Here is a 72,089-nt window from a genome sequence, read left to right on the forward strand (position 1 = left end):
GTGTCTATAGAATATAAGTCAATGTGTTTTGATTAATCCTTGTCTAGGCACGATGGTGGCGTGAACAGCGTACAGAATCTATTAAGTGATTCACAAACTGTTACAAGCTCACTAAATTAACCAAAATGTTTAAGGCTTAAGCTATGAAATTGTGTTGCAATTTAGTGGGAAAACGTTAAAAAAATACCATAATCACTTTCCAATGATAAGATCATTATTTCATAAGCTCTATTTAATTAATTACATGACTAATAAACGTAGTTCTTTGGCATACTTATTTTCATTAAAAATAGGTAGATATCCAATCGAAACAGAAAAAGTGACTCATTTTCTAATTTGATGGGTGACCTAACTCAGATAATGGCGAAAAAGATATAATAATATTACGCGAATACGGCAACTTTATGAAACACCAACATATAATATTAATTAATGGCTTACCTTGATTACATTTACTTTAGAAGAAGTAATTATGATCGGCAACTTTCTGTATTCAGTGTACACCAAAGCAGTACACAGTACACACTACACTACAATTTACTTGGAGTACCGACTACGGAGTAAATAATATACGTACTGTATACAACTGTCGAATTGACATAAGAATTTAAAATGGCATAAATGACATTGAGGTTTGCGATCTGATCAGTGTTGCCAAACTACAATTCTAAAAATACGGTGATTCGGAGAAAAATACAATAAAAGAATAAAAACGTTGTGTACTTTACAGGATAATGTATCGCATAACTATAAAAAAAATTGATTTCCCCCGACAACAAAAGTATCCGGCTGTAAACCGAAAAATTATATCCAATCCGTCAAAATTATACTAGGAAATACCATACAATTCATACATAAACTATAATATACATCGATATATATGCATACATTTTCTTCTAGCAGATAATACTAACCTTAATTTAGCTTCTGTGTATGTTTTACCTTTGTCTACAGACTATATGGAAAAATTTAATGTTTGCTAGGAAATAACAGCTGTCGTCTGGGGAAATTTGCTTCCGTGTTAATTATTTTTATTGTATTTTAGTTCCAACATATCTGCCATAAACGCTAACTCACAAATAGTTTTATAGTGGTAGTAGAAAATAAATAGCCTATATACAAGGCGCCGGTATATACGGCCCTCTTTACCGTTTTTATTTCTTAGTAAATTACAATTGTGCCGTCTTTTTGAATCTATCTATACTATTATATAAAGCTGAAGAGTTTGTTTGTTTGTTTGTTTGAACGCGCTAATCTCAGGAACTACCGGTCCAAACTGAAAAATTCTTTTTGCGTTGGATAGCCCTTTGTTCGTGGAGTGCTATAGGCTATATATCATCACGCTATACCCAATAGGAGCGGAGCAGTAATGGCTAATCTCAGGAACTACCGGTCCAAACTGAAAAATTCTTTTTGCGTTGGATAGCCCTTTGTTCGTGGTGTACTATAGGTTATATATCATCACGCTATACCCAATAAGAGCGGAGCAGTAATGGCTAATCTCAGGAACTACCGGTCCAAACTGAAAAATTCTTTTTGCGTTGGATAGCCCTTTATTCGTGGAGTACTATAGGCTACATATCATCACGCTATACCCAATAGGAGCGGTGCAGTAATGGCTAATCTCAGGAACTACCGGTCCAAACTGAAAAATTCTTTTTGCGTTGGATAGCCCTTTATTCGTGGATTGCTATAGGCTATATATCATCAGGCTATACCCAATAGGAGCGGAGCAGTAATGGCTAATCTCAGGAACTACCGGTCCAAACTGAAAAATTCTTTTTGCGTTGGATAGCCCTTTGTTCGTGGAGTACTATAGGTTATATATCATCACGCTATACCCAATAAGAGCGGAGCAGTAATGGCTAATCTCAGGAACTACCGGTCCAAACTGAAAAATTCTTTTTCGTTTGATAGCCCTTTATTCGTGGAGTACTATAGGCTACATATCATCACGCTATACCCAATAGGAGCGGTGCAGTAATGGCTAATCTCAGGAACTACCGGTCCAAACTGAAAAATTCTTTTTGCGTTGGATAGCCCTTTATTCGTGGATTGCTATAGGCTATATATCATCAGGCTATACCCAATAGGAGCGGAGCAGTAATGGCTAATCTCAGGAACTACCGGTCCAAACTAAAAAAATCTTTTTGTGTTGGATAGCCCTTTATTTGTGGATTGCTATAGGCTATATATCATCACGCTATACCCAATAGGAGCGGAGCAGTAATGGCTAATCTCAGGAACTACCGGTCCAAACTGAAAAAATCTTTTTGTGTTGGATAGCCCTTTATTTGTGGAGCGCTATAGACTATATATCATCACGCTATGGCCAATAGGAGCGGAGCAGTAATGGCTAATCTCAGGAACTACCGGTTTGAACTGAAAAAATATTTTTGTGTTGGATAGCCCTTTGATCCCGGAGTGCTATAGGCTATATATCATCACGCTATGACCAATAGGAGCGGAGCAGTAATGAAACATGTTGCAAAAACGGGGAAAAATTATTAGTTTTGAGAGCTTCCGTTGCGTGCGCTGCGTAAACGGTTAAAGTTATGCAACAATGATGTATGACGGGATTGTTCCTCTTAAAAAGTTCTAAAAATATATATTATAAAACAAAGTCCCTCGCTGCATCTGTCTACCTGAACGTGTTAAACTCAAAAACTACCCAACGTATTAAGATGAAATTTGGTATGAAACAACTACTTTTATAACGGAAAACTTTAGCCTGAAAAACTTTATAACGCGGGCGGAGCCGCGGGCAAAAGCTAGTACTATTATATAAAGCTGAAGAGTTTGTTTGTTTGTTTGTTTGAACGCGCTAATCTCAGGAACTACCAGTCCAAACTGAAAAATTCTTTTTGCGTTGGATAGCCCTTTGTTCGTGGAATGCTATAGGCTATATATCATCACGCTATACCTAATAAGAGCGGAGCAGTAATGGCTAATCTCAGGAAAACCGATTAGAACTGTAAAAATATTTTTGTGTTGGATAGCCCTTTGTTTGTGGAGTGCTATAGGCTATATATCATCACGCTACACCCAATAGGAGCGGAGCAGAAATGGCTAATCTCAGGAACTACCGGTTCGAACTGAAAAAATATTTTTGTGTTGGATAGCCCTTTGTTCGTGGCGTGCTATAGGTTATATATCATCACGCTATACCCAATAGGAGCGGAGCAGTAATGGCTAATCTCAGGAACTGCCGGTTCGAACTGAAAAAATCTTTTTGTGTTGGATAGCCCTTTGTTCGTGGAGTGCTATAGGTTATATATCATCATGCTATACCCAATAGGAGCGGAGCAGTAATGGCTAATCTCAGGAACTACCGGTTCGAACTGAAAAAATATTTTTGTGTTGGATAGCCCTTTATTCGTGAAGTGCTATAGGTTATATATCATCACGCTATACCCAATAGGAGCGGAGCAGTAATGGCTAATCTCAGGAACTGCCGGTTCGAACTGAAAAAATCTTTTTGTGTTGGATAGCCCTTTGTTCGTGGAGTGCTATAGGTTATATATCATCATGCTATACCCAATAGGAGCGGAGCAGTAATGGCTAATCTCAGGAACTACCGGTTCGAACTGAAAAATTGTTTTTGTGTAGGATAGTCCTTTGTTTGTGGAGTGCTGTATATCATCACGCTATATCCAATAGGAGCGGTTCAGTAATGGCTAATCTCAGGAACTATCGGTTCGAACTGAAAAAATATTTTTATGTTGGATAGCCCTTTGTTCCTGGAGTGCTATAGGCTATATATCATCACGCTATGACCAATAGGAGCAGAGCAGTAACAGTTTCAACATGTTGCAAAAACGGGGAAAATATATTATTTTTGAGAGCTTCTGTTGCGTGCGCTGCGTAAACGGTTAAAGTTATGTAACAATGATGTATGACGGGATTGTTCCTCTTAAAAAGTTATACAAAAATTTATTATAAAACAAAGTCCCCCGCTGAATTTGTCAGCCTGAACGTGTTAAACTCAAAAACTACCCAACGTATTAGGATAAAATTTGGTATGGAGACAGTTTGAGACCCTGGGAAGAACACAGGCTTCCGGGAAAATATATAGCGTGACTTTTATAACGGAAAACTTTAGCCTGAAAAACTTTATAACGCGGGCGGAGCCGCAGGCAAAAGCTAGACCAGTATATAACACACATAAATTATTTCCCGCAGAGCGTGAAATGATGATGATGATGACAAAAGTAAAAATATAGGTGGTTAGGGGCGGCATTATCGAGATTTTGCCCCGCCTTCAAAAAATTCAAGATCCGGGGCTGCTCTCAGTCATCCCTAATTAAAAAAGTTAACATTATTAAATATTCCATAAAAAAGAATCATAGAAATCGGTATAGAAACACCAAAGTTATACATGAAGTACGCTAATAATAAGCCATCGCGCGTGAATACTGAATCATGCTATATGTTTCCTTCGATTTCACCAGGATCCCATCATCAGACCCTGACCGGACAATCGGACCATCTGCATACCACCATACATTAAAAAAACATCCCGACAAATTGAGCACCTCCTCCATTTTTGAAGTTCAAAATCCACGCGGGCGAAGCTGGGGGCGGAAGCTAGTTATAAAATAAATTACATGTTTATTTTGTTGTTAACTGATAGGTAACTATTGGCTATAATGTCCTAATTCTTATAATTATAAGTGGAATAGGTTTATAGAAACCATTCCTATGTCCATGTTTGTTCCAAATCAATGCTAGAAAATAAATATAAATTGTTTTTGTTTTGTTTTTAGTTTAATATGAAAATATTAATAAAAATATCATCTTATTGTTATTTTATTTGTTTGTTGTTCTTATTTTCATAAATGACAATTGGATAAGGTACTAACATCAATAGCAAAGAACCATTTAAATCTAATATTTAAATAATGTAATTGAAATTTTCTCGTATTAGCTGCTTCCTTTTGCGACGGGCCATATTTTCGTCCCCGTGGGCTTCTAAGGTGAATAAAACCTCGGAATTTGCATTAGAACCGACTATAAATACGCAATTACAAGTTATAATTCCACAATCTTAAATACAATACGCAACGATAATGCCCACGACAGCGTAAGAGGTCGCGTTGTGAAATGCAAATCTTCGTCGCTGAAAGTTACCATTAAGAGTAGGTTTAAATCAATGACTAAATATAAAGAGGACAGGCCTCAAAAGTTAGCTATATGAATAAGTTATATTTATGTTAGGGAAATCGACGCAGAATTGTCAATATATATGTCTATCTCTTTTACTCAAAGCTTATTTGGAACGCAACAAAAAGAGACAAAAATAATTGCTTTCTTCGCATATGGCACTATTTCGTTTACTTCAACACACTGGGACCGCCTTGCGGCAGAAACGCCATTTTATGCTGGCCAGTCGGCAAGTACATGTAGTGTCAGACGATGTAAACAAATCTTCATAAATATTGAATTTAAAGTAATATAATCATATTCTCAATTGTTCAGTGTGTTTATTAGTGTATTTGTTAAGTTTCGAAAATGACTCAGTGTTGTGTGAAAGGATGCAAATCGAATTCACGCAAGAAAGACCCCGAAATATATTTTCATAGGTTAGTAACTGTTTTTACCTAAAATTAGCAAATATCTTTGTATAATTACTTTTTGGATGTGTTTTTATCAATTAAAATGATATGTGGATCTGGTTTGTTAAGCTTTGGACCCTTTTAGGCGTGATTTATACACATTAAAATCATTATGTTTGTTTACACACGAGCTTAGGGATGGGTGGGTGGATTTGTTTAGAAATTATTGATATCGATATTTTAACAGACGCCCGTTTATCAGTTACGGTTTTTGTCTTTGAAAGAATGTTAGAGCACACATCAATATTGTATTATTCAGAACGACAAACTAAGTGAAATTAGAATATTTTTTAAGATAACCAAAAAATTTAAAAACCAAGGCAAAATGAATTGAGAATATTGAGCGACGTGATTGGAATCCTACACCAAATACATATTTCTTTACATTTTGAGAAGATATGCATAAACCACACGTTTAATTAACGCGAGTAAAGATAACTGTTTTCCAACAATATTCCCGATAAGTAAAATAGTAATGATTATTATACTTCACCTAATAGTAATATTACTTTAATATATTGCTATGAATAAAATTAGAATTGTTACATAAAAGAATAGATAAACATAAAAGAAACAACATAAAGATGAAATGTAAGATATATTTTTACAATTGGCGGTCTTATGTTTCGAGCAACCTTTGCATGCACGGAAATAGATATATAATCATATTGTTGTTATTGCAAATAATTATTATAATTGATTATCTTAACCACCATTTTTACGGTCATTGATTTTAGTTTGCTGAACCATAGTTATGTTTCTCGATCAAAGAGCATAATAATAAAATAAAATAAAACCAACCAAATAATTGCTGGCTACGCTATCTTATTCCATTTATCATGTATTAAATAAATATCTTAATCTGTAACTTAAATTTTTAGCAAGGAATAGTGCAACATACAAATATATATCAAACACAACTGGATGTTTGTCACAACAGGTACTGCTTTGTTTAACAATTGTTACTTATAAATCAGTTTCAGTGTGTTTGTTTACATTATGGTTTGTTATATTTATATTATGGTAGTTCCTAACCCCTTTCGTATTTGATCTTTTGGGGCTTGTTTGTCTCTCTTAATTCTTCGATGTCGATACAAAATTTTCGGTACTAGCATATCACTATTGTAAGGGGCGGAGTCGGCACCATTTTGTTCATGAAATGTGCCGCATGTCACGTGACCATATTACCCATCCTCTATACTTCTTTTATCATTGGTTTAAATTCGACAATGTCGAATATCTATCGTTCGTTTGATGATCGTTACGATACTAAAAACGATGTTACTGAGAGTAGGCTTTGACACAACAAATGTCACGATATATCGAATATCGATTTCGCGAGTAGACGCCCTTATTCATCTCGCATAATACAGTTTCTATAAGAGACTGAGTGAAATAAAGAAAGCTTCATGGTATTTAATTATCTTGACAGTCATAAGATGAAATTTGAATTTGGTTACATTGGTTAAAATTATCCGCAATCCAAAATTGGGAAAATTAATAATCCGGAAATAAAGAAACTACACGGAGTCTCAAGAGGATAAAATGAGGAAACAATCCAGCACAAAATATATTATTAATTTTAAATGAAGTATGTATCAAAACTAATTCTTAAATTAACTTATAAAGTTCGTTATCACAAATAAACATTATTATTTTTGTGGAAGGCACATTGGTTCTTCTACTGATTTTCTTCAAACTTACTCATCATAGTATATAATAACTTTCGCACATCATTTTTTATTATGTTATTCATTTTTAATGATCTTATTTTATATTATGGCTGCCACCGCTTATTTACCGGTGATTTTGCCTATGTTGAGTAATAATAGCAGATAGGTACCAAACAAAAATAAACTAAAAATCAGATCGCCATTTTCATGTCCATAATAAAATCTCAGTATAAAATAGAAGACAATTTTAATGAATGATATTATCAATTAAAACAGTATACAAAATTAATCAATTTTTAAATAAGAAATAAAATAAACATTCATATAGCATCATAATATATCATGTCAATAAGGTCGAATTTCTCGTGTTTCGCGCAAACGCCATGTTAGCCGGCTAACAACGGCGAACTTGGAGGTCTGTGGTATAACCAATATGTTTATAGTAACTACAGTATAAATTTCATTTTCATTTGGCTGTTGAACCCCTATTTCGCAATTTCATCAATATACTATTGTAACATAATCAATTATAAACTTCTTGTAGCAATAGTATCTGATGTTTTTGTTGTCGAAGGATTTTATTTTATCTATTACCTCGTAGTGTTTACGCGGATCTCTTGCTCCTATCGGCATTAGTTCTACAGCGAATCTATAAGTTTCATATTTTTCTATTTCAACCAGTCTGGAGCATATTGCAGTAAATACTTGGTCGTCATTGGATAAAACTTGCACGGGCCAATTATATCTTAAACTACTGGAAAATTTTTCTAAAAAGTCGGCGATTGTCCTAAATGATAATGTGTAACACTTATTTTCCTCTACAAATTCATTAAATAATTTTGCAAATTCTTTAGCAAAGTTATCAATGTACTCCTCGAATTTCACATATTTATTAAAATGGCGTAGTCCATCCAAGGAACGTCGTCCATCAACTATAGTATTTGCGACAATAATACTCAACCGTAAATACCAAATTGTGTCATATATCTCTACTAGCGGCACAGCTTCTAGTAAATCTTTTATTATTTGTTTTAGTAACGCGATTCCATGTGAGCAGTAGGTTGAGTCGTGGTAACATATTTTACTCCCAAGAAACTGAACAAAACCAAGCAAAAATCGTCGAAAGATAGACTTATTTACCTTTTCAGACTCCCACGACTTTATCGTTTCTTTAACTAAAGTTTCTACAATCTCCAATTTACGTTTCAAAACTTCCTGGCTCGGTAGATACATGAGATATCTTGCAGTCAGATTCCATTTAGCGTTGAAGAATTCTTTCATGTGTATTTCCTCTTCCACTTTCATTTGTCCCTCTTTTAACATGATTGTAATATGCTCGCATACAATTGATTCAACCGCATCTTCCTGTATTAATTCAAGATGATCTACCATGTTCCTCAGTACGGCAGTCTTGCGCGTGATCATGATCTTTTTATCAGGTAATTTATTCAACACTTTCCATGTACATAAAATATAATCGCCTAAGAGATGACCTGGAAGCTGCGTTTTGATCATTTCTGTGAACAGTTCGTCATCGTCGTCTTCACGCGCAGCCAGGGTGAAAGCTTTGAGAGTTTCATATAGTTCTTGCGAGCCATTTACAATTTTTTGGTAGATTTCCTTGTATATGACCAACCTCAACGATACATTTTTTGTTTTCTTCCAAATACTTGGCAATTTTATTTTTAAATCATGAATACTGAAACACTCGAACGCCAAGCGTATACTGTGTTTTTGTATGGACGCTGGCGAGTTTAGTGAGAACTTGATAAATTCCTTTAACACAGCTGGTTGCAAATTAGCTGCATATGATTGAAACATTGGTAAACATGAACTTTAAATAATCACCAACTATATACTTCTGTGTTTCTGATAAAGGAACGATAGGCCGTGACAAACATACAAATTTACATATAGCTTTCCTGATGTATAATGTTTTCCGTTCAATCTCAACATGGTCTATTTTTGATTCAGTTGGTACATACTTGGTAACCAAACCAATTCTATCTGCATACTCTGCTAGATTGAATAATCCGTAAACAGCAGCTTCATAAGTTTCTTCAGATAATTCATCTGAAGATAGTATTTTATTAAACAATTCTACAAAATTTAGTGCTATATCAGTAGAAAAGTAAATCTTTAACTTTCTGAGCAGATAGGTAAGACTGAATCTTGTTCTATTTTCGAGTTTTTTGTTGAGTAATGTAATTTTGGATACTACTACAGAAGCATCATTTTTTAAATCTTTCATCAGGACAACTTGTGTGAGGGGAATTTCTTCTTCCTTTAATAAACCGTTATACTTGTATTCCTCGCGGTCTAGTGCGACAAATTTCATAACTATATCTGGAATCTCTGTTTTAGGCTTATCGTACTGAAACATTAGTTCCAATAGACTGTGTACATATTTTCTAACACCGCATTTAGCGTTTTCATCATAGTTCTCAATATTGAACTCATCTATTTTCTGTAAATAGTAATTACCCATGTAATTATAGACAATCTCAACATTTTCTGTAGGCAACTTGTCAGTGTGCTGCTTTAATAAGTTTAAATTTAATCCTCCATCAATATGCTGCCTAAGAGCGTTATGTAGTTCTTTTTTGTGGATGATAGCATAAACTATCGCGACTAATTTATATTCCGCTCTGCAGCTATAGGTATTCTTATTGTCGTAAACATCCATGCTGTGTAAAATTTTATTGAATGCTTGCCAACAATTCTCATCGAATTTATGGTAGCTATGAGTACTCAAAACTTTGTCAATAAACTTTTCTTTATTACGTATCATTTCGTTGACGAATCTCTGATAGTAATAATTAAACAACGTTTCTAATTCGCGGTCTGACTGTGCGCTGCAGACTAGCACATTGACAATATCGATCCTGACGTCAGCATCAGCTGCAACTAATATGTATTTTTTGAGAGGCTCAAATGCTTCGTGAAACGATATAAACTCGTACCATTTAAAATCTTGACCATGACCGAAATGCTCAAGACCAGACTTAATATGTTCCAGAGCCCAAGCTTCTCTCTCTGCATTTGTCATTAATTTGTACAAATCAGCGTAATAAAAATCCATACTCATTTCAAATTCTTTTTCCGGATAGCCTTTAAGGAGAAACTTTTTTATGTATTGTAGCCTCGTTTGTAACGGAATTGCCTCTAGTATAAAGCCATATGTCCTATAAAAGTGCCAGAATGTATAATCATAAGCATATTTTGTTACATCATCTGCTGTGCTGTATTTTACTAACATGTTTCTATTAAGCATGCTTAGGTATAATGCTATATGTTTAAACAGCCTGTTTTTGTGGTTTTTCATTATATTTTTAGAAAGTCGCAATCCAAACCTTTCACTACATGACCAAGATAAATTATATTTAAACATAGATTTCTCAACAAGAGTTAGATATTTTCCATTTGAGATAGAGTACAGGTAGCTCAACCTTCTTAGTAAATTACAAACTTCGTTTCTGTTTACTTCATCTAACATAGTTCTAGCTACAATGAATGAATCACCAACAATATTTACCATATCCTTGACAGGGATAAATATATGATGGCCTTTAATCACCTCTACTTTCTTTGATTCTGGAGCATGCCGAAGAAACTTGAGAGCTATTTCCGGTAATTTCATTGCTATACAGTAAGAGCAAAACCGAGATGCTCGCTTACTATTGGTCACATGCTGAGATATGAACTTTAAAAATTTCCTTCTCATCTTCAATGACATTTCTGGGAAAACATGTTGTTCCAGGTAATCTGGATTGACAATGTGGGCAAACTCTTTGTGATAAAGCCATTGACATTTTAATGTTCTGGTGATATACACGCTGTCTCCGCACTTGAGGGTCTCGATAATGTAGTCTATCTTTTTTTTCTTGTTTGCCAAGTCTATTTTAAACAGTCTGTCAATGTCAGTCTTCTCATTTTGTAATTTGACTTTATCAAACGACACACCATTTGTTACTGCTTGATTCACTTTAGTGTTCAGTTCCCGATGTCTCTCGTTTAGACTGTTTCCAGTCAATATAATCATGTTGATGGATCTGAAAATAAAGGTAATTTCATCAATGTTCAATTCATCTATTAGCTGCATACTTCGATTGTAGAAGTAGATTGTAACAATTTTAGGTTCAAGTCTCAACCAGGCAATTAAAATTTGTATGTAAATTGCCCAGGATTAAATTTAGCATCTGATATGGTAATCTGCCCGCCTACAATCAGGTCATCTGATCAACATAACAGGATTATTTGCACTAAGTGCAGTTCTGCTTATTTTAAAGATAAAATCTGTGAACTTATATTGTAAACAACCTATCATCAATTTTTAACTACTACATATTAACACTTGAAAGGCAATCACACACATCTAAACGTCCACCAATAACTTTTTGAGTAGAGCGCTTTAAAGTTTTGATTTTAATATGAAAATTCATAACAATTCAACTTTTTAGTTTATTAAAATTTTGTCTTATGTCATTAAAATTATCCTAGACCTACGAAATCTAGTTCAAGGTGTTTATATAATTTATTTTCGCTTAGATATGATTGCCTTTCAAGTGTCGATATAATCACAGGTAATATCAGTTCCTTTACACAGAAAAATATTTGATAACATCTATACTATTATATAAAGCTGAAGAGTTTGTTTGTTTGTTTGAACACGCTAATCTCAGGAACTACCGGTCCAAACTGAAAAATTCTTTTTGCGTTGGATAGCCCTTTGTTCGTGGAGTGCTATAGGCTATATATCATCACGCTATACCTAATAGGAGCGGAGCAGTAATGGCTAATCTCAGGAACTACCGGTCCAAACTGAAAAAATCTTTTTGTGTTGGATAGCCCTTTGTTCGTGGAGTGCTATAGGCTATATATCATCACGCTATATTCAATAGGAGCGGAGCAGTAATGGCTAATTTCAGGAACTACCGATTCGAAGTGAAAAATTCTTTTTGTGTTGAATACTCCTTTGTTTGTGGAGTGCTCAAAGTCATATATCATCGCGCTATGACCAATAGGAGCGGAGCAGTAATGGCTAATCTCAGGAACTACCAGTTTGAACTAGGGGTCGCAATACCGGACCATTTTTCAAAACCGGTATTTTCGGTATTGACCTAAAATAAATTCCGGTATTCCGGTATTTTCGGTATTTCCGGTATTCGAAAAAATATTAGAAAAATAGGAAATATACATTTAAGTTAGTAATTAAATGTCAAATTTGAAGACAACTTAGTGGTTAGTTAAAGGCTGAATGAAAAGAGATTATTTTCGTAAGCCAACGTTCATGCCGTTCTGATTTCTGAAAGCTGGCTCAACCCCACCTTCCTTCTACCCTTTAGAGGGGGGCTCTCTGGTTTCATTTTGATTAGAAATGATCGAGTTGACAGGAGAGGGGGCGGAGTCGCTATATATTTACGTAACGACCTGAAATATAAACCTGTAATATCTTCCTCTGCTTCTTATTCTGCTTATGCGAAATTGCTGTTTCTTGAGGTTTGGGTCAAGAGAGTGAAAACCTTACTAGGTGTTATTTAATGTCTCCCATCTCTTGATTATTTCTCCAGTCTGGAAACAGTTCTGGAATCTATAAGATCAGACTATGCTCATCACATCATCATGGGTGATTTAAATACTGATCTCCTTGCCAGCCACTCTTCCCGATCTCGTAAACTCTTTACTGTCCTTGATTCGGCTAAATTGCATGTCCTACCACTGCAAGCCACCCACCATAATATGGATGGTCAGGTCACTTGGCTTGGCATTATTGTCACCTCTGCTCTTTCCCCTGTTTTCTCCTACGGTCAAGTTCCCGCACCTGGCTTCTCTCACCATGATGTCATCTACATGTCTTACGCCCTAAAACCTACCAAGTTCCCCTTTAAAATATTGCACTTGCGTAGTTTTGGTCGCATTGATGCGGATAAGCTGAAAGAAGACGCTGCTCACTTTAACTGGGATCACCTATTAGCAGCCACCTCTGTTGATGATAAAGTCGCAATTTTTAACCGCGCTGTCTCTTCACTCTTTGATACCCATGCCCCTTTAAAGAAAATTAAATTAAAACGTCCTCCCTGCACAATGGACTACACATGGGGTTAGGATGGCGATGAGACGAAGGGATCGTTCGGAGGAGAACTGATGCCTTTAAGGCTGCAAGGAATCGGTGTAACCAGATGGTACGTAATGCTAAACGTCGACATATTCTCAGTAATATTTCTTCTTCCTCGCCAGCCAGTATCTGGAGATTCCTCGGAACTCTAGGTATTGGCAAAGTTAAAAACATAAATCTCCACGGTGCGACTATAGGTTTGGATGACATTAATAAACATTTCATATCTGTTACCATGATTGATCACCAAACTAGGCGTCGTACCATGGATTTCTTAGCGGGTCTATCCAGGCCTAACATTAATACTTTTCATTTTTCTTCTGTGCCGTTGGTGAAATTAGAAAAGTCATCCTGTCCATTAAATCCAATGCCACTGGTTGTGACAACATTAGTCGTCGGGTTGTGTTTTCACTAGTGATGGAAGGAATGATAGTGATATAGATAGACGTGTGAGTGCAGGGAATCGGGTGAATGGGGCGCTGCACACTTTTATGGGTAGCTGCAAAGTGTCCAAAAAGGCACGACTGGCTGTCTATAGAGGAGTGTTATTGCCCACTCTGATGTATGGTAGTGAAAGTTGGGTATGGCAGAAAAAGCATGAAAGTAAAATTAAAGCAGTGGAAATGAGAGCGTTAAGAAGTATGTGTGGGGTGACTTTGATTGATAGAGTGCGGAATACTACGGTAGTGGATATGTGTGGAGTGACAGAGGATGTAGTTACAAAAATGGAGAAGGGTATGCTAAGGTGGTTTGGGCATTTGGAGAGGATGGATGATAAGAGACTGAAAAAGAGGGTTTATAAGGCGAATGTGGATGGAAGAGCCGGTAGGGGTCGACCGCACCGAACCTTCGAATGTCAAATATCTGACGTTCTCAGTAAAGGCCAGGTCAAAAGTACCCGGAACCGGAGGGAATTCATGAAAGGATTAATGAAGGTTGGGGAAGCGCGAGAAGTATGCCAGGACCGTGCAAAGTGGCAATCTATAGTCTCTGCCTACCCCTATGGGATAAAGGCGTGATACTATGTATGTATGTATGTAGTCGTCGCATGATAATCCCTATCCTGGACCAACTTATATCAATCATGTCCCAAATCATTAACGCCTCCCTCAGCACTGGTATCTTTGCGTCTTTGTAGCGGGGAGCTATTGCTATCCCTCTTCCTAAAATCCCTAACCCATCACTTGCTAAGCATATCCGTCCCATATCCATTCTTCCTTTTTTCTCGAATGTGCTCGAGGCATGTGCTCACAAGCAACTGTCTGAGCATGTGCCTACTGCCCACCTACTACTGTGCCCTCTCCAGACTGGCTTCAGGCCTGGCCCATAGCACTAATACTGCACTCCTCAAAGTGACTGGCGATATTAGGGCGGGCATGGAAGATTCTCCAACGCCTTCAATACAGTTAGTCACAACATTCTTCTTGCAAATCTCTCCCACTTTATGATCTCGCCCACGGCACTGAATTGGTTCTCGTCATATCTTCAGGGACGCCAACAGTTGGTGCGCCTAGACGATTCCTCGTCTAGCTGGCGCGATATAGACTGTGGCGTCCCTCAAGGCGGCATAATCTCCCCATTATTGTTCTCTATCTTCATAAAGCTCTTAACACAAAATCTTCAATGTGCGTACCATCCGTGTGCTGATGATTTGCAAATTTATTCTCAGGAGCAAGTCGATTGTGTGTCCGCAGCTGTAGATAGGGTAAATAAGGACAATTTCGGCCTTTCGGTAAACCCCACGAAATTGCCATGAAATACCAGGCCGTTATTGTAGGCAGCTCAAGGCTTTTAAACATGTTGCATTTTACATCTATTCCCCCTGTTATGTTTCTCAGCATTTTTTATCTTACAGCTTGCTGTTTATTCAGCTCTGTTAATTTGACAGCCAACTAGATTCAAGTTGTATCACAATATTAGCCAATCACAACGGCCCTACGTCTACGCACTGCGAAGGCTGCCATGTCGTCAGCACTGAGAAACACACTTGTTATCACAGCAATGCTCCGTCCTTAGATAAATAACTTCTATGAATAATGAGGATAGACTTTAAAGAACAAAACATATTTCTAATAAGTTCTAATGAAAATAACAATTAAAAGTTAACACCGCTATGCTTAGAACAAAACAAAAGTAGCAATATAGGCATAAGCCATGTATTTTGCTCGCTTTTTATAGAATATACGCCTATATAAATGAATGAAATTGCAAGCAGCTTAAATTTTTGCGATTTAAAACTCGAGAAATTAAGAATTATACACACATTTTGTACTGAATTTTATTTTTATAAAATACCGAAAATCCCGGTATTTGTAAAATCAATACCGGTATTTTGAAGTTCTTAATTTGGTCCGGTATTCCGGTATTTTCGAAATCCGGGATACCGGTTTGCGACCCCTAGTTTGAACTGAAAAATTCGTTTTGTGTTGGATAGCCCTTTATTTGTGGAGTACTATAGGCTGTATATCATCACGCTATGACCAATAGGAGCGGAGCAGTAATGAAACATGTTGCAAAAACGGGGACAATTTATTAGTTTTGAGAGCTTCCGTTGCGTGCGCTGCGTAAACGGTTAGAGTTATGCAACAATGATGTATGACGGGATTGTTCCTCTTAAAAGTTCTAAAAATATATTATAAAACAAAGTCCTCCACTGCATCTGTCTGCCTGAACGTGTTAAACTCAAAAACTACCCAACGTATTAAGATGAAATTTGGTATGGAGACAGTTTGAGACCCTGGGAAGAACATAGGCTCCCGGGAAACTACTACTTTTATAACGGAACACTTTAGCCTGAAAAACTTTATAACGCGGGCGGAGCCGCGGGCAAAAGCTTGTATTTAATAAAATTATTTTAAGTACATAATTTTGGCAACATGATTTATCATTTTTATAGTATATAGTTACCAATGGCGAAGGGTGAAAATTTTCAAAAGGGAACCCGGCGAAATATTTCTACTCTACAGTTAACATAATATAATACGCTGTTCACAATAAATTAAAATCAGTAAAATATCTTTGAATCCTTAATAATTTCCTTCTAGCATAAAAATTAGGTCTAGTCTGTAAATTTACAAAATAATCATATATTTTGAACATAGGTACCTAAAAGAGTCCAACAAGAATTAATAACGCACAAACACTAATTATACATTCGAAATAATTAAAAATATTTCGTGCCAATAGCTCAACATGAAGCCGCAAATTCTCGGGTTGCCCTGAAGTACACAGACACCCATGCACACATATATTTTTTACGTCACTTCTAAAAGATTAGACAAAGACACCGCGCTGCGTGTGAAAGAGGCAACAATATCGCGAAGGAAGCTATATCATATCTTAATGAAATGTAATTTTTGAAAGACGACCACCCGATCATGTTGTGTTTGCCTGTTCAATATCACTATTTTTTTTTTTTTTTCTTTTCTCATGATTGAAAACTATGATTGTAAATGTAGGCGAATGCACGCTGTACGCCGTTATTTAAGTATGAATCTATGTTCTCTTTTATTTGCTATCGCTAATTTTATTTTATGCCGCTCCAGGTTTAGTCGATTGGATTTCATCTTATCCCATGTTAACGGTGATGTGCGTGCATTAGCTTATATAACTATTGTGACTATGTACAAGAAAGACTTGGAAAAAAATACAAAGAAGTACTGAACAATTGATGACAAAAAGAAAGCCCGGAGTTTCTTTCTGCCTTTCTTCTTCGGGTAGTCATCACTTAGGTAGCTAGTGAAAGGCTGGGAGGTTAGCTAGGTTAGGGCGCATGCCCTCGCCCGTGAGGATCGCGACGCGTTACCCTTCTATTTCCCCTACTTGCCAGCCCGAGCTGGTTACTTCGGTTTGTACCTAGTCTTTTGTATAAACTTTATCCCTAATTTAAAATCTCCATAGTTATATAAGTGATTTTAATAGTTGTTTAGAAATAATAATTATTCTTATTCTTTGTTTTGACGTATCATAAGTGCAACTTTGTTCGCCTACGTGATAAATAAAGTATTTTATTTATTTATTTATTTTATTTTATGCGTTCACTTCGAACACTATAAGGCGCAAGCACTGCGTGCGAGTTACGATTTAACGAATTGATATAAAAAACAAATATCATTGAAGTATTGATTTAATTTAATAATTATAAGATGGCTTGTTTGAATTTACTATTGTTATTCTAGTTATATTGTTATGTTTTTGTTTTATTATTTTTAATTAATTTACAAAAGGTAACCCGGTAGGAATCGGCTTGTATTGACGCTTCGCCACTGATAGTTACTGGATATAGAATTACACATGCCTAACCCAACTTTGTCCCGCTGCCCACATCTATGCCTACACTTTAATCTAAAGTAATAAACTTTAATACTATAATAAAAATGTAAAAAATGTAACTACCAATTGTTTTACTAATAAGATTGAACTTTTTATATTATAGATAGCAATTTGAGTATCCAATATAGATAATACACTGTAATTTGTGATAACAAATGAGATAGATAACATTGGTAAAGTTTTGTGACATTATTTTATTTTTCATTGTCATTTGTAGGGACAATAAATGGCTACATTTTAAGCTATATTATAAACTAATCTTAATCTAAATGTATATAAGAACACATAACCCATACCATAATACACATATTGACATAATATAGAATTAAGAATGCAATTATGAACAGACAACAAGCTATTATGAAGTTATCTCGGACAATTTGAGAATAATATATTTTTTAAAACATGGAAGCAATTTTGAATAAGTACTTATATTATTGATTTAACAAAATAATTTGGTGTGAAACATTTTCAGTTATCTTCATACAGATAGAATTTCGAATAAATTAAAAAAGTATTTGGAGAATTGATAGATATATAAATGTTTATCACAGATAGCGGCTGATATGGATATGTGTGGACATACTTAATAAGTCACAAATGAATATTGTCTCTTCAACATATGATTTAATTATTGTTGTGTTACGTAATTAAAAGTTCAAAGTATACATTACCACATCAAAATTCATTAGAAACTGCACTTATTAAAAACACAAGTCACAATCATATTTGGGAAAATTCCTTAACCAGTGCCAAATATAATCGACTTATTAAATAACTATGTGAATTTAATCTCAAGATTAAACCTGAAATTACATAGTGACTACTAAAATAAGCACTGAACAATATGAAAACCACCATATACATTTTGGTGTTGGGAAGGGGCGCAAGTAGGTGCACAGGCACCACTGTGTCCAGGAATAAATAGCTGAATAAATCTGCAACTTTGGGAACTAACAACCACAGAGGCATTTTAAAAGCCGGCACAATTTGAATTTGAAAAAAATACTTTATTAATAATAATAATAATAACCCCCCCATGGGGACCACCTTGCCGTGGTGGGGGGGCTTACCGGAAGTAGGGCTAAATTAAATCGTCCGACCATCTGGACTAACCTTTTAATGTAGGTTCTGGATTTTGAATCAGAAACACCTTGATTTTTAATTGACCTTCCCAAACTAAGTGTTCCCAAAACCTTTTCACTATGGAGAATCGTAATAATAGATACAGTTTACGGCCGCTACCCGGGGTCGCCGGGGCACATTGGAGCCAACGCTGGATGTGACAGCATACGGACCGTTGGCGGTGGGTACTGAGCAGGCGGGTTCCCCGAAAAATTGACTACAGCCGAAATACCACAGGAAGTAATTCCTGACAATCATTCATCATATTCTGTACCACCGTCATCACCATCAACTTTATTTCCATCCATCCCATCGTCACCAGCTGCTTATCCAGATACTATTCATCAATCTTCATATTCAACGAGTGACTCATCATCAATTATAAATATTTATCCTACTGGGGATGTTGTGCAGGAGGCAACTTTCGCTAACAGCACTGCACCCGCCTCAGTTGGAACAGGTCAGCGCAAAAAATGGTCTGAAGAAATGAATATCTTTATCATGCGCACCTATTTCATAATTACAGCATTAGGAACAAACATAAAACATTATTTAACGCCGTTATTTGAACAATTTACAGAGAAATTCCCAGAAATGCAGGCAACAAAACAAAGACTAGGAGATCAACGTAGGGCAATAGTTTCAAAAAAATTGCTGACACAAGACAAAATTAATCAAATTAAGCTCGAAGTACAACAATACCTTAAAGACCACCCACAGACTGACTCTACCATTACTCACAATACAGATAGGATAAAATGGACTAATGACATTAATGAAACTATAATGCGCACATATTATAAAATAACACACCTGGAAAGTAATACAACGGCCTATCGCCAGAAATTGCATCAAGAAATAATTACAGTATGTCCATCTATTGCACACACTACAGAACAGAGAATTGCTGATCAAAGAAGATTGATAGTTAAAAATAAATATATACCAGATCAGAGACTTAACCAGATCAGAGAAGAAGTCAGTAGAGAAATCATAGCCAATAGAGTAAATACTATATTCCCTAATACAACACAAAGTGATACTGATACCATAAACCAGAACTGTACTTTAGATACAGATTTTGAAACGCATCCCTTAACTACACAAGAACAAGAAAACCCAACATCTCTTTCAATAGATATCCAAAACAATTAGAACAAACTTTTATTGAAACCTTAGAAACATATACAAATACACATCCCACGGCAAGACCTTCTATCCCAAAACAGAAACCATCGAAGAAATTGTCATGCTTAGTCCATTTTTAAACACAAATATTATACCCAAATTCATTAATTCTGAAACTGATTTTGGCACGACAATAGGAATTGTATATACTGCTGCTTACGCAGCAGCAAAACTCAACGGAACTAAGTTAATAAAACCAAATACCGAAATCCGACCTATTGATAAAATACCAAAATGGCAGCAACATATGCAAAAACGAATAGAAGAACTACGCACCCATATAGCTAGATTAATAGAATTCATTAAAGGTAACCAGAGTCCAGCATTAAAAAAGAAAGTTGACTTGATAAAAAAGAAGTATCGAATACATTCTCAACATGAAAGTCCTAATACTGATTTAACACATTTTCTTGACACCCTTAAACAAAAACTTAACGTACTAACAAGCCGGTTGCGACGTTATAAACAGACTACACTACGTAAAACCCAAAATAGGTTGTTCACAAATAATGAAAAAGTTTTTTATAGGAAACTAACACACACCACAGTTAATAATCTACCTTTAGGAGACAACCTAGCAGAAATGCCTACAAAGGAATCGTTACGGGACTTTTGGTCTGGAATCTGGTCTAACCCAGTAGTTCATACAGATAGTGCATGGATTAAGGAAGATGAGGATAGGATTAAAAATTTAACACACATGGAATTTGAAAATATTGGGTTAGATACGTTAAAAATGTTATAAATAGAACACACAATTGGAAGGCGACAGGTTCAGATAAATTACATAACTTTTGGTATAAAAATTTACGAGCATACACGAACTTTTACTTACACACATCAATAATTTCATTAAATCTCCACACACACTCCCACATTACATAACCGAAGGCATCACCTATATGATCCCTAAAGATACCTCTGATGTAGTAAACCCTGCCAAATATCGGCCGATAACATGTTTGCAAAGTATTTACAAAATTATTACATCCTGCATTACCGAAGTTTTGTACAAGCACATCAGAGAAAATAACTTATTGGCAGAAGAACAGAAAGGATGCTGTAGAAACAGCCAAGGATGTAAAGAACAGCTGACTATCGATACAGTTGCCAGTAAACAAGCTTACGCAAAAAGAAACATCTACACCATGTATATTGACTATAGAAAGGCCTATGATTCAATCCCACATAGTTGGTTAATATATATTCTAAAACATTATCGAATTCACCCCACAATAATAAAATTTTTAGAAACTGCCATGTTATCATGGAAAACTACTTTGAAACTTCACAGCCACAATGAAACCATAGAGACTGAGCCCATTAACATTAGGCGAGGCATATACCAAGGTGATGCGTTGAGCCCTCTCTGGTTTTGCCTCGCATTGAATCCATTATCTTGTTTACTCAACAACACCAAAAAAGGATTTAAAATAAAATATGATAATACCCATTATAACCTAACCCATTTACTGTACATGGATGACATTAAATTGTTTGGTACCACACTTTCAGAAATTCATGCACTAGCAGACATTACAAAAACATTCAGTAATGATATCCACATGGAATTTGGAATCGATAAATGTGGAATTCAATCTGTACGTAAAGGACAAATAGAAGAGAACACATACACCATCGACAACAATACACAAATAGACCCAATAGACGATACACAGGGTTACAAATATTTAGGATACCAACAATCGCGCCAGATACACCAGAAACAGACAAAGAAAACATTAAAAGAGAAATTTAGGACAAGATTACACAAGATCCTCAACACTCACCTTAACTCCCGTAACACTATAAAAGCCATAAATACATATGCTATACCAATACTCACCTACTCTTTTGGAATAATCAAATGGTCACAAACAGAGCTTAAAAACTTACAAAGAATGATTAATGTTATTATGACAATATACCGGAAACACCACCCCGAGCATGTGTACAGCGTCAGACTCTACCTAGAGCTGAAGGAGGTAGAGGACTGATTGACATCCAAAACCTACACAATAAACAGATTCAGACACTACGTGCATTCTTCCACTCAAAAGCACAGCATTCAAACCTCCATCAAGCAACAGTCCGAGCAGATAACAAACACACACCACTTATTCTGACCAATCCATCTATACAATTAAATCACACATCTCACACACAGAAACTGGATGCCTGGGCTCAAAAATCTCTCCACGGACGGCATCTTCTCGACTTAACTAACCCCAACGTTGACAAAGTAGCGTCAAACGAGTGGTTAAAAGAGGAGAGCTGTTTCCTGAAACGGAGGGGTTTATGATCGCCATCCAGGACCAGACCATAGATACAAAAATTACCGAAAATATATAATTCGTGACCCTGCTGCACAAAACGATGCATGCCGACACTGTCATAGTAGTTCTGAGACAATACAGCATATTACTGGAGCATGTAAATCTATTACACAGTCGGACTATAAACACAGGCATGACCAGGTAGCATCAATTATCCATCAGTATTTAGCTTACAAATACAAATTAATTAAAGAAAAAACTGCATATTACAAATACTCCCCTCAAACCATACTAGATTCAGATGATTACAGAATGTACTGGGACAGGACTATTATGACAGACAAAACAGTTCACTTTAACAGACCGGACATCACTTTTCATGATAAAAAGAACAGTTCAGTATACCTTATAGACATCGCCATACCAAACACCCACAATTTGCAAACTACACATACAGAAAAACTAGCCAAGTACACTGACTTGGCTATCGAACTCTAAAACGCAGTGGCGAGTGGACACCGTCCGCACAATACCCATTATTATTTCATCTACAGGAGTTGTCCCCAAATCCATACACACTAGTCTCAAGACGTTACAAATTCATCCACTTACATACATCCTCATTCAGAAAGCTGTCATACTTAATACTTGCAGGCTCGTCCGGAAATTTTTATCAATAAACTCATAATAACATTATTACTCTCATCCACCCCGTCATTTCCGTTTTGGCCAAAAGCCCGCGGAATGATGTAATTTCGCCATTAAATGGTAGAAACTAGTTAAAATTTAAAATAATAATAATAATATCAGCCCTGTATTATATACTTGCCCACTGCTGAGCACGGGCCCCCTCTACTACTGAGAGGAACTAGGCCTTAGTCCACCACGCTGGCCTAGTGTGGATTGGTAGACGTCACATACCTTCGAAATTCCTATAGAGAACTTCTCAGATGTGCGCAGGTTTCCTCACGATGTTTTCCTTCACTGTTAAAGCGAACAATAAATTCACAAAGAATACACACATGATTTTAGAAAAGTCAGAGGTGTGTGCCCTTGTGATTTGAACCTGCAGACATTCGTCTCGGCAGTCCTTTCCACACCCAACTAGGCCATTGCCGCTTCGCAATACCTCTTTATGATAACAATGATTTAAATTGTACATTGCAATTATTTTCTTAATATGATTGTGGTATTTAAATATAAATACCTATCTGAGTATCCAGTATAGATAATACACAAAGGGAAAAGTGCTATCACTAGAGATAACAAATGAAATAGATTACATCATTAAAGTTTTATATTTTATTTTATTTGTAAGGATGATAAACAGTCATATGTTAAGGTATATTATATTCTTTTCTTCATCTAAATGTATATAAGAACACATAATCCACACCATTACCCACATATCATCATAATATAGTAGAAATAAGAATACAACTATGAACAGACTATGATACTATATATAAGCAAAAAAATTAGGAAGTGAAACATTTTTAGTTATCTTTAAACAGATAGAATATCAAATTATAAAAAAAAAGTATATGGAGAATTGGTAGATATATAAATGTTTATCAGATAGCTGCCAATATGGATATAATATATCCATATCAGCATGAATATACTGGACTATGCCATTAAAATTATGTAGCAATTATGGAGGAACCCTACATTGACACCAAAACACTTCACCTATAATTTCACCATGTTTATAAGCACTATTTAATTGCTCACATGATGAACACACATAGGTGCTTCATTGCATTTCGATGCATTTTATTTCACTGTCATGTTGCTGCTACAAACCGGCACATTATTTGTTTAAAGTAGTTATAGAATCGAAACAGAATGAGTGACTCAGTCAAATTTTATGGGTGACCTCACGCAGTGGCTAGGCAAAAATATGTTATATTATTATGCTAACAAGATAAAATTTACCGAGACACCATAGTCTGTAATATATTATAATATAAATTAATTACCTTAATTACATTTATTTTAGTAGAAATAATTATAACCGGCAACTTTCTGTATTCACCAAAGCAGTATTGTAATGCTCTTCGAGTACAACTGTTAAACTGACTTAAGAATTCTTCTTCTTTTATATTATGGCTGCCACCGTTTATTACCGGTGATTTTACACAAAGCGACGTAAGTATATGTATTTATAAACTATTTAAATAGTCATCAGCAGACCCCAATCAACTAGAATGGTAATTGCAATTATTAGTAATTGGTAATTATTGACGTCTGACCAATGATTAAAGAGTATATATTTAGTCATTGCGTCTAACTGACACTCAGCTGACACTGACATACATATTTTTTTTAAATGATTACGGCTCTGGAAACAAGTCCATTAAGCCCGTCTTCCATATAATATAATTTTGTACAATGTAGCCTACTCTATTTCTGTGTGACTGCATAAATGGATTATTTATCCGTGAAAACATTTTATCTAATCATCCATCCTGCCTACCAGTCGCGGTATTTTTCTTAAAACAATAATAAATATGATTATTTAGTTACTTAAGGTGGTAGCTCAAGGTCCATTTTCATACATTTTGTTTCGGCTTTAATCTGGGTAACTAAACAAGTATTGGCAAGTAAAGAATTTAAATTCACGTCTAGTTAGTGATTAGTTCTCGCAGTTGAAAGAAAAATGTAAAAATAATTAATAATCATGGATATTTCTGCCTTTAAAATTTCGTCATATTAAATTTTAAAGGCCGAAATATCCATGATTATTAATTATTTTACGTTTTCTTCAACTGCGAGAACTAATCACTAACTAGACGTGAATTTAAATTTACTTGCCAATACTTGTTTAGTTACCCAGATTAAAGCCGAAACAAAATGTATGAAAATGGACCTTGAGCTACCACCTTAAAAGCATTTTAGGCTCATCGCACAGTTGTAAATGCGTGCAATGTAGTACACAGCATACATGCCCGGCGTTACCGTCAGGCCATAGCTACTCGCAACGCGAATTGCGATGCAATTTGCGGCGCAGCAAGCGGCGGGCAACGATATATATATATATTATTACACGATTTGTTCAATGGTGCGTGTTTTTATAAGTGATTGTTACACATTGAAATAAAACAGATTTTGCGGATTTATATTTCTTTCAGATTACGCAATGTATTAAAATGCCGTAACATTAAAATCCCAATACACTGAAAACTCTAATTGGTCTCTGCTGGAAACCGGTTCATGCTGACCGCATTTCCATATCTATATATATAAAAATGAATTGCTGTTCGTTAGTCTCGCTAAAACTCGAGAACGGCTGAACGGATTTATCTTATCTTGGTCTTGAATTATTCGTGGAGGTCTAGGAAGGTTTAAAAAGTGAGAAAAATTCGAATAATTGCCGGGAAAATCCTCAAAACAGCATTTTTCTATTTCCCATACAAACGTTTTCTAACTAATACGTAGAGTCAATTTGAGCTTTATTGCTATTGTATAAAGTTCACTGTTGTCTAAGCAATGTAGGTGTGTTCCTAACATCAAAGCAGTGTGCGTTGGAGCACAGAATATAATAATGTAATGTCGCGTTCTGAAACTTAACAAAAGTAATATCGCGGACCCGACTAAATTGAACAGTCACAAAATTTAATATATCATTAGTTATTTGGTTGGCTTCACGATATTATTTCTGTTTTCGTTATGGACAATTTTTGAGCTACTTTTGCATATCTATACTTATAATAAATCTGTAGAGAGGTCAATTCTGTACATGAAATATACTCATATTTCCAAAATAAGTGGGGGTGATTAGGGATCGATACTGATGCCAAAAATGCAATTAGTAAAATTTTTGTCTGTCTGTCTGTATAACCGTTATAGAAACAAAAACTACTCGACGGATTTTAACTTAACTTGGTACAATTATTTTTCATACTCCTGAGCTGCTTATAGTATACTTTTCATCACGCTACAATTAATAGGAGCATAGCAGTGATGGAAAATATTGGGAAAACGGGAGAAGTTACTCCATTTTTAAGCTTCCGTCATTTCGTGTGCAACCTTAATGGTTAAAAGTTCCTTCGATTTCACCAGGATCCCATCATCAGACCCTGACCGGACAATCGGACCACCTGCATACCACCATAAATTAAAAAAACATCCCGACAAATTGAGCACCTTCTCCATTTTTGAAACCCGAAATCCACGCGGGCGAAGCTGCGGGCGGAAGCTAGTATATTATAATTCCCTTTGTGCTGACTGCCTGGCAAGTGAGTTAATTTTTTTTTAATTTATTTATTACGGCTCTGGAACCTGGCAAGTGAGTGGGAGGTGATGTTGCCACAAACTGACAAATAAATTATTGTTGCCAAATATATTATTCTCTGTGGGTCCTCATTTGCCGAAATCCGTAAAAATCTTATTAAGAAATGGAAACTTTGGTTTTCTGAGCTTTGGCTCATAATTTATAAAATGCAATTCATACAAAAACAATACCTATAAAATGTATTAAAATGTATTTATTTTATTTTCGCAGAAAATACTAAAATTTGGCTTTTATATATGTATTACCTTTGCCTACAGAATATATGGAAAAATTCAATGGCAGCCATATTTGCTAGGAAATGGCGGCTGTTTTCTTGGGAAATGTATTTCCGTGTTAATTATTTTTATCGTATTTTAGTTCCAACATATGTACTATAGACAATAATTCACAAATGATATGGGTTGTAGTTACAGTTCACAACAAATATATAGTGGTAGTAGGAAATAAATGGTCTGTATACAACTGTCTTGACTGCCCGCTATAAACGCGGCTCTTCACCGCGTTTATTTCTCAGCAAGTCACATTTGTGCCGTATTTGTGAGATCAAAATACACAAAATTTCCACCGGTATTTATGATATATGTGTCAAGTGAGTGATCATACGTATAGTTAGTGTGGAAAGTAATATGTACCAGTAGGAATAAAAATCCATAACAATGGGTGAAACTGAAGAATTCAACACATTGACGTTCGAAAAGAAATTAATGCAGCTGAAGGACACACAGGAGAGCATTCAGTCGTTGTCTTCATGGTGCTTACGGCAGAGAACCCACCACAAAAAAATTGTGTCAAGTTGGTTGAATGTATTGAAAAGGGTGAAGGTTGAACAGAGGCTGGTGTTGTTTTACCTGGCTAACGATGTTATACAGTACAGTAAGAGAAAAAACTACGAATTTGTAGAGAGCTGGGGACTTAATCTGCAGAAGGCTACACCTTTGGTCAGGTTAGTTATACAACTAAAATTAAAGTTTGTGTATCCACACAACAATTTTTTATAACCATACGAAATGTAATTGATTTTGTAAAAGACGATGGATTTCCACAATTTCAAATCTTGGCGAAGCTTTGTGTATAAAAGTGAGTATAAATTAGAGTGTTTACTGGAAACGGAACATCCAAGCATTCACCCGTTTTTATATGTTATTGAATTGCACTTCGAAAACGACACTCAATATTTTATTACAAACTTAACTTAAAAATCACAATGCACATTCAGACAACATTTTATCAAGCAAAGGCCTGAGCGTGGTTGACATCCACAAAACACAGGCCAGGCAGCATATGGGACCTGTAATCAGACATTACAGCTAAGATAGATGCAAAATAAAAAAAAAAAACATGTTAATGTAGATTGAATGCACCTTGATGATTATTATACACCCAGGGTGGAAATTATTTTGAAAACAAAACTTTAATGCTGTACCATTCATGGGAACATTACATTATAATGCTCTAGTCTATAGTCATCTTTACACTGACATAGAATGTTATACTATAGTATTCATATTGTTATGAATACAAAAAATCCTTAAAGGTAAAAAATAATCTGTCCTGAGGTTATATTAATTCTGCATTTTTATATTACAGAGATGATAAAGTAAGACCAAAAATCCTACGCATATTTAAAATATGGGAACAACGCTCAGTCTATGATGATGAATTTTTGTCTGACTTGACGGGTCTGCTGAGTGCAGGAGCCACTAAGAAGGCTGATGATGATGCGCTTGATTTTCAGGTATAGAACTATAAAACCATGATAAAATCTGAAAAATAGTTTAATTTAAATGTCTAACATTTGTGTAAACATAAAAAATCATTAGGTATAAAACTTTCAACACCTAAGTAATTTATGCATTACTATTGGCTCCACCTGGGCAAATAACTTTAGTCTGGGAGCCGCTTCATATTGTCCTGGCATAAAATGTAGCCTATTCTTTAACTTAAACCTCTAGCAATACATTGGTGAATGTTGCATTCATTTTTGTGCAGTAGTTTTTATGTGATGTATAAACAAACATACAGACCTACATAAATTTTGATAGTGCCATTTTGCTCTAAGACTTCACATATTACTATTGTTTCAATTGTATATAATGCACAGATATCATCCTGTTATAATTTAACTAGCTTAAGCTTGCGTCTCTACCCTTGTGCAAAAGTTTTGTGGAATAATAGTTCCTATGTATATGACATTATTTATAACAGAACATTATTTCCGATGAACTTTCAAGTTAAAATCCTATTGGATATACCTTGTGTCACAACATGTAAAATACCTGACACTCTATTGTCACATAAGCAAGTTTTAAACCATTTCGAATGAGTGCTGATAATAGTTTGCGGTAACAGGTACACACACCCGCACTGTGCTGCGTCAATCTAGTACGCAGACTCAAGTGGTAGCATCCGCGAACGGGTATATAATTTTCACCAGATAGAAAATAGCTTATGTCCTTGTCCAAAAAAAAGTTGCAAAAAAGGGGCACTCTGATTGATAAAACCAGTTCTAGATAACATTTTACATGCCATATTTCTTTTGTAAAGTATGGCGCATTAACCATCAAAGTTTTGCTTTTCTTAGCCTATAGCCTTCCTCGATATATAGGCTATCCAGTATTTAACACTAAAAGAATTTTTCAATTGTAACCAATACTTCCTGAGATTATTGTTAAATAGCTGAAAAGTTTGGTATACTTATACACACTTCTCAGTTTTGTATAACACTTTAAAATATGTATTCCGTGAAAACTTTGCACATGGGCAGAGTATAAAGCAAATGATAGGACATAATAATAGGTAAAAAAGTAATGACAAATGTTTACTTTTCAGCCACAACAACTAGTGAACAAGATTAAACAATGTGCAGTATTAGAAGCGGATACTGATATGAGACTGAAATGCATTCATGATAGCCATTTGCAATTGTCCGACGCTGATGAGTTGTGTGCGAGTTTGAAAGGTGAGTGTAATTTGTTTTTTAGGTCATTAAGGGACCGTTCAAGTATTACGTAACGCAATTCGGGGGGGGGGGGGGGGGGGCTTTTAAAACGTTATGATGCGTTACAGGGGCGGCAAAGGGGTCTCCTACAAAGCGTTGTGTAACATTGTTTTTTTATATAAAAACAATAACAAAGGTATTTTAGCGAATTTCCAGTATTTTGTATAAAATAATTGTGAATATTTAAAAAAAAATCACTTGAAAGTTACATAACTTTTGGACGGTGGGCGGGGGCGTACAGGAAAACGTTACGGCGCGTTTAGATGGGGGGTGGGGGTCACTAAAATCTTCAAGAACTGCGTTATATAATACTTTAACCGCCCCTCAGTCAAAATACCAGAAATACCAGAGTATAAAATAAACTAAAATGGTCTTAGGTCAGGTAGTGGTTCAAATCTCCTTAGCATTTGACGTTTTGAAAAGAGATGTGTAGTATAGTAAACGAAATTACTAAATAACTATAGTATATATACAACCTTAGCCCGATTAAATAAAAGCAGATATTTATAAATAAAATAAAGAAATAGCAATCAGCAGTTTATCTACATTGAAAAAAAGTTATAAAAAAAAAGATTAGAAAAGAAACTAAAGAAGAGTAATATCACAAATCAGCAATTTTTAGATTAATATCTGTATACTAGCTGTGCCCGCGGCTTCGCCCGTGTGGAAATTGTAGTGTACTATTAACCTCAACTTTCATCAAGAATTGCACGATCTTTTAGTAAAAACTGTACAAAAATCTGTTGAGAAAATTGATCACATACAGACAGCTTTTGAGGACTTTGTTTTAAATATGTATAGATAGATATTGAGTGAAATGTTTGCTATACATACATACAATACATGTGATTTAAATATACTATTATATTCCGCAGACAGAAGTCATAAAGATGATGTTGAGAAAGAGCTGAACGAGGGTATAGCTTGCGTGGAGAGGTACACACAGTCGTTGCAGCGGGAGATAGTGGCCAGGGAAGCTCTGCTGGCATTGCTGACCTCTGCTACCCAATACTACTCCACACAGAGGGGCGAGGTCAAAGTTGTCGCTTATGTAAGTCACACAATAGGTTATTAATACAAAAGTATTTTTCGGATTCTATTTTATTAATTTTTATTTTACACACAAAACAGGTTACAAACTTTATGCTACAAATGAGGTTTCTTAACACAATTATAACCCAAAGCTTGTGTTTCACAGTAAATTTATACAAGTGCGAGTGATATAACTAAGTAATAATGATAAAGGAAAAGAGAAAGTGGTACTTAACTACTAAAAATTACTAGAAATGAAATATTATTTTATAAAATGTATACAGAATTTGACTCAATCAAATTGACTCGTTTCCTATCGGCCGCTTTTAATACATTTGCTGCGGCGCCAAAACAACTAACTAGTGCGGCAGCCACACTTGGAGTGTTGTCCCACGCTGGCGTGTGGAGGCGCGATGCGTGTGAGTGGGACAGCCTTAGATATGTACACATCGCTCGACGCACGCGCGTTCGCCAAAAAAACACATGTCGTGTCGCAGGCAACATGGAACTAAATAATTTTGGACTTAATCTTCGATCCGTTTCTAAGGATAAACGAATTAAAGCAAGAAGTCATTCATTAGCTTGCAAAAAATAAAGGTTACTCTGGTTAGTCCATTTTAGTGGTGGTTCGAAACAAGCGATTTGGACTGTTTAATGAAATCGGCGGTATATGTCTGTTATTTGAGTGCCTCGAAGGCGTAGTTGTATTGGGTGCGCGGTATGACTACTGCGCTGCGGTTACGGGTTCGAATCCCGGGTTGGGCGTCGTGAAACTGGATTTTTCTACTCAATACCAACTCGGAGTCTGGAATTTGTGCCTGATAAGGCGATATCGCCCCCTGACATTATGGAATGAAATACGCGGCGTGCGTTTCTACTATATGTTTATAAGGAAACAGATTAATCAATATGTATAGTTTGATGAGCCAAAATATTGGGTTTTTTCACCATAATATGTATAAGATTTATAGAGGAAGCCCATGCTCAGCTCAGCAGATAACACACCACTGGTATAATCTTTTACTATAGTAATTTCTGTGTATTTTGGTACTAAATTTATTCAATACACTAATTTTCCAGTATTGCCTTACGATAGATATACGATAGACGGGAATAGACATCCCACAAATAGACTGGATCTGTGAAACTGTGCCTTATGTCCAGGCGTATAAGAACTTCGGCGCGCGTGTCCGTTCACTCAAACGCAAGCTGGACGAGCTGATCCCGTCGCTGCCGCACGCGGCGCCGTCGCCGCCGCAGCGCGACGAGGACGTGCCCTCGCCTGGACCTGACGAAGACCTCGACCTGCCAGCTAATGATAATGATGATGATGATGGTGATTGTACGTAATACTTTATGTCAAATGTTACGTTACACGCTCGCGTTACATGTTACACTGTAGTCTGACCAGAAAAAGAAAAGAAGAAAAAATAATCTCGTTATGCTGTTAAATATGGAACTAATTTCCTATAACTAGCTTTCACACTCAATGCACGCCCGTACGAATATCTTGCTACACAGTTCACATTGAACGCTTGATATTGAAGTGAACCAACTCATAATAAGGAGTGGTCTACTAGTGGTAGGTCTCTCATATGTTAGAGGCCGTCTAGGTAGGTACCATCGCAAATTCTATTTCTGTTGATAAGCAGCAGTATGTAATCACTTTTGTATTCCGGTTTGAAGGGCATTGTAGCCAGTGTAACTACTGAACATAATTAAACTTAACATGTCATGTTTCAAAATGGCGAGCGCAGTAGAATACCGAACAATACTTTGTAATTCAAGGTGTTGGATGGTGTTTCTACTGTTTATGGGCGGTCGTATCGCTCACCATCAGGCGAATGGCAAGCTGGTCTCGTCATTCTAAGCAATAAAAAAATAAGGCAAAAATTTGTTATACACCTATTTTAACGATATGTTCGCCGGAAATTGTGGATACTTGTTTAATTATGTTGTACTTTACAGTGGCTTACAACATCGATCAAACATTTAACTCGACATTGGGAGCTGACGGATCGCTATACAATTTGGGGCTGTCATCGTTTCTCATGTCCGAGAACCCTATGGCATTGTTCACTGAAGCAGTCGAGAACGGCAATAATGGTGAGTTAATTTCATTCAGTGTATTCTGTAAGTTTGGGACAATATGGTACAAATTATAAGGTTCATTACAGAGGAAAAAATATTAACTGAAATTGATGTAAATAGGTACTATTGATAGCTAAAAAAAAACAAAGATACGTACTGAAAATATTTTATATAGTTATGTTGAAATAATATTGAAAGAAATAAAAGGTGTTCTAACAAAAACGTAATAGTAATTACCGATATTGAAAGCTTGATTTGAAATCTTAGATTTGGTATGGAATATAAGTTTCTTATTGCATGCACGGTAAAGTGAACACAATGCATCTGATGGTACGTAGAGTGTGGTCCAATAGAATGTCGACTGACGAGAGATGATCAAACGGCAGTCGACACAATTATGCCGGCCTGATCGAACCGGATATACACACGCTGATCCCGGAATGCGACACACTTACGCGGGCCAATATGGCGGGTTTTTACACCTTGTGTACGGTGGTCGCTATCCGGAGTGTAATATAGCACTTATTGTCTAGTGTTACTGGCTGATGTTTTTGCACATGTTTAGTCTCTGAATTTTTTTTATTTTAAAATATAGCAGATGGCTCATGCAAAGCGGCTTAATTCATGTTTGGTAGACAATGCCAATGTAATTTTTTATTAAATGGCACTTACAATGTATCTCAAATTCTATTCACATTAATATTTTTTATAATTATGAAAATGAACAGAATCATTGGCTTGTCATGTACAATGTTGTTTTACAGCAAACAAAATAGAGGTAATCAACTCAAGGCCAAGTGAAAAGCAAGACTTTAACATAACCGAATTCCTGAAAAATTTAATACCCTTTGACAATAATACAGCCGCGGACAATATTTCAGGTAAAAAACAAATAAACCCGGGTAATTGTGCAGTATCGCTTGCAAAGTACATTAGATATTGGTTTTGAGTTTTTTTTTCGTATTTTTCGCGTTTTTTTTTCTTTGCTTTATTGTTTTTTTTACACTTGGCATTGTATTATACCTTTTATTTTTAATTTAGAATTTGCTTGGCATAGTTAAATTGGCTAAATCCATATTGAATGATAAGAAATTTAAACATGTATTTTGACGTTGTTTGTGTGTTCTTAGCGCCGGTTATATTAAAAAAAACAATTTTTTTATAGCTATAAGCTGCAGTGCTATAAATGAAATTTTGTTGGATTTGAAAAATAGTAGTTTTGTAGGAGAGTTTCGGTATTCTTTTTTGGATGTGTTCGAATCTTGTGTTGTGCAAGAACCCTTGGTGTTCAGTAACTATTGCACCTTTGAACGTGGTGGGTGTTTCAATCGAATGGGGTAAAACACTAGAAGCAATTGCCCAATCAATGGCAGGTATCTAAAATTGAAGTATTTTTAATCGAAATATTCTTATCGATTTTTTTTAAAATGGGAATATGTGAAAAATATAAGTGCTACAGATACAAGTTGCATATAATTGAAGAGCATAAAAAATACTATTTTCTGGTGTATAAATTAACAATTATGGATCGCAAGTGTGTCAGCAGATTGATAATTTATGAAATTTGGATTGCCACACATAAAATGCATAAATTAATCTCTAAAACCAATACAAAACCGAAAATTGTCATTAACTAATATAGAGAGATAACAGAGGTCTTGAGAAAACAAGGAAACACGAAAATCGATTAAACGAGACTGTTAGGGTATGCAATACGGGACACGAGTGAAACAAACGCTGGCTCGTACCGGACTAATTTATTAGCCCATCGACGAGGGCGTGTACGCAGCACGCTATACTTATAACTACATACATAAGAGACGATGTCCAGAGTGTGAGAGGACGGGGGAGGTCTACAACATCGCGAGGGTACAGGGCGCGTCGTCCCCGACTTCGAGACCCTTCGGTGCAGAATTCACGAAAATTTTGCAGTAGTAGCCCGACTTCTACTCTATACCAAGATATTCTTTTACAACAATGACTTCTACCTAATACGTAGCTTTTTCTTTTACAACTATTAACTACTAAAGTACAGTTCATAAATTGAATTCCCGTTCGGTAGGTGTCACAAATGGAGATCTGAAAAAGGCATATTTTTTTTTACATTTAGTCTATATTTTATAAAACCCCTAAAACATGGACTGCGGCCCGCACACCTGTTGTGTATTAAAGGGTGCAACGTCAACGTCGTGGTATATGTCAAGCGTGATTATAATAAAGTTACAAGCATGACGGGGCACACGCTACCAGTGATAAAATAAGCGCAACACTAATTTACAATTAAAATATACGCAACATTTGGTGTATCTGGTGCAAATCTTCCAAATTACGCCCGTGTGGGCTCGCCGTTCGTAGCACTCATTTTCACACGCTACGTGTATGGAGCCACAATTCACACACACGTGTTCAAGTCCGATATGACGACACGCTAGGTGTGGAGTGTATAACACCGGTTCATAATTAATTGTTTTCTTGGCGCATTAATTGGCGTATAGCAATATGAGAGATCGAATTGTTTGTGCATACAAGGGCTCCTTCAAATTTGTCGCGCGGCAAGGTAAATCTATATAAAAAAAGACGCGCGACGGTCGCATTGCATCCACGCTGTATTTAGCGACAAACTGAAAGCGCTCTTAGATCCTTCACTTTAGAGTCGTTTGTTTTGTGGCAATTCTTATCGATTGGCAAAATAGCTTGGCTGCAGCGCTGCTGCCGTCGTGCAGCCTTGGAGCTGATTTGGAGGTGGCCTAAGTGATCAAATATACAATACAATCGGCAATCTATTTAATTGTGGATTGAATACTTTGCCGAAATTTAGACTCGTGGCTCATGAGCCTAATCCAATTTTAATACAGCTTAAAATTAATGAAGAAATTCTAACAATTGGCAGTTATCATAATATACTTTATTTGCATCAACTAGTTTATACAAGATACTATAAAAATATATAAATTGTTCAAAACATGTTATAGTAATTGATTTATCATCGATATTTTATCAAATTTATATTTTTGCCATACAGTATTTAAGAAAAGTATGAATTATTGAAGAAATATAATCGATTACTCCTTGTCTTAGACTACATTTAATTAATTGGAAGCAAAATAACAATCAACTTAATTTTTCTTCCAGTAGTGAGCGCGAGCATATCGCAGAAGTCTCAAGACACGTTGCCAGGGTTGGACTTGCTGACTCCGGAGAGCACGGGCAACCCCGCGCCCCCCACCTCATTCTACGGCACTATGGAGCCCCCTAGCGGTCAGAATACACACATACTACAGTATATTCTTCTATATGTTACCTTCATATCAATAAACTAGAAATATCACTGCGATTAATTGTAAAATATTTTCCGGGTACGAACGAATACAAATAATTTTTAATATACCAGTTCTCTGATTGATAATTTTATTCATGTCAGTATGACTATTATTTCAAATAAAGACAGCTACAGAATATATAGTAGAGATGTACAAGCGAGTGAAATGTTCATTTGCCACTTATATGACATCTTAGTATTTGCGGTGGGTTGTAATTAATTTACCTATTGTTGTTGATTTCGTCTCATATCTGTTGGTTATTGATAGCTGTGAGCCATTCAAATAAAAAAAAAATATGACATCGCGCCGCCCTATTTAACATTGATGATACTATGTCAGATATTTATACTTTATAAAGCTGATGAGTTTGTTTGAATGCGTTAATCTCGGGAATTAATAAACCGATTTTGAACATTATTTCACTTATAGGAAGCTACATTACTCCTGAGTGCTATACACTTTTATCTCGGGAAATTATAAAGCGGGACTTTCCCGGAAAAACTTCGAGCAAAAACTGTAATTATATAAATGCCAATAGCAACCACTCTAGTTACAACTCAACCACATGTTCGAACAGAAGACAAATTAAAAATATTTTCATATTTTAGGTAATGTATTAGAGCTGAATATTTACAGAATTATTATAAAAGGTGTTCCATTTTCCAGAAGATCCGGAACAGGCGTATAATCCCGAGAGGAGTAGTGTGTGGAGCGGCAGCACCCTGTGGAACGTATCTACGGTGAATATCATTTTATTGTTCTAAAGGGTAACCGACAGAGGACTGAGGTAGGTAACTGTGTTATAGACCAGTGGCCAAGCGTTAAATCTGGGCCCTTATATAGTTAGATAGATAGTGTAAACGCGTAAAGCGGCCGTGTCGTGTTATCTTCGTGAAATGTGCGTGGAATGGTATTCTGTAAGCCAATTTCTATAACCCTAAATATGGTGAATGGTGTTACGTTCTTGTTACGTACTGTTAAAATTACGTGCGGGATAGAGAATAAGGACCCTGAAAAGGAATCCGCCACAACATATAGGTTCTATGTTCTATGTTGAGGGACTCCTTGTTCCACACTTAGCCCATAGTAGTTTGTGCCATTGTGCACGGACAACATATAGGTACTAATATGTATAAATGCGGTTTGAAAATTCTAATGATAATTAGATTTTACATAAATTACGGAATCGGGTCATTCGCCACTGCTGCAGACGTATTTGTTTATGATATGAAAAGCCTGGATCGATCAGGGCAATATTACTGTTTTAAACCAAAACAACGTGATGGACAGCTCATAGTACTATTTTAGTAGTAACACTTACAAGACTGATCAGGAGTGGAGTGGAGAAGGTGGTTGTTAACGTTTGTATAAGTGAGTGATAATATCGTACACCCACGCTCCCCTACCTTCTAAAATCTTTGTTCTTTTCTTAAGACCGGCAGCGAATCCATTATTATTTTATAATTATAGGTATTTATGATTTTAGATGCTACCTGCTTATACGTCTTTTTCTATAAAAAAAAATCTATATTAGCTGATACATGTTATCGCCTATGTTTTCTGTAATATCGCTCATCTCTGGGCGGGCCTGTGTACAATGTGGTCGTAGTGTCGTAAGTGGAGACTGCGCAGTAGTGTGTAGAGCGTGCGCGTGCGCAGGTGGGCGGTGCGCGCGGCGCGTTCGCGGAGGGCCCCGAGTCGCCGCCGCAGAGCGAGCGAGCCGCCTTCGCGCACCACAACATCAGCGTTCAGGTACTGTTACCACTCACATCTAGTATTTTTCGTGAAATGTAAAAGTAACATAAAGCGACAGTAACTGATTGTACAAATTAACAGTAACGATCAGTGAAGATAATAAGCATGTTATACCACCGTCTGTAAATTGTAATGTTAAATAGTTACTTTCACTTTACACTTGCCATTATGCCACATCGGTGTAAGGTCGGAGCAGCATACCCTTTCAAGCATGTAAAAATTTGTCTTAATTTTTGTGAGCGTCTATCTGACCTAACGTCATCTTTCTCTATGGGTTTAAAAATATGGATTAATAATTTTTTGAGTTTCCCAAAGGGAAGAACAAAAATTCACACACCCTGTTGCCTGAATTTGAATAAAATATACGCCACTACTAGACCAAGTGAGCTATATAATAAAATTATAACAACGATCATACCTAATGAAAGTGTCGTTGCACATTCCAGGACATTCCGCCGGTAAGCGACGTGGACCACAGGGGATTACTGCCGCCTCCACCACCACCACCTGTGTTACCTCTATTAGGAAGTAAGTGGACATAACATAAAGCCAAGTTGAGAATAGCAAGTTCTTGCAGCAATATATTGCGCAAGGAGTTCCAGATGCTTCCTAGTGCCAATGTTTCAATAATTCTATACACATATAACGAGTCGTGCAAGCATAAAAATTTGCAATATCAGTTGCTGTGGTTACTCGAGAAAATTGTTTCCGGAAAATTCTGCACTTTTCTTGCTAATATAAACCTCGCTTAACAATTTTTGTGTTGATTGCGGCGCAATGTAATGCACTACGTGCCTTCGGTATTCATTTATGGAGTATACCCAGTGTAGAATGCCAATGTTGCGGTATACGATACGAGTGTAAAAATTTGCGCTATCAGCATGTGACCGACACTACAAGTGTTAAAAGTTTCCCATTAGCTACACAAAACACACGGGCATACACGTTTTGTGCTTACCAATTGGTAGGATATATAGGTAGAATAGAAAGAGCCTGATGCTATGTATGTATAGCCTGACCAGGAAAGTAAAGTACCCCGCCATGTTACGATAAATAGTTTACCGCAACATGACGAGGCGACCCAATTTTTTGTATTGACAATGTTAACTTTAAAACAAAAAGGAAAAAGTGGCTACCCCAAAGCGGGTTTATTATTTTCCCAGTCAGGCTATATGTGTGATTCCCTGCGTGTATGTATGTAGGGATGAGGGGCAAATAAAAGAGAGAAATTCTACTTAAAATATTTACTTTTGACTACTTAATTTTAATTACAAGGTTGCGCGCACGCCCGAGCCTCTGCCGTAACCACCATTGGTCGCGAGAAAGAGAGAAAGCATTGTCACCTTTCTCTCGTGCACCGAACATCAGATATGCCTACAAAAACATTTTATTATAATTCTCTTACAATACGATCAGATATTATTCCCCACATGTGTGATTTATCAGCAGACATCGAGGACGTGGACCACAGACTGCTGCCGGCGCTGACGCAGCTGTCGCCCGCCGCCAGCGTGCCGCCGCCCCGACATACCGTGCATCAAGGTACGTCACGCTTACACGTTATTTAGATTTACCGCTTTACAACAGTTTTCAATAACCGATCTCAAACTCAATCTCAATCTTCAATCCGATTCTGAGGATGAACTAATCATAATAAGTCGTTTGCAAGCGCCTATACATATCATAAAACAAAGTCACCTTTTCTGTCTATCTGTATGTTATCGATTTTCTCAAAATTTACTTGACGTATTTTTATGAAATTTGTAATTGAAATAGTTTAGATCCTGGGAAGGTTATACTACTTTCTTTCCCAAGAAAATATATAGCGGAACTTTTATCTCGGAACACTCATTCACGCGGGCAAAGCCGCTAGGAAAAGCTAGTTTAAAACGGAACACAACAATGACTACACACTGCTGCTTGGCGGCAGAAATAGATATTGAGGTGGTATATACCCAGGCGGACTCACAATGGCCCGACTTTTTTTACGGGCTAAGTGCGGACAAAGGAGCCCATAACCAATACCAATACCAATACCCAGGCGGACTCTCACATGAGAGACCTACCACCAGTATCTCACATATAAATAAGTCGACGGTCCCCAAGAACAAAATCTCATCTTCAAAATGTCTAGTTGCATTATCAAGATTTTAAATTAAGTGAAAATATAAATTACTCACCACAAAATAGAAATTAAATAAATTTTCGATAACAGTTTAATTTTCGATAACAATCAATAGTTTTAAAATAAGTCATTGATATGTATATTTTCACTTAACTTAAAACCGTCATACTGAAACTAGATATTTTGCACATAAGATTTTGTTTTTGGGGACCGTCGAATTATTTATGTTTCATAAGATTACTCACAATAAATAAATAAATCAACAAGTACCAGCAAAGGCACTTTTCATTCAGCTGTATTCTGTCATACTACATTACCAAATGTCATTAAATTATATCTATGTGTTCACAGATGTGGACCACAGGAATCTTATACCGTTGACGCAGGAGCCGCCTGTATCCGTCCCCGCGCCGAGACCCATGAACCCGAATAAAATGGACCAGGTGAGGAAACAGTATCATTAAGTAAAAGTAAATAAAGTACAATACAGTAAAGTTTCAACAACAAAGTAAAATGTTGACTAAATTGACAGGTAGTGCGATAAAAACATAAATTTGAAAAATGTTTTACATAGGAGCCAGATTTTAATATTGCTATAACTCATTTCTTGATTTTTTTTCCGTTGTTATTGTAGTTTGTTTCTCGGCTATTATACCGCATATTCAGTCAATAATGAAACTACTGTCTACCCACTTTACAAAGGTCCATAGAAATGGTTGTAGTGCAGCCAGATTATTACTAAAATTCCACAGATTTAAATAATGTACGTATCTACGAATTCATCTGTGTAATCAATTGAATTAAACCATTCATCAATGAGAGACGTGTGTGCAACTTTGTACTCGTATTTGGTAGTGAAATGAGGGTAGAATTAAAAAAAAAGTTTCCTTTTATTAACAGTTTGTTAAATCATTTGCAGGACTACAGAGTGCCGCCGGTGCCGATGCCCTCTGACATTGTGGAGAGCGTCGACATGGATCTCTCTGAAGACGAAGAGCAACGTAAGTTTATCATCCACTAGTTTGTACTCGCGGCACCGCTTGCCTGTTTGTTTTTGCCTTGCATAAGTTTCTCAGACACTGTAACACTTTCTGGGTAAAAAGTTTATCTGACATATCGGACCCTTAGAACTAAAGTGACCTAACTAAACATTTATATATTTTCTGATTTTGTTAAAAAACTGCCTTCCAAAGCATGCTCTATAACCCTATGATGAGAAAAAGACAAAATTGTAGTATAGAAACAGATTCTCACTTTCGACGACCGCCCAATTCACTGCCTTTTATATTGTTTGTAATTTTTTTTTTGTTACCCACAAATCGTCTTTTTTTGAGTTAGGTCAGTTCTAAAGGTGCGCTTATTATGTCAAATTCGGGTTTTGTCTTTTAATTAAATAAAGGAGTTTATTGTAACCAACTTTAACGTTAATTGCGGCGCCGAAACAATGAACTGTCCACCAGTGCGGCACAGCACGCGCACATTGAGCGTGTTGTCCCACACTGGCGTGTGGCGGCCTGACGTGAGTGAGTGAGACAGTCTAAGATAGATTTTTTTAAATATCCAGTCACAAAAAGCAGCTGTTAGGTATGTCGCAGTGAACGTGTGGCGCTTGGTGGTTTTCAGCGCAATAAATAGCCTAAATTATAGTCTGCTACGTGTTAGTTTTATTTTTGTTAAAAGTGGTCCTCACACCTCGTAGATTAATCAGACCTCACAGACCTCACAATAGTTTGAAATATGGTTTTACGATTTTTAGTACAAATTACATAATTTATAAAAAAAAGTGTGTTTAAAGATGGCGTCGGGTAGAGAAGAATCGAATTGCATGAATTTGTTTCTTTGATATTTGTCTCAGCACGCCACAGTGCGTTCGTAATCAATTCGATTTGACCCGGCGATCGTAGTTGACGCCAGCCATTATAAGGGCCAAGCCATTATGCCACCGCCCGATCGGCAACTCGACTACTTTTTCGCAGCGATGAGTGAGCGAGACAGATATACGGGGGAATAGGAAACATACCTGAGACAGAGCAGTGTGGATAGTGTCGTGCTGCTCAGCCGGTTTTCGTGACTTGGCCCTCATTCAATCACTTTAATTTTATTTGTACAGGGTTATATTGACATTGCCTTACTAAACGAAACCATATATTTTGTCGTCTTGAAAACAACACTTGTCACTGTGATTGTAGATGTAAAACTAAAAGTATATTTTGAAGAAATTACAACAAAAAGTTTTTTTTTACTTTTACATGCCCTAATATCAGTACTACTAGTCTAAGTGAATGAATTTCAGTAACATATACTCGTATGTATCCGCACACAATATTCGCACAACATAGTAAAAATAAAACCGAGATTTTTTGAGAAAATATTCATTATTCGTGAATCATTTCTGCCCAATGTTAGTTAAAATAAATATGGTTTTATTTAATACGCAATGTAAAAATGACCCTGTATGTATAGGTAGATGTGAATTCCCTGCCTGCCGCCCCCGTTCCTTAGGCTCCGCGCTAAGCGAATCAATTTTATTGACACTATAAACAAGCCTCTACTACTGAGAGACTTTAGGACGTACAGCCAATTTCTTCATGAACTGTAAAAATAAAAGTCACAGTTAAAGTTAAGCCATAAGAGTTTTCGCAACACAAATATCGCTAAAGTAGAAGCCATATGAGTTGCAACAACACAAACGCTGCTGAAGAAAAGGCTATGACTTCGCGTAACACAACTGTCGCTAAAGAAATCGCCATAAAAGTTGTCACAAAACAAACGTTATCGAAAAAAAAAGACATAAGCGTTGCCACAAAACAAATGTCGCTAAAGTAAGTCGTAATAGTTGTAACAACAAAAACGTCAAAGAAAAAACATAAGAGTTACCACAACACAAACGTCGCTAAAGTAAGTTGTAAGAGTTGTAATAACAAAAACGTTAAAGAAAAATAAGTAAGAGTTGCTACAACACGAACGTCGCTAAAGTAAAGCCATAAGAATCAACAAACCATTCGTCAAAAATAAGGCAAAAGCAACAGTAACTTCAGCTGTTAGTGTCAATGTAGGAATTGGCTGTTAGCTTAACACGTTAGTTAGGCTTAGTGTTGGAATTATGTATGTTGCGAATTTTGTTAAATAGATCACTATAAACTATTTGCACCCAACTCCTCTTATTTATTTATAAAGATACACTAAACAGATTACTGACAATAATTATCTAAATTACATTACAGTGGATCTAATGGCTTGTCAGAATCCAAATAGAAGTGTATACAACTTATTCAAAATAGGTGACACGTACATGTTATTTAGTTACAACATAATAATAATAAATACAAAATATGTTGGCTAAGTTAAGGCAGACGATTATTACCATTAGCATTGGAATAAAACTATATACTAAAGACTTTCCCGCCCTCACACCTACCACTACAACTCCTGTAAGCCAGGATCAGCAGTGGCACGCAGTTTATGAATCTCAGGGACTAAAAAGGGTTGCGGGATAAAAACTAATTTGTCATTATCCCGCAACGAAATTAATCAAATAGAAAAATAGGAAGGAATTGGAAATATTAATTGGCCATAACTATAAATATAAAACTATATTGTGGATTATCACGGTTTTTATATTATAACTAGCTTTTGCCCGCGGCTCCGCCCGCATTATAAAGTTTTTCAGGCTAAAGTTTTCCGTTATAAAAGTAGTAGTTTCCCGGGAGCCTATGTTCTTCCCAGGGTCTCAAACTGTTCCATACCAAATTTCATCTTAATACGTTGGGTAGTTTTTGAGTTTAACACGTTCAGGCAGACAGATGCAGTGGGGGGACTTTTGTTTTACCCTTAACATTTTTTTACAAAAAATAGGGGTTGGTGATAGAAGGGTATAAATTTAGGGTTGAATGTATTTTTTTAATGCGACATAATAAAAAAAAATAAAAAAATAAAAATTTGTATAGAATTATAAAAAAAAATGTTAAGGGTGGACAACCCTTAACACTTAGGGGTATGAAAAATAGATGTTAGCCGATTCTCAGACTTACTGAATATGCATGCAAAATTTGGTTAAAATCGGTAAAGCCGTTTCGGAGGAGTACGGAGACAAACATTGTGACACGAGAATTTTATATATTAGAAGATTTACTTCCGACGTTTCGAAGACTTTACAGTCTTCACGGTCATGGTGCGGACTGACTATCGTCTAACATTCAAGCAGACATAAGATATCGTTATTATCGTTATGCCTAGTGTAAATAATTATGCCAAGCGCGTATAAATATAAATTATCTCCATTCCATCGAAAGCGGGCCAATCAGAATAAAGTTTGAGGGACATGCTTGTGCCTATGGTTTATTGTAATTGAACCGATCTGGAGATAGCGGTTGGGTTAATTTTTGCTTTTGATTTTAATTTACTACCCATTTAGTTGTAATAAAGATATACAAAATAGATATTATAATATACTACTGACCCTTCCTAGTTTCGTCTTGGTAGCAGAACATCAGGGGCTGAAATTTTCTCCATAATAAAATGCTCACAGTTTCAGCTGGGAAAAATGTTCTCCGGTAATCCCGCTATGTATGTTCCCGAGATAAAAAGTAGTCTATGACCCACCCAGGACCTTAAATTTTCGCCTTCCTAAATTTAATCTAGATCCGTTCTGAAGTTTTTGAATTTATCGCGTTCAGACCAATCAAACAGATGCGGTGGGGACTTTGTTTTATATATGTAAAAGAAAAACGAACCGAATTAATTTATGTATCGAATGAAAAACAATAGTAGAGACACCATCGGCGCTTGCTTAAAATAAATATTAATAATTTTTGTTAGAAAATAGAACTGTTGTATATATGTTCATTGTGAATTTTTTCATGCTGTCTATACATCGGTATTAGCGGGGGCGTCAGGTGACGGAGGTTGGTTGTTTATTAATAGTAGACCAAGTAGTCATAGAAAATAGACTGAGTATTCTCTGACTGTAAAACAGATTTGGGAACGAAAGTGTGAGAGAGATGAAGCGATCACGCGGCCAGTAGACTTTTGATCGGTCCACATTACGGGCTTGTAAGGGTGGATGAATTTAGCGAAATATATCTGTCTCTTTTCAAATGTGCATAGAAAGAAAAGAGACAGGTATAAGCTTTACAATATCACAATGTCTTTGATTTTTTCTACTGTCAAGTCAATTTTGTGAGAATATTGCTTTGTCCATTGTCTATATGTTAGTTTACATTGTCGTTTCTGTTTACATTTTGTTCCCATACAATACAGCTTCTAGTGCTTGTACAATTATTTTTATTTAATACATTTATCATTTCAGATGTCATGTACGGTCATCAACAACAGAATCCGCCTGAAAGGAGGCACAGTTTTAACAACAATAAAGTTTTAGTCGGCGGCGATAACGGCAAAACGAACCACACAGACCACAATCTCATACGGAAAAACGAGTTGAAAGAACCACCGCACTCCGCACCGGTGGTACCACCCATGGTGAACCCATTTGACGCCATGCCACCATCGCTGAAGAACTTCAACCCCCCAATAAACAAATACCCGCAGAACTACCAAAAACGGGAATTCGAAACACCTGAAAAGCCCTACAATGAGAGTCGGCATGTTATGGAGAGTCAACCGGCACAACAGATGGAATATTCCAATGATAGTGAGTGGCACAATGCTCAACCTAGGCCGTATGGGAGTCCTAGAGTCCCCAGGCATTGGGCACCGAGGACTAATTACAGGCCACAGTTTTCGCCACAACAGTTTTGGCCCAGAAATTCCCCGCGGCCATCGAATAGATGGAACGGTCCTAGGCCGCAGAGGTTTTGGTGATCTGTGTTTTGTTTAGTGGTATTCATTTAGAACAATGTTGGCTTGACAGTTTGTTTATGTAATGGTGTTTACATAACAGCTTGCTGATTGATATTTTGTCAGTGAGTTGTAGCAGTGTGTAAGTATTTTTTTAAAGAATGTGAGATTTGAGTATTTTATATAGAGTAATTATTGCGTCTCGTCTTTTTCATTGTTTCAATTTACATATATTATATATATTCTAGTAATTGAAACGTAAATATATACTTTAATGTGTTTTGAATTCTATTATAATAGTATAAAGGTATGTTACCTTTCGCACTGTTAAAACTTTATTGATGAAAGTTATTTGTATCACAAGGTCTGCATAGAATGTGACGGAATTCCGTCAAATATACTAGCCACTACATATACGAACTGTACGCTGACATCTATAGTGTTAAAGACTTTAAGACTTCAGTGAATTTGTTTTGGACGGCATCAGACATGAGAGTCAGTTCCAAGAATAAATCTTGAGAAATATTTTATAAAGAGTTATTACAAAGCGTAATAATATACGCTATTGTTTATTTTATTGCACTGATTTTGTCATCGTTTCGATTGCGCAGTCCGCTCGAATATGTCGCAGGATTTCTTAGTTTTAGGTTATTTGAGGTAGTTAGTGTAAAATTGGTTTCACTCTAAATTTTTTTATGGTCTAGCAGACTTAGGCCATAATTGCATTATGGCCAGTTTAAAAATGGAAAAAACTTTTAATCCGTGCATAATGCCAACATGGCAAAAGCCAGTCAGATCATGACAATAATTTACAAGTTAGATTATAAAACATAAAAATGTGAGTTAGACCGCTTTTGCCCTAACACCTTATTTAACTGTAATAAATTTAATATTTTTGCTGTTTCACAATACTCTTTATTTTGTAACAAGAAGAACGCAGCTGCATATTTTAAGGTAAAAATAAGGCTTCAAATTACTGTATGATTGTACATTTAAAGGTAAATAAATGCGATTAAATGACCATCTAAGTAATAAATACCGAATCCTTAAACCACGTCGACTGTTCCCTGAGTCACATATTCAATTTATTATGTATACACAGGACTGAAATTTCGGACTAATCATCTAAGATTACAGTTAGGGAATATCAAAGCATGCGTGTACGCACCATTATGTTTGTTTTTTTACACATATTGGAGTACTACAGGGCCTCCTTCGATATGATGGTATAGGGCAGGTTTTATGTCATTCGCGGCCTGACCTTGGGAGATTAATAAATTGAATTTATAATTAGTTGTACAGGTGTTAGGTAAAATGGGAGTTATCAACAGATCGATTCTGAAAAAATGCTAAATAAGTAATATGATGGTTGCGATAACATTTTAGGGGCCATCCATGAATTACGTCACACTAATTCCATGAGTTGAAGCCCCACTAAACCATTGTCGCGGGCGGGCATTTTTAATTAACTCAAACCGTCCCCACTGATGTGATGTCATATATTTTGCAGTTAGCCAAATCTCAGTTCAGTTACTAATCTCAGTTAGCCAGCTAGTCGTCGAGTTCTAATACTTTATATATATTTGACTTTATGAGACTTACTAATTTCAGTTATCTAGCTAGTCATCCTTTGATACTGCAACAAGACACACTGGGGCCATTTCGTATATGCCGTTAACTAGTTCGTCTTCCAAGACTTCAATAAAAGACCCCGAAGCCGTCTCGTATATGCAGAGAAAGGCCACCGCGGGCTTGGTACGCCGGTGTAGTGTATAGGGACTAGGGACTGTTCAATGCTCGCTTGGATGATGCTATACTATGAGTTTCGACATTGGTCCGTAAGACTGGTGAAAGCAACATGCCTATGCTATACACCCTCCCCAAGTAGTGGTAACTATAACGCGTTTGACCCGCGAGAAAAAGTCCATTGATACACGAGCCACGCGTAATTTGTGGTTGGCCCCTTATACACATAGGCCCATTTCTGCCACTGATCTACAGATAAAAATCAAGACCGTCTATTAGTTTTGGCACCTATACATTTGAAAACAATAATTCTCGATTATAATGAAACTTGACATTTCATAGGAAAATATATCAGACCGAGTATTATGCTTGTAATAATTGGGTAATGAAAAATTACGTGATAATTGTTTAGCAAAATTATATTGTAAAATGCTTTCCTGTTTAACGTTACATTAAATTGTAAGTGAATAACATGTTTAAATAAACTCAAAACTGCACCTGTACCGTTATTTTAGACTCCTTTTTGTTGGTATTAAATTTTTTGGAATAGGTTTTTTTATTGTAATGGAAATTGTACTCTCATTAACGAAATGTTCTGAGTCAAATCGCTGGGTTCGAAACCTTTTCGAATAGTATAAATCGATGTATATTAAATTCATTCCAATCGGTTTATACGTAGTATTTATAATCTGAAATTGTTTAAATGATCAAGTGCAGGCGAACTTTTATTACCATGATTTTATAGTAGTTTTGGGACCAAAACGTTGTTACTTAGAACAATTTGTAGGAATATTTTTCACTCGTTCGAGTTTGATAATGATAGTAACGTCGCGACAATTCATTCATAGTTATTAATGGCACCAATCGTAGTAGTTCGTGAGATTTAGTTGCATTACCACGAGTTCTCATTTATTATTCGTAAACATAAATTTTAATGTCTAAAAAAATAAAATATTACATGGTATTTTTTTAGACTCTATGATTGATACAGAATTTAATATTTTTTGTTCCAAAACGACTATAGAATGACGGTGTATATGAAAACAAAACGTGCATGGAAGGTACCACACAGGGACGGGGCGTCTTCCTTTCTTGCGACTTTTTTATATTTGGTTATAACCTATATTTTTCATGTTGTTAAGGTTTGATTTTTCAATCATCAGATAACAATTATTTGTAGTTTAATTACAAAAATAAAAAAAATACAGTTTAATACAGGCACATTTTGATGTAGCGTTAAAAAAAAGAACCACATAATCGTGTTTACCTCTGCTAACATTGTAGTGATATGAACTGAAATAATTTATTTAATCCCATAAAGTGTTTAACAATATTTGGAATCCGTTAATTTTTACTTTGCCACCAGATTAGAAGCAGTTTCCACCAGAGAATAACAGGCAAGATATTCTAATGTTTCTCTTTTTAAAATCAGTTCAAAGGTATAAAGTATAGTGCATAATACAAAAAAAAAATATGTGTCATAGTATTTCTTGAGCAGTTAGTTTATATACTTGTGATATACTACATTTTTAATTTTCCATACGTGTGCTGTGCCGGTCAGATTTAATAATTTGATTACCTTAAATTTTACCCATATAATATTAGATATTATAGTTATAGAGCTACACATACACATACAGCTCGATTTTCAACAAAGGATTCGGTATTTTTCATTAATTAAAATAGTAAAATTGTCAATTCAAGTCAAGTCAATAGTAAATTGCAGTTAAATGGTCTGTCAGTTGAATAGGACAGCTTTTTTTTTACTACCAAAAATTGTATTCTACCATCGTACCACGTACCAGTCGACATAATTTCCTAAAAGAATAATTATAACACGATTATTTATCATTTAGGAACACCAGGATGCCTTAAAAACAAATATTTTACACATTTTTTTTTGTCAACTGTAAATAGTCACGCACGCCGATACCACACAGAACGACTAGCATCTCTGTCTAACTTATGTGTAGTATAATCTTATGTTTCATTTTTCAAATCTTTGACTCTTTGTTGGATGATTTTGTAGAAATCTGTGAGTGTCGAGCTGTAGCATGCCTAAAGGCTAATTTATACGTAACAATTATTGCTAGAAATAATAGTTTTTTTTATCTGTTGAAGAATGGTATACGTCACTACAGGCGAAAATAACCTCGCCATTGCCTATGTTCAGACGGGGTATCTTTTTTAGGCAATAACTGATTATTGCCAACAATAATTAGTACGTTTATGTAAGGCTTAATTTTACAACTGCCATTTTAAAATTACCGTAAATTGGGGTGGATTGGCACAGCAATAGTTATAACATGTTGAATTACAAAGATAAGTCAATTATATCTGATTTATTTATGTTAGTAATAATAAAGTTTATAGAAATCGATTTGTATATTTCATGATTATTATCCGACAAGTTTTGTTGCTATTGACTGCCTCGGTGGCGTAGTTGTATTGCACGTTCGGTACAATAGCACTCTGAGGTCCTGAGTTCGAATCCCGGGTCGGGCAAAGTGATATTTGGGTTTTTCTGCTCAGTATCAGCCCGGAGTCTGGAATTTGTGCCCGATATGGCGATAGGCTCGCCCCCTATCACATCATGGGACGGAACATACTTGGCGAAAAGTGGGTGCCCTAGATGCGCCTCTGCATACCCCTTCGGGGATAAAATGCGTAATGTTATGTTATGTTATGTATGACCCCATTTTACTGTACATTGTCGGGTATCTCTTTTTAGGACTCCCCATGTGGACCCCACTCCGCTTAACCTTAGGTACAGTGGGGTCGCTTTGCCATGCTGTGCAAAGTATGGCGTGTTAATTCGTGATTTTTTTATTAGTTTCACAAAATGTGGACGTCAAAAACAATGTCTTATAACGACTCGATAAGACCTGTTGTCCTTTGTATTTTGCAGTTTTTAAGTTCTAGAAGTAAGACTTTTGTGTAAATATTGCTCATATGTGTAACATATAGTTAAATAATAGATTACTAGTCTCGATGTTTTATGTAAAGAACTTGACTGTTTTATATTTCTTTTAAATACATCATTACCTATGTTTAGTATTAGTGTAATTTTGTGCAATTTTAGAAGATGGGTTTCTTAAGATTTATAAATTAAACGTGTCTTCCTAAACTTGTAAATTTGCTTTATTTTCTTTGGATACACACCGTAATATAGATAAGCAATGACTGCTTGCATCTTAATGTATTGAAGTCTGAACGTCTGTTTGTAAGGCAAAGAGACCTTGAATTCGATTCTTACATACATTGACCGAGTTTATATAGCAGGAATTATGAGAACCGGGCGATTCATCGATTCGTCAGATCCGAGGGACATAGACTAGGGGTAGTCTTAGCGCGCGTCTGAACTTCTAGCTAGAACATCATTGATATCATGCTTTAGCCTTGAAATATACATTTGGAGATCTAAAATATATAGTCAGAAAAAGGGCCCCCGAGTAGCTAAGACCCTTTTATATATCACACGTTATACGAAAATGCATAGATTCTGCCAAAATTATTTATTTTTCTCTTAATTTAATTTTAGGGAAATAGGGAAAAATATATGAAAGAAAATATTGTATTATGTAGATGTAAATTTTTCACCACTATGGCCTTACATAAATTGATTCTGGGTGCAGAGATAACTTTAAATTTAGGAGAGATGAGAATAAAAAACAAGGTGAATCTGGATACGACACAGAACATAATGCGTTAAAAATGAACTTATTATTTCGCCATCTCAGCGTTGCATTATGTTTTAATTAATAAATAAACCAACTACATAAAAAGATAGTTAAGATAATCTTAAAAATTAGCTTTTATTCCGAAATTTTCCATAAGTATACAAATATTCGAATTAGTTCGAGTGAAATATCATTATTGTACATAGGAAGTATTGGTTTGCTTATAACATTGTAAGAATTTATTCCAGTCCATAATAATAGCCGAAATATTTAATAAAGTATTTTTTCAAATATTTTTGGATAGGCATAAAATGTCAAGGAAACAGGAGCAAATATGTGTTTCTTTGGAAAACAATAATTAATTCGTATTATATTGATATCCAGTACAATATTTCCTTATATTCATATATTTATTCTCTGATACTGCTTTTTTTATTATTTTGTCACATTGCCCCTGTTTCCTCATAATAGAAGATAAAACAGTCAAGTGATGTGTATAAAATAGAAAACCGCTTTGTTTCATAAGAAATTGGTTGACAGTAATATAAAAATCACTGCTTCATTTGCTTAATAATAAATAATAATAGTATGGTTGTATATTATTTCCAAAACATTTTTAGTGCTAGTTTATTGAAAAAATCTTTTTTTAATACTTTACAACTTATTGATTTTTTTATATCATCAAAGTTTACCTTTGAAAGTGTGGATACATTAATGTAAAGAAGAAAAAGTTCATGAGGTGCAAATTATGATTCCAATATTTTTGTAATATTAGTGTTTATTCCATTTGGTCATTAGAGAGGGTTTTTTTAATATATTGCATTACATAGAACATCCATCACAGATCAGACACAGTTTTTCTAAAAAGAAATACACATTTGAATTAACATTTAAAATGTAATTATTCCCATCAAATTAAATTTACTTTATTTTATTTACATTAGTATTGTATATTCATTATGTGAAAGAATTGTAAAATACTTCGAGATGAATAGTTAAATCATACACAATAATTTAAACTTGCTCACTTAACTTAGACTAAATAAAAACTATATATTTTTTTGACAGTCAACCAAGAGAAAAGCGTCTTTCTATTTTATACACAGAGTTGAAAATATTACAGACAGCGCGGTTCCTAGCGCATTGGGAGTCAGGGCTGGATTCAGATGGGGTGTAAAAATAATTGGTCGATAGTGCCCCCTAGGTCTCCCCTCCAGTGCTAGCTCCTAGATACGTCGATGAATACAGAGATTTGTCTATGAAACCGCGACCCAAGTCCTATCATGTTACTGGTACGTGTCGAATTTTTTATGGACAATGTAAGTAAAGTACATATCATTTGGAACAAAAGTAGGAAGCAGAGTTACAAAAAAAATGTGTAAAAAATTGTTTAGACTAGTATTGTTTTTTTTTTAATCCAGGGTGATAGTTCAGAGATATCCCCTAATGTAGTTTTATTGTTTTTTAATTATATAGCTGTAGGTCCTGCGGCCAAAAGATGTATTGTTGGCTGTAGAGTTCAATGACAGGTTCTGCACTGTATAGAGGTGGCCATCAGACTGTATGTCAGGTGTATATGATAGTCTGAGGGCTGGACCACCCAGCTCACTACCGTTGAATAATTTGTGTGTTGCAGTTATGGGCCGTTCAAGTATTACGTAACGCAATTTGGGGGGAACTTGTGGTTCGAACAACTCGTTACGTAACATTAGTTTTTCTATTTAAAACAAAATAACAAAGGTATTTTAGCGACTTTCCGGTACTTTGCGTAACATGATTGTGATTATTATATAAAAATTGATACTTCAATGTTACGTAACTTAGGGAGGGGGGGGGGGTCTCAAAGATCTTCAAAAATTGCGTTACATAATACTTGAACAGCCCCTTAGTTGGCAGAAAAGCGGATGCAGGTTGCTTACTTGCCGCCCTCGGGATTGTAAGCTTGTTTTGCGCTATAGGATGGAGCTGGTGAAAGTATTTTTTTTGAAAATCATTTTGATAGGGTAAAATAATCTTGAAGAGCTTCCTCATCATTGTCATTTTGCTCCATTGAGATGATGAGCGCTTGACACGTGTTACCATGCATTTAAAATACATATAAAATACGCCAATCACTCGAATCAATCAGGCTGTTTCCATCCTCTGCTGAACGTAGGCCTTCCTAACAGCGCCAACCATCTTGGTCTTGAGCAGCCTGCATCCATCCACTACCCGCCGCATTTTGAAGTCGACGGTCCATCGAGCAGTAGGGCTAAAAATAAAATATGTAAATTCGTGTTTTTTAAACTAACGTCTAACGCTCGGCATCCGAACCGGTTCTTGAGTTATCAAAAGTACTCGTAGTAAGTTGTTAGGCCACAAATGGAGAGGGGGGGTGGTAAAGTAAAGTTTATTGATTTTAGGATCACATATTGTATGTGTTCAGAACTGGAAACAATAAAAAACCCAAAATCATAATGACCTAAGTGCGATGCTGACATTAAATGTGAAGAATGGGTATTACAAGTTCAAGTTGAGTTAGTTATTCATTATTTTAATGTCAGAAAAAAAAACAATATACGTAAACAAGCTAATATTTATCAGCTTAATTGAGCATGCGCTTGATTCACTTAGCAGGCCTACTACAGACCCACAACTAAATCACTATAAAAGAAAAATTCTATGTATAAGTTTGAACACTCATGCCTGAAATTACATGAGGTATTAAAGTCTGAAACTAGTATTAGTGTAGGATAGGTAAGCTTTTATTATCGATTTTATTAGATATTCCTTAATGACTCAGTTTATGTGTATAGATTCAGGGTTTCGCTAATAAGAAATGATGGAGGCTATATTTTGGAGTACTATTTAAGTAATCTACTCTTTTAGGTTGTAAATATGTAAGTAACTTTAGTACACACACTTTGTTTATTTATATTATTTTTACTTAGGGTGGGGAATAGCCCCCCGATGCCTTTATTTGAATTCTTACCATGTCATCTTTCGGTTTCACAAAATCAGTGCAATATTTTGTAACATTTTATAATTCTAAAATGATTTATAGGATATATTTATTAGAGTTGCTGTTATTTTTATACTGTAGGAGTTAGAACTTTGTTAATCTCTTCTCGTAACAATAAAATGAATGTTCAAATTGTCGTATAAGTAATACTTAAAATAATGTACAAATTATATGTAACACCTGACAAACTATTACTTCTCGAAATTCTTGAACAATATACCGCCATTTTCGACGACCAATAACAATCCCTTTCAAAAACCTATTTAAAAAATGAACCAATCAGGATAAAGTTTTTTTGACATGCTTACAAATGCGTTATTTTGATTGGTTCATACTTCATTCTCGAAATCGGATTGAAGATTGCGATTGGGATCGTTTATTGAAAACGGTTGTAAGTCATTAATGACGTTTTACTAAAATAACGTAAGCGACCAATGAATAAATAAAAAACTATTAAAATAATAGTATATTAATACAAAGTGTTACAAAGCGAAAATATTTAAATTTTCGCTTTGTAACAGTTTGTATAGGTGTCATGTGTTACCTGAAAACTTGTAATAATTGTTTGTGTTACGAAATAAGTTGTCTTGAATCTCTTATAATTAGTAAATTGTTAAGTAATGTTTGTTGTTACATATCGCCTTCATTAGATTTAGAGATTAATAAAACACAAAATCACTAAAAACAACTTGGACACGCGAAAGATCAATTTAATTTAAAGATTATTTGGTTAATCAAATAGCATGCAGCGGGGGCGCCGCCAAGCTTAGTTTTAGGGAGGTGCATCTACACCTACGCACTAATAATACATATCATTACCTCTGTGGTCGGTCCCATTGTTGCAGATTTATTCAGTGACTTATATTTTTTGTGATTTATTTCTGTACAGGGGGTGCACGTGCACCTACTTGCAGCCCCACCCGGCGCTCATGGCAGAAATATCTTCTGGATTCGCACCTGCCGACCTAAGCATAGTACGTAATACTTGAAACCAAGAATTTGTATAAAGTATCAAAAAGTTAAAATAATCCATGGGCAATAAAACATCCCAGTTGTATAAAACCAAGTACAATTTATGTATCGAAACGCGTCAATAAATTAATTAATCTTAGGTGTTAAGTAATCATTTCTGTTTAGTTTCTTCGTTGTCAATAATAGTCAAAGTTACAGTTACTTTTACCGTAACTACGACGTTTGTATTATGTTAATAGTCTTATTGCTTTTTGTTTAGCGATGTTTGTGTTGTGACAATTTTATGGCATTTACTTTAACTGTTACTTTAAAAGTTCATGAGTAAACTGGCTGTTCCTATTAGACTTTATTGTTGATAAAGTGAGTCAAGGTAAAATTAAGTAGAACTATAATAATTAGTAATGACACAGTAACTGTGAAAGAACGTAGTATATTTAGATTATAAAAAACTTTTTTAGGTTATTTGCGCTGATGCCTATCAAGAGGCAACTTAAAAGACTGATGTTATATGAAAATATTTGTAAGTGTTAACATAATTTGTTTTTATTGTTGTAAATGTAAAAAAATATACAATTTATAAAAATGATTGTTTTATTTACCAATAGAAAATATTTCGGTTGATAGCGAGTGCCACGAGTGGCGATAAATTAGTAAAAAAACCGAACATTGCTTTAATCTATCTATACTATTATATAAAGCTGAAGAGTTTGTTTGTTTGTTTGTTTGAACGCGCTAATCTCAGGAACTACCAGTCCAAATTGAAAAATTCTTTTTGCGTTGGATAGCCCTTTGTTCGTGGAGTGCTATAGGCTATATATCATCACGCTATACCCAATAGGAGCGGGGCAGTAATGGCTAATCTCAGGAACTACCGGTCCAAACTGAAAAATTCTTTTGTGTTGGATAGCCCTTTGTTCGTGGAGTGCTATAGGCTATATATCATCACGCTATGACCAATAGGAGCGGAGCAGTAATGACTAATCTCAGGAACTACCGGTTCGAACTGAAAAATTCCTTTTGTGTTGTATAGCTCTTTATTAGTGTAGTGCTATAGGCTATATATCATCACGCTATGACCAATAGGAGCGGAGCAGTAATGACTAATTTCAGGAACTACCGGTTCGAACTGAAAAATTATTTTTGTGTTGGATAGCTCTTTATTAGTGTAGTGCTATAGGCTATATATCATCACGCTATGACCAATAGGAGCGGAGCAGTAATGGCTAATCTCAGGAACTACCGGTTCAAACTGACAAAATATTTTTGTGTTGGATAGTTCTTTGTTCGTGGAGTACTATGGGGTATATATCATCACGCTATGACCAATAGGAGCGGAGCAGTAATGGCTAATCTCAGGAACTATCAGATCGAACTGAAAAAATATTTTTGTGTTGGATAGCACTTTGTTCCTGGAGTGCTATAGGCTATATATCATCACGCTATGACTAATAGGAGCGGAGCAGTAATGGCTAATCTCAGGAACAACCGTGTTTGAACTGAAAAAATCTTTTTGTGTTGGATAGCCCTTTGTTCCTGGAGTGCTATAGGCTTATATATCATCACGCTATGACCAATCGGAGCGGAGCAGTAATGAAACATGTTGCAAAAACGGCGAAAAATTATTAGTTTTGAGAGCTTCCGTTGCGTGCGCTGCGTAAACGATTAAAGTTATGCAACAATGATGTATGACGGGATTATTCCTCTTAAAAAGTTCAAAAAAATATATTATAAAACAAAGTCCCCCGCTGCATCTGTCTGCCTGAACGTGTTAAACTCAAAAACTACCCAACGTAAGTTAAGTTTACGCGATCGGGATTTTAGTTAAAAAATATATTTATTTATTTGAAGTACAATGTTTATTGATTAACAGCTAATACAAGACTGATTTTATTACATTAAACATTAATCGAACAATAGTTATGAAAATGATGCATCAACAAAATAACTATGACGCAGGTTCTTATGTAGGTTGCAACGTCGGCAGAAAGGGGTGCTATGGGGTGGTAACTCCTCCCTCCTTAAGACGGAAGCAGGGACTGCTTCCGGTAGCGTCCTCGCTACCTTTGGATTCTTCGGGTGACTTTGTATTCTTCCGTGAGAGCGTTCCAGATTTCCATTTGTATATCTTCCAAATCACCGCTATGATCAGTAGGATGTACAGCAGTAATGTAGTCCAGCTTGGTGTTGCGACTATCATTGGCCAGTCGACGTCATTGTTCATGGAGATGTCGTTTGCTCGGTTGATGAGTTCGTGGATGTTGTCTAAGGATATGTCTTCTAGTTGTAGTTCAAATCTTATTGTTTCTTTTGGTACTATCTGTTGCTTTGGTAATGGGATGACTTCATTAGTGACTATTGTGTTAGTGTGTGATACGAGGGTTGTGTTCATGATGTAAATTTTGCAATCTTCTGTCGACGAGATTAGGACGACTCCAGCTGCTCGGTTGTATTCTGTCTTGGAGTTGCATTCTGTTCTAATGACTTGTTCTTCTTTCAGGACTATCAACCAGGTGCTATCTCTAATCTTCTGTATTTTGCTGTCGGCGAGATTCATTTTGGCGTGGGTACAGTTTGCTATTTTGTGCTGCACAAGGGACACGATGCAGTCTTCGGTGTTATCTGTCCTTTTTGTTTCGAGGGTTTTGCAGAGTTGGGTACCATCGGTTAGCGGATTGCAGATGGACTCCAGGTAAGTGTACTCATCGTTACCAAGTGCAAGGTATTTGGACTTTGGGACAACAGTAAGGTTATTTTTATCAGGAATGGAATATAGGTGTATAAGATCGTATATTTTAGGAGAAACTGATGGGATTTCTAAAATGAAGTTAATTGAGTGTGCTGTACTATATGCTTTTACTGTGATGGCTTTTTCTATTATATGTATGTTACTAGCACTTATTTCGGCTACTGGTCTAAAGGCATATGTCCTATGTAGTTTATTTAATTCATTCATAAGGTTTTGAGTGCCAATAATACTGGGATGCATGGTACCTAATCGAGCAAACGTCATTGCGTCCTCTAATAGCATTAATCTATCTAATACTATTTGTAAACTAAAATCTATTTGCACGTATATATCTAAGAAATGTAGATGATTCTTAACACTACTGCTATCTCTAGTTAGGTTTGTAAGGGTTTCTACTAAAAGTTTCTGATTTTCATCTAACTTATGTAACTGGTTACTAAACTCATCTATTGCGTTTTCTGCTATTACTAAAGACCTTTTCTGCGAAGTTTGAATACTGTTAATTTTATTTCTAAGATTCACTATGTCATTTTCAAATTTAATTGCGTCATCATTATCGAGATTGCCCGTGATCGCTTTTACTACTGAACCTAAACCGTTAATTATGCCGCGTTTCCTCCCTAATTTGGGGTGTCAAGAATTGGAATTTTTTGGAGATGAGTTTAAGATTATATTGAATCTGGTCTCTATAGGTATTATGTAGTTCTCTAAAATCTGAAACTTCAGCTGCCTTAGTACTAACAAATAATGACATTAATTTCATAGATGTCAGGCGTAAACTAGTAATATTATAGATACAAGCTAAACTAAAGTAACTATCCTGCTTCAAGATCTGTCCTTCTTTAAGCAAAAGGATGCCATTTCCGTTATCTATGTGTCGTATATTTACGGTGGCTGAGACGTAGAGCATGACGGCTCCTGCGACGAGGGTCCTGTAACAAGATGAGGCCTACGTAGTAACTTGAAGTGTACCCTAATGGACTTAGAATTAGGGTGATTACCGATTATTTCAGCCACGTTGTTCGGATGCAGATGAATAATCTTGTAGGGTCCCTTGAAGACTGGTTTGGTTTTATCGCTGCGCGCTGTCTTGGCTACCTGCTTATATACGGTTTCGCCTACCTTAAACATGATTTCCTCGGCGGCCTGGTTCCGCTTGGCTATGACCTGTTCCTTATTTTTAGACATATATGCTGTAACACATTCCTGGACGGCTTCTGCATTTGTGCGGTGCTTTATAACGTAGTCTTGGTAAAATTCTTTTGGGTAATACAATTCTAATGGGTTTCTGGAGTTGGTGTGACCAAATAGTAATTCATGGGGTGTGTATCCTGTTGCTGAATGTATTGCGTTATTGTACGCTATAACAGAGTACATCATTATAGACTGTATGGGGTCATCTTTATTAGTCATTCTTTGTATCCGAACTATTTCTGCTATAGTAGAATGGAAGCGTTCTATAGGCGAATTCGAGTTGGGGTTATAAGGTGTAGTAAAATGAATACTGATATTATGTAGAGCGCATATCTCTTTTATAACGTCGTTATCGAATTTGCTGTCAGAATCCGTGGTTATCTTACATGGTAATCCTAATATTGAAAATATTTTTACTAGTGCTTCTGCTATGTGCACGCTACTGTTTGCGTTTAAGGGGACTGCCTGTGCAAATTTTGAAAAATTATCGATAACTGTGAGGAAGGTGGCACCGCCTGTTGAATACAGATCCATAAATAGATGTTCCATTGGTTTAGTGGGTGTGTCTGTGAGAGCTAAAGGAGGCCTTAAGGGGTTCCTTTCGTATTTTGCTTTTAGACATATATCACACTGGTTGATATAACTTTGTACTGTGAGTAACATATTCGGCCAATGGTAATTACGATGGATCTGTTTATATGTTTCCTGAATACCACGATGCGTTGTTTTGCCTTCGTGATATTTCTTAATGATTTCATTTTGCTCTGATCTATTTTCAACTAGTGTTACGCGTGAAGTACACTTTATGAGTTTTGGGCCACGATTGTTAAAGATGGTGGTATATACTCTAGAAAATGCATAGTATAATTCGTCGTTATAAAAATAGCAATGAAAAACTCTATCGGCTACTGTGTGTTCTTTTAAAAACCTAATTATTTCTGCTTCTGTATTATTGATTGGTATGAAAACGTCTTTGATAGTATTTCGAGTACTAGTGGATCTGTCATCTACTCTGTATGAAGATCCAGGTACAGATCTTATATGGAACTGTTTCAGCTGTCTATCTATCGCATCTGCTATAATAGGAATGCCATTATTTTCATTATCTGGTTGAGTGTGATTGGTTGAAACTAACTCTGGATTCTGGGACACTACACTCATGCTATCTGATACGGTTTCAGGTTGAGATTCCGGAATGGTTGGATTTTCTAGAGGACTGTCGTTATTCTGATTTGTGTTATGATTATTTGCAGCTTCTCGGCGTACGTTATCGAATATTCTATTAATTATTTCGTCATCGTTGTTATCATCTAAGTTCACAGCTAATGAGTCCATACTATGGTGGAAGATTCTAGCACGAGATAGGGCGTCTGCATTGGTATTTTGGCGACCCTTTTTATAAACGACATTATAATCGTACTCCTCAAGCTTTAAACGCCATCTTATTAATTTAGAATTGGGATCTTTTAATGACATAAGCCACGTTAAAGGTCTGTGGTCCGTATATATGGTGAACTTTCTTCCATAAAGGTAAGGCCTAAAATACTTTGTTGCCCAGACTATAGCCAGCAATTCCTTTTCTATGGTAGAGTAGCGAGATTCGGTGTCGGATAACGTACGAGATGCAAATGCTACAGGTTTGTCGGAGCCTACAGTGCCTATGAGACAAGACAGCGCCTATAGCTATATCTGATGCGTCTGTAGTTAAAATAAAAGGCTCATCAAAGTTCGGATATTGTAGAATTGGGGCATTAGTTAAAATCTGTTTACATTTATTAAAAGCTTCTATAAAGTCTGGGGAGTGAATTACTTTGTGATTTTTCTTAAGGCAAACTGTCATAGGTTTGGTTAGTTTGGCGAAATCTTTGATGAACTTTCTATAATAGCCGACAAGACCCAGGAAAGATTTAATATCTTTCTGAGTATTTGGCAATGGGAAGTTAAGGACGGCTTTAATTTTATCCTTGTTAGGTTTCAATCCTTCATCTGTTAACTCGTGTCCTAAAAATGTTACGTGTTTTTGAATGAATTCTGATTTGTCTAACTGTATTTTCAGGTTATGGGATCTGAATCTGTCGAAGACCTGCTTTAACTTTTCTATATGCTGTTGGAGGCTGGTGGATATTATAACAACGTCATCCAAATATGTATAAACATTATCTATTCCTCTTAAAATGTGGTCCATCAAACGCTGAAAGGTGCTTGGCGCATTTTTCAGGCCAAACGGCATTCTTAGGAATTCGTAATGCCCTCTTTCCGTCGTAAATGCTGTTTTTTCGATGTCGTCGGGGTGCATTTCGACCTGATGGTAACCACTCGCTAAATCGAGGGTGGTAAAGTACTGGGCACGCCCTAGTCTATCTAGAATGTCATGGATATTTGGTAGAGGGTACTTGTCTTCTACTATACGCTCGTTCAAGCGTCTATAATCAATTACAAGTCTCCATTTGACTTTTCCTGATGCATCAGCCTTTTTTGGCACAATGTGCACAGGGCATGACCAAGGGGATATGCTTTCTCGTATAATACCTTGCTGTAAAAGCTTATCTATCTGTTTACGAATTTCGTTACGTTGTTGTGGAGCTTGTCTATAACTACGTACGAAAATAGGTGTATTATCAGTTAGTCTGAGTTCGTGCTTAACTGCGTGTGTAAAAGTAAGTGGTAAATTTTCTGAGTAGAAGAGATCTCTATACTGATAACATAACCTGTTAATTTCTCGCTTTTCCTCCTCGTTCATGTGTTCGGTACGTATTTTCTTTAAATTGTCACATAGTTCTTGATCTATGTTGTTTATTTGTATGTTATTTAAGTGATATTTTGTTTTTATTTCCGGCTCCCGATACTGTTCTAACTGTATTAAAGATTGATTAGGTATATATTTCTTTTCATTGCTAAAATTAATTATAGATGTTTTAAATGAGCCATTAGTTACGTTAATAATCGCTGCCGGTGAGACGAGGCGATCCGACCAATAAAAGGTGTCGTGTAAATATTCGCCATCTGTATAGTGCGTTTTAACGGTGATAACCTTTTCGCATTTAGGTTCGACTTTGATCCTCTGTACGGGGTAGCAAAAATGGATTGGTATATTTGCATTGGATGTACGTAAGATATTATTGTTAAGGTCAATACTACACTGTAACAACTTCAACAAATCACATCCTATAAGACCTTTGTATTTTGGGTCCACATCAAATATTAGAAATTTGTGTGTTAAATTACAGTTAAAAGCTGATGGTAACGGCAAGTATGCTACATGATCGTGTCGTGAGGTACCATGAGCTGTGACTATTTGGAATGGCTCTATTGCTATATACTTTTCTAATGTGGTACCATAAATCACATCAGATGCTATTGAAGACCTACTAGCGCCTGTGTCTATTAAAAATTTTCCATTAAATTCGGGGAAAAAGATATATGGTAAATAATCCTTATATTGAAAGTTAATTTTTACTATTTCCGGTCCTCCTGTTCCTCTACCGAGGGAAAACCCTGATCACAACCTATCACTGTTTCGTTATTACATGGCTCTAGTTCTGTGTGGTCATTGTTAATTACTTGGTCATAATCGTAACACTCACCTTCGTCATAATACGGCCGCATCCGGTCTAAATAACTCGGCGTATAAAAGAGTTCTTGAGTTGCAAATTGGGGTGCTGCCGGCTTGTTAACAGACCTCATTGTCACGTCAGATACTCGCTGTGGAGGGTTTACCTGTTGTTTAGGGATGTTTTGCTGATTCCTGTAGTTGCCACTATTGTTCCTAGACGTGCTTGGCCTAAAGTTACCTGACATGGGCTTACTACTCCAAGGTTGTACAAGCTGCGGGTGCTGCTTGGGAGCGACATTGTTATGTTGTGGCGTAAAGTTATTCGGGCCTAAATGGTTATGAGAACTAGTAGACGGATTATAATCAAAGTTTGGATATGGCCTAGGATTGCTACTAGCGAAGTTACGGAATGGAGTATTTATGTTATCGTTAATTTTAGGCAATTCTCTTGATTTCGTATGTGTGTTAGGAGAGCTACTAAATGAAGTTGATCTATTATATGCAATTTTACTTTCTTCTTGTCTAGCCGCTATTATCGCTAGCTCGAGTGTTTCTGGCCTAGCTATTTTAACCCCTATTGACACTTGGAAGTCTAGCTGGTTAACGTATTGTTCAATAACCATCTTCTCATAGTATGCCTTATTGACATGCTCACCTACTGAATACAACGTTTCTAAAAGGTCTCGTAAACGTTTACCGAACGTTTCGGCATCTTCGTTTCGTTGCCTCCTAGTGCGCGTGAGTTCCTGCATAACTTGGATTTCGTTACGCGGTTCTCTAAGGCGTCTGATTAAGGCGTGTTTTATTACAGCCCAATTGTTTAAATTATCGTCATAAGCTACGGCGTCGATAGCCGTACCACTTAATTTACTTTTAATTAAACATATCAATGCCGGATGTGAACGATCTTCCTCCTCCATTAAGCCTAATATATTTTCTACCTCTCTTATATAATAGTTTAATCTTTTAGGATTGCCGTCGTATTTAGGCATCAAACTTGTAAGTATTTTAAAATGAGCATTATCACAATCCTTTAGAGACATATTTACTTTAAATTATAATGATAGGTGACGCGAGAACAATGGGAGTGTTCGGTTACACTTTATTCAATAACAAGTATTGATGCAATGCGTTTGCGAATCAATTAACTATCTATTTGTAAAAATATTTTATAATTTTACGTAATGGAAAATATTATGGAATGCCTAATGCAATTGTAGCTTATAGACAGACACACACAATATAGAATAGAGAAATATCAAAGTAACAATAGCACAGGAAATAGAGCAAGGAGCACTTGAATGGTATGAGAGTACTTACCAGAGCGCTCTCTGCATCTCCTGTGGAGTCTTGTTAGCAGCAACAGCAGCAGCTTCTCTATTTCTTCAGAGTTTGCACCGCCAGGTGTCCGACCGCGCGGAGGTTCTTTACGGATCGCGAGAGTACGATTTGAGAACCGTCACAGCTTTTCCCAAAGAGATGTATTCGAGATAAGCGTGCCGCGATCCTACCGACTGCGCCAGTTAAGTTTACGCGATCGGGATTTTTAGTTAAAAAAATATATTTATTTATTTGAAGTACAATGTTTATTGATTAACAGCTAATACAAGACTGATTTTATTACATTAAACATTAATCGAACAATAGTTATGAAAATGATGCATCAACAAAATAACTATGACGCAGGTTCTTATGTAGGTTGCAACGTCGGCAGAAAGGGGTGCTATGGGGTGGTAACTCGTATTAAGATGAAATTTGGTATGGAGACAGTTTGAGAGGCTCCCGGGAAACTACTACTTTTATAACGGAAAACTTTAGCCTGAAAAACTTTATAACGCGGGCGGAGCCGCGGGCAAAAGCTATACTATTATATAAAGCTGAAGAGTTTGTTTGTTTGTTTGTTTGAACGCGCTAATCTCAGGAACTACCGGTCCAAACTGAAAAATTCTTTTTGCGTTGGATAGCCCTATGTTCGTGGAGTGCTATAGGCTATATATCATCACGCTATACCCGATAGGAGCGGAGCAGTAATGCCTAATCTCAGGAACTACCGGTCCGAACTGAAAAATTCTTTTTGCATTGGATAGCCCTTTGTTCGTGGAGTGCTATAGGCTATATATCATCACGCTATACCCAATAGGAGCGGAGCAGTAATGGCTAATCTCAGGAACTACCGGTCCAAACCGAAAAATTCTTTTTGCGTTGGATAGCCTTTTGTTCGTGGAGTGCTATAGGCTATATATCATCACGCTATACCCAATAGGAGCAGAGCAGTAATGGCTAATCTCAGGAACTACCGGTTCGAACTAAAAAAATCATTTTGTATTGGATAGCCCTTTGTTCGTGAAGTGCTATAGGCTATATATCATCACGCTATGACCAATAGGAGCAGAGCAGTAATGGCTAATCTCAGAAACTAGGAGTTTGAACTGAATAATTCTTTTTGTGTTGGATAGCCCTTTGTTCCTGGAATGCTATAGGCTATATATATATCATCACGCTATACCCAATAGGAGCAGAGCAGTAATGGCTAATCTCAGGAACTACCGGTTCGAACTAAAAAAATCATTTTGTATTGGATAGCCCTTTGTTCGTGAAGTGTTATAGGCTATATATCATCACGCTATGACCAATAGGAGCAGAGCAGTAATGGCTAATCTCAGAAACTAGGAGTTTGAACTGAATAATTCTTTTTGTGTTGGATAGCCCTTTGTTCCTGGAATGCTATAGGCTATATATATCATCACGCTATGCCCAATAGGAGCGGAGCAGTAATCGCTAATCTCAGGTACTACCGGTTCGTACTGAGAAAATATTTTTGTGTTGGATAGCCCTTTGTTCCTGGAGTGCTATAGGTTATATATCGTCACGCTATGACCAATAGGAGCGGAGCAGTAATGAAACATGATGCAAAAACGGGGACAATTTATTAGTTTTGAGAGCTTCTGTTGCGTGCGCTGCGTAAACGGTTAAAGTTATGCAACAATAATGTATGACGGGATTGTTCCTCTTAAAGAGTTCTACAAAAATATGTCATAAAACAAAGTCCCTCGCTGCATCGGTCTGCCCGAACGTGTTAAACTCAAAAACTACCCAACATATTAGGATAAAATTTGGCATGGAGACAGTTTGAGACTCTGGGAAGAACATAGGCTCCCGGGAAAATATATAGCGTGACTTTTATAACGGAAAACTTTAGCCCGAAAAACTTTATAACGCGGGCGGAGCCGCGGGCAAAAGCTAGTTTCAAAATATGACGCCTATTGTACTACAGTAGAATAAGTTATAAGTATTATAAGGTAACAGTATTTCCTTTACAGGGGCGAATATGTCTTTCAGAAATTGAAAAAAAAATTGATAAGATATTTAAATATAAAAAAGGCAGAGAAAATAATTGACAGAGGTTCTAAAATTAGGCCGAGCCTGTGTCTTTGCGGAACCAATTAATATAATACATGAAGTAATTTGTGAAGCGCAAGGATATGTTTTGTGCGTGTGTGTTCATGTGTGTTTGTTTTAATTACGGGCGCTCTTACCGAACGACAGCTTTGCTAAACGTATAGGTAAACAGGGAAGTTTTGAATCTTTTACTTAACAAGATACTAAAGCTGTTCTTCAGTTTGAACGCTCGTAATTGCAAGAAGACGGATAGCATATCCCCGTAGATGAAATAGGCCTCCCTCATTTTATCTATCGTTTTTTATAGGTACGTGCACGGGAAAGTGACTCCACTGCAACCGGTGGTAAGTGGAGTGGGGTCCAGTCAAATGCCTACTGACGAGAGATGATTACCCCACTGAAGTCGACACAATTATGCCGGCCTGTTGGAACCGGAAATACACAGGCTGACCCCGGAACGCGACACACGTGTGCCACTATGGCAAGTGCTAACACCTTGTGTACGGTAGTCGCTATCCTAGCGGATATAAATATATCCTATCAATAGCAAAACTATCTTGTAATGCCCTGCCAAAGTTCTGGAAACCAAAACTCTAAATTGCATGCAAAATATTTCATGGCGTCAGAAGTAGATAGTGTGGTGATACCGTCACACTCATGTTAGAGACCCAGTAATGGACTATAGAAACTATAAACAACATTCCCTAGTTACAATGACTTAACCGCGTCGAAATTGTTTTAACTCGAAGTGGTGCAGTTAACGCGTTTACCCGCTGCGCTAACTTGAATGGAGCCGAGATCGATTCTAGGGGTTAGTTTGCGAAGTTCGTTGACAAGGTTTCATGTTTAGATGTTTAATCCAGATATTGTATCTGTAACTACCGTTTTCAATAACCGATCTCAATCTTCAACCCGATTCCGAGAGTGAACCAATAAAAAAAAACTCATTTGTAATGTTAAACGATCCCAATCTCAATCTTCACTTTGATTCTGAAAGTGAACCAGTCAAATTTACTTATTTGTAAGCATGTCAAAAAACTTTATTCTGACTGGTAAATTTTTTAGATCGATCGAAAAAAGCGTTTGGGATCGTTAATTGAAAATGGAGGTCTATGCGAGAGTTTGTGAAGATGTTTGATTTATTAGAAGTAAACAACTTAGTTACTATTAATATTTAAACTGAAAAAGGACCTATAAAGGGACTATTGCGGTTTGTACACGCATCACGCAAAAACCACTTCATGCAATTGATGCAGTTTTCACCCATGTATTGCCAACAACCTAACTAGAAATATAAGCTTTAGATTTCCCTTGGATAGACATTTGATTTTTTATCCCGTAAAACATTTCCACGCGGGCGGAGGCGCGAGCTAAAGGTACCTGAATACTCTTTAATATAATACTTATGTTTGTTGGGAGCGGTATTACTGGTGGTTAAAGTCTCTCATGTGTGAGAGACCGCCTGGATAGGTATCACCGCGTTGTTTATTTCTTCCACCAAGCAGCAGTGTGTAGTCACTTTTGTGTTCCCGTTTGAAGGACATTGTAGCCAGTGTAACTACTGGACATAATGAGACTTAACATCTCATGTCTCAGAACGGCGAGCGCAGTGGAATACCAAACAATACTTTGTAATTCAAGGTGTTGGATGGTGTTTTTATTGTTTATGGTTCGCTTACCAACAAGCTTCTCTCGTCATCCAAAGCAGTAAAAAGAAATCAATTTATATTAAGTATGTATTTATAAAATAGTGAGTAGGTAGAAGATGATATACGTATAGATTGTATTACCGTTTATATTCAGTGGAATCGCTGTCCCAACTCTCGACCAAATTACACAGTGTCAAGAATCAAAGCGTTCATTTGACTCGCGACCCTCGCAGCTTGTACGGCCAGGAAACTGGCTTTCGCTTGCATTAAACCTATGTTCAATATTTTTCGTTTTTGTAATATATGTACTTAATGCATTGACCTATATTTGTAACGCAACCATCAAAATATGATATCCATAATAGTAATCTATCTAGAGGGTGTATACAATATTTTCAGTATATGTTATGAAAATTTAGTTTGTTTGAGTAACTTATTTTTTTATCTCTTGTTTGTATCTGTTATTACTCGACATTGGCAAAATCACCGATAAATAAACCGTGGCACCCATAATATAAATGAAGAAAAACCTTGCTAGAGTAGAAACCTATCTGATATCTATTATTAAATACCTACTACGCGTCTGAAAATTAACTCAGAGTACGCTTGTGTCTATTTATTGAACATGGGGCTATTTACTCTTGCGTATAGGTGGATGTAGCCAATTCTATGCAGTCTGCGACGCCTTTTTATCTGATTGTCGAAGGAGGGTAATGATTTTGTGCCTTCTAACACGATGTTATTACAAGCGCTAGGACGACGGTAACCTCTAAGACCGCATCTACGTTCTAATCAAACAAATCATGACCATCGAGATTTAGTAGGTTTAGTGGCGTCAAACTAATTACAATGCCTATGTCATATGAAGGCCCTTTGTGGAGCGTTTTGGACGTAGATCCGGCGGTCACGATTGTATTAATTCGTATGAATTGTACTATGCAATTATATCCGGTACAGTTATTTGTAGTGCGGAAATATTGCAGAAGTTCTTTTTACACGATAAGAATAATATGACTTCAACATAAAGAAATAAACACATTTACTAATATGTAGGTATAATGTATATATTATCTATCTATACATATTACAAAACAAAGTCCCCAAAAGCTGTTTGTCTGTATGTGATCGATTTTCTCAATATTTACTTACTCAATAGATGTTTGTACGGTTTTTACTAAAACATAGTGTCATGCTTTAAGAAGGTTTAGGTTAACAGTATATTACGGTTTTATGTAAATTGACCGAAATATAACTATTACTGTTCATCTCCCTCTGCATCTGTTTGTCTACCTGTCTGAATGCGATAAACTCAAAATATACCTATTTAACGGATTCCGATGTAGTGTGGAGATTGAGATCCTGGTTAGGACATAGGCTTTTTATCAATCGACAATATATGTCGGAATTTTTATCACGGAAAACTCAAATACGCGGGCGAAGACGCGAGCAAAACTTAGTATGCCATATTTATCGTGAAGTATATCTATTTCACGATAAATATACAATTACATACTTACCACTTGATGAAACCGTATCGGTTCAAATCAAATAATCTTGTCATTTAATTTCTACATAGTTTACTTTGTGTCACCAATTGTGTACAATCAATCGAAGTTCATAGTTCATACATACTAGTACAATCGAGCCAATATTGGTAAAATGTAGATATAGGTATTTATCTTTAACAAATTCTGATCTTCGGTTTTACGTGGGATCAAATAAATTAAGGTAACAAAATATAACCGAATACAGATGTAATGCAAATGTAAAAATAATAACGAGATAAAAAATCCCTTAGCGGTAGCAAGCAATTTATCCAACCTAATCTGGTAGGCCGTTAAGGGCCAGTAAGTAATTAGTGGGGATGAAAAACACTTAAATTTGCCGGGTAATGTGTTTTTGCGACATCGCCTAATGACCCAACAGGAAGGTGAAAAGGGTGCGTAAGCGAATAAACATCTTTTGCGGAGTCGTTTAACAACGAAGTATAAGTCGGGATCGATTCGACCCATGGGTCCCATTTTTATTTGGTTTAAATGTACGTTAACGTGGGTACTTTGTCGTGGCAATGTTTATGAGATTTTGAATGTAAGAATTAAGTATGTAACACAATGACAACTGTAGAAAATCGCATTAAATAGTTTGGACTTAGGTATATCTAGATTGTTTAAACTTTTGACTAGCTAGTCTCTATAGAATTTAGAATGAAAATGAAAAAAAAACATGCCGTATTGCTAGTCGCGTACCTATTAACCTGGCCTGGCCAGGCTAAGGAATGTAAGCAGGTTAAAAAAAATAGGGTTTAATTAAGCACCGGGTCTATTAATTAATTTTTTCTTTAGGTTATTTGAAACATCAAAAACAAACTGCGGCGCTGACCTAAAGGCTAGTTCAACCTACTAAGCCCTCCAAGGTACTCCACTGCGCTTATAATTCGATGCTAGTACGGCCACGCACGGGGGGACATTTATCGCGGCCCTAGGCACACAGTTAGGTGTGTATGCCTCTTGGTTGCCAAATTCACATTGAGGTCTATAAGGACACGCGAACATCTCCCTTCCGCCAGTCCTAATATAGTTCCTTCTCTTTCCCCCACACCTTCCCAGCTATGCCCTCCCTTTTCCCCTAGGGGCTGCCGTGGTTGCTAAGCTGGGGGATCGCCTGTACACCGTTCGCAGGGTACTCCCGGAGGTAACCACGGTGCTTCCCAAAAGAAAAAAATCGCACCCTTAGAACTCAGGTAAACTAACTAAAAAAAGACGATTTGTGGGAAACAAATCGTCTTTTTTGAGTTGCTTTGAACTGAGAGTGCGTCCAAAGTGAGAATCTGTTTCTATTCCGTCTTTTTCTCGTCATAGGGTTATAGAGTATGCTTTGAAAGGTCGTTTTTTAACAAAATCACACAATATACTTATACATTTTGAGTTAGGTCACTATAATTCTAAGGGTGTGCAATATTATCTAAGTACATTATTCTAAAAACCATTGACCAAGGTTTGCCCACTATTGGTTGGCGGCATAAAGAGACAAAATTGTGGTATCTACTTAGACCGACTATTACAACTGAATACATAATAGGTATCTTACTATTAAGACATCAAGGGCCACTTTCAAAACTTCTTTTTTTAACATAACCCTACGTTTGTTAGCCTGGCAAGGACTGGTTTATATAAAAACACCGGCCTTACGAGTGAGCGCCTTAGGCGCTTGCAACCCCTGAAAATTAAGCGACCATGCTGAGGGCAACAGATTACGAACCTCGGTTCAGGACGTTCACTGGGAGAGGGTGAGACATCAGATATTAAAATGCTCAATGAAAACATAAAAATTTCAAAACATGTGTACTTATGCTTTATTTTAATACAAATCAACAAGATTTACACACAATTCTTGCGGTGTCTTTGACGGGAGTAGAAATGTCTTGTGGAATCTTGCGGCCGCATTTATAATGAACAGGCTTATCGCACGTCAAACAATTGTACAATGCAAACTCTTCCTTACATACACCACATGCTGAAGACTCATCACCACTTTCATCAGAACTCAAATCAAGTATTTGATCTGTCACTTTAGAGGTCTTACCCGATCCTATTTCTAATATGATCGGATTATGAGATTTTGGACTAAGTTGCTCAGCAACTACATCGTCACTAATGTGGTTAAATGTGTTAGCTTTGCTCCCAAAAAACAAATTGTATGGAATACCAGCTTTTACCTGCTGTCCATCATTCCGAGATATCAGTCTAACGGATGTGTTCAGCTGCCATTGCACTAAGCTACAAGCTGTGACCCAGTCATTGGAGCCACTTTGTTTGAACCATTTTTTCATTGCCACTAATACAGAAGCAATATCGAATATGTAATCCTGACACCTTTCTACAAGTGCCGTGTACCTCTCATCCATGGCACCCATCATATTCAAAGTTCTCTTAACTAAATGCTCGTAGTCTCTGGCTGTCAATATTTTCTTTGGTGGTCCAAATGTAGTGAATATTTTCATTAATTCCATACCCAATTCTTCAACAACCAGTTTTGTAAGCGGTCTAATTATTATGTATGTTGTAACAACTTCCACATAGACAAAAAAATATAAATATTTACCAATTTTATTTGTTTCCATTCTGTGTATTGCTAATTTCCATATGGATTTGTCAGTTTCTATTTCTTTACATACCATAACGTTATATGACTTTGAAACTTCCTTACATACATTACAAGATTGTAATACTAAAGGTATACAAAACTGTGGGTATCTGTACTGATGTTCAGTAAGATTCCTGATTACTTCTGCATTGCCATGATTACTCTCTTTATGTGCTTTGAGAATGACTGAAAAACACTCTTCTGCTGAAAGGAGCTTTACCACAGGAGCCCTTGGATTATCTCTTTTAACTATAAGAATGTCTTC

General features: G+C 36.2%; 4 protein-coding genes across 16 annotated transcripts in view; 1 reads left to right on the forward strand and 3 right to left on the reverse strand.

The window, feature by feature from the left end:
• LOC115449360 overlaps nt 1-611 on the reverse strand; it is a 22,223-nt gene extending 21,612 nt beyond the window's left edge. For all 3 annotated transcript variants that reach the window (XM_030177158.2, XM_030177159.2, XM_037444540.1), the window contains exon 1: nt 442-611. The gene's annotated coding sequence lies outside the window, so the exon portion shown is untranslated. The remainder of the gene's footprint in view (nt 1-441) is intronic.
• A 6,907-nt stretch (nt 612-7,518) lies between these two features.
• Nucleotides 7,519-24,609, reverse strand: LOC115449359. 2 transcript variants are annotated; one of them, XM_030177152.2, is made up of 2 exons: nt 24,307-24,609; nt 7,519-11,340 (listed from the first exon to the last, which is right to left on the reverse strand). In XM_030177152.2, exon 2 carries the CDS (start codon nt 9,107-9,109, stop codon nt 7,790-7,792), a length of 1,320 nt encoding a protein of 439 aa, XP_030033012.2. In that variant the 5' UTR covers nt 9,110-11,340; nt 24,307-24,609; the 3' UTR covers nt 7,519-7,789. The 2 variants fall into 2 exon arrangements, with proteins under 2 accessions (XP_030033012.2, XP_030033013.2); XM_030177153.2 differs by lacking the exon at nt 24,307-24,609 and adding an exon at nt 23,246-23,269.
• Nucleotides 24,610-26,882: 2,273 nt separating this feature from the next.
• Nucleotides 26,883-51,756, forward strand: LOC115449358 (atrophin-1). 9 transcript variants are annotated; one of them, XM_030177144.2, is made up of 15 exons: nt 26,883-27,564; nt 28,209-28,356; nt 29,451-29,580; nt 30,495-30,670; nt 31,816-31,993; nt 32,620-32,757; nt 33,507-33,623; nt 35,875-36,000; nt 36,729-36,802; nt 37,722-37,814; nt 38,264-38,345; nt 39,264-39,359; nt 40,294-40,385; nt 40,862-40,943; nt 45,251-51,756. In XM_030177144.2, the coding sequence occupies exons 1-15, from the start codon at nt 27,278-27,280 to the stop codon at nt 45,763-45,765; spliced, it is 2,334 nt and encodes a 777-aa protein (XP_030033004.1). In that variant the 5' UTR covers nt 26,883-27,277; the 3' UTR covers nt 45,766-51,756. The 9 variants fall into 9 exon arrangements, with proteins under 9 accessions (XP_030033004.1, XP_030033006.1, XP_030033007.1 ...); XM_030177146.2 differs by having other exon boundaries at nt 39,267-39,359; XM_030177147.2 differs by having other exon boundaries at nt 36,732-36,802.
• A 19,252-nt stretch (nt 51,757-71,008) lies between these two features.
• LOC115452138 overlaps nt 71,009-72,089 on the reverse strand; it is a 1,858-nt gene continuing 777 nt past the window's right edge. For both annotated transcript variants that reach the window (XM_030180599.2, XM_030180598.2), the window contains exon 2: nt 71,009-72,089. This exon is cut by the window's right edge and continues 334 nt beyond it. In XM_030180599.2, coding sequence (XP_030036459.1) covers nt 71,049-72,089 — 1,041 coding nt within the window. In that variant the 3' untranslated portion in view covers nt 71,009-71,048.

The sequence above is a fragment of the Manduca sexta genome, chromosome 5 (assembly GCF_014839805.1).
Source record: "Manduca sexta isolate Smith_Timp_Sample1 chromosome 5, JHU_Msex_v1.0, whole genome shotgun sequence".
NCBI lineage: Eukaryota > Metazoa > Arthropoda > Insecta > Lepidoptera > Sphingidae > Manduca > Manduca sexta.

Bases quoted from the DNA above. Each gene is read 5' to 3' on its own strand.
- LOC115449359 (XM_030177153.2), bottom strand. From the start codon at position 11,330: ATGATTATATTGACTGGAAACAGTCTAAACGAGAGACATCGGGAACTG.
- LOC115449358 (XM_030177144.2), top strand. From the start codon at position 27,278: ATGGGTGAAACTGAAGAATTCAACACATTGACGTTCGAAAAGAAATTA. The intron at 29,581-30,494 runs GTGAGTGTAATT...TATATTCCGCAG, and splicing joins GTTGTGTGCGAGTTTGAAAG to ACAGAAGTCATAAAGATGAT. The intron at 39,360-40,293 runs GTACGTCACGCT...ATGTGTTCACAG, and splicing joins CCGACATACCGTGCATCAAG to ATGTGGACCACAGGAATCTT.